The following is a 72,089-nucleotide window of genomic DNA, read 5'->3' on the forward strand; positions in this document are numbered from 1 at the left end:
TTAGTCAACAGTCTATCAAATAAGGTTTCTATATGACAATTTATGAGTCCTACATCTAATAGAGAATTCGATCTTTCATGCAAGGACAAAATATATAAAAGTATGTTATCATTATATTGACGAGAAGGTCCATGAAGGAGAGATCAAGATGGTGTCAACAAAGACAAATGAGTAAGTTACATACATATTCACAAAAAGTCTAAGTAGACCAAAGTATGAAACGTTTAAAAAAGCACTCAAATGACCTATAAAGAATATGTGGAAAAAAATGCTGAAAAAGTGTTAAATATTCATTAATTTCTCTATTACTTTCTAATAGTTACTACATATTTATTATTAAAGTAATACTAATAGACATCTATAAAATTCTAAATATTTATAATCTTTAATATTATATCTAAAATTATTTATAAGAAGAATATAGATATCTGTAAGGTAATGGTTAAGATTTTGACATATGTCAACAACACAACAACTACTAAAGTCTATAAATAGAGGTGAGAGCTATCATTGTTGTAAGTGTAAAATAAAAATGTAAGAGTGAGTTACAAGATAAAGAGAGTTTAGAGATAGAAAAGAGAAGAATAGTGAGATGAGTGTGTAATATTGTAATTGTATTGTGTGTTGATAAAAAAATGTTCCCTTCTCTTGTAACTATAATTTTTTCTAGTAATCAATGAGGTTATTTGATGGGTTCGTACTCGTGTTAATTTTAATATAGTTGAATATGCTTCCTGAATAATATATTATTAACTTTACTTTCTGAATGATATATAGTCATCTCTACTACCTAAGTATTATTAAGCTCTAAGAAGTTATAAAATAAAAGCTACCCAACATTGAGAGAGTGTTAGGATTTTTGAGCTCTATGAACAACCTAAAAAGCATCAAGATAGGGTGAATCATTTTGAAAACTTTTAAGTGTGGAAGTAACATGATAGGAAAATAGACACAAAGATTTAGAGTGGTTCAACTTACTCAAAGAAGTTTACATCCACTACCTTAGCTCTACACCAATGATTTCTAACAAATTCACTAATTTATTCTTCTTTTTTTAGGCTAAAAAGTAACCTTCAGAATTTCCTAGTTTTTCAAGGGATAAATTAGGACCACTCTCCTTTTTACAAAAGAAAATTTTCTGTAAAAATGAAGGCCTCTCTAGGTATATGTTTACATGAAACTGATTCACAAGAAAGAATCTTAAAGATATAAAATTAAGCTTAAACACTTATGTACAAGAGAAAAAGGAAAACAAGAGTGAAATGTTTGTTCTCTTGATATTTGTAGCTTGGAAAGGTGTTGTAACCTTATTCAAGTGTCCTTGACTTATTTTTATAAGTTGGACTGTGTTTATGGTCGTTCCTAGTTGTTGGAGAATATTTGGAGTCAATGGGGACTTAGTTTTCTACAAAAATAAAATTGTCGAAAACATGGAGTATCGATACTGCTTAAGGAAGTATCAGTACTTCCTTTATAATATTTAAATAAACTAGTCGTTAGTGATCGTTAGGCTTGATCAGTATCGATACTACGATACTACTATGTAAGTAGTATCGATACTCTAGGAGTATCAATACTAATTTTACATTCTGGAATTTGAACAATTTGAAAAATTATAGGTAGTATTGGTACTACCAAGAGAGTATCGACACTTATCTTACTTTTGGTATTGATACCTCAAGAACAATATTGATAATGTTCATGTGGTATCAATATTGTAAGAACAATATCGATACTACTTACCTAGAAAACTATTTTATGTTCAAATTCTAGTTTTATAGACTTTGAATTGTTTTTGAAAACTTTGAACAAATTCAATCAAATCTAAAATATTTTGCCCTTTATTTGTTATATCAAAATATAGGTTCAACAATCTTTCTTTTTGATATAACAATACTTTTGAAATATAGTTTTTGGAAAAACTTCCGCTTTGAAAAAATTTATTGAAAAAGATAAAATATTTGAAAATAATTTAAGCTCTCCTTTTTCTTTTAAATATTGAATTTTTCAAACAATACTTCTCCCTCTTTTGTTATATAAAAATATTTCACTTTATTGGTTTAAAATAACAATGGAGAGTAAAGAAAAACTTTAATGAAAAATCATTTGAAAAATCAAAACTCCCCCTCAATTGAAGCATTCCATGAAAAAAATTTAACACAAAAAAGCAATTATTTGAATTTAAAAAAAGATGAATAAACATGTTTGTAACAAATGATTCAATAAATCCAAGTCTATCATACTTATTGCAATACAAAAAATGAGGCATTATAATTCATTTGTATATAATATTACAAAATGTTATGCATTTGAAAATAAATATCAATTGTTGGATAAATATCAGTTGTAAATGAAATCATATGCATAAACATTCAAATTATGGTCAATGAAGTAAACAAATATTTAGGACGAAAAATATAACTCGACCAAAAATCATTATGATGAACAAAAACATTGATGAAAATCATTTGACTAAATAAATGTTCCTCATAACATATTTTCAACACCCTCAAGTTTCTAAACTTTTTTCCCATATAAATTTTATGTATAATATAAAAGAAAAAAATTTGAAATCCCTTTTAGAAAGATTTTGACACCCCTTTTAGAAAGGCTTTGATATCATATTTTAAAAATATTTAATAATAAAAAAATTTAAAATTCAAATTTTCCACTTAAATTCTTTTTCATAATTTGACACCCCAAAATATTTTTAGCTCCGTCCCTAGTCTTAGAGGCTTAGTACCAATGTCTCTAGTTCCCTTAAGAGAGTCCTACCTGTATAATTTTAAAATGTTTTATTCTCTTTATGGGACAAATATATTCATTGTAACCATGATAATACAATGTGAGCATTTTTTTCATTATTAATCTAGATGAATTATTTTTAGAAATGATTTTTTATTAAGCTTTCAAACTTAACTTTTAAATCAAGATTTTCTCTTTCTAAATCTTCAATTTTGATTTTTGAAATCTTAAAGTCATTTCTCAAACTTCATTCTATTTTTCAAAATCAAATTTATTTTGATTTTTAAAATCTCAAAGTCATTTTTCAAAACTTCATTTTGTTTTCAAAATCCAATTTTGCTTTAAAAGAAAATCATTTTCATCTTTAAATATAGAAATCAATTTATTATATTTAGAATTCATGGTCTCAAAATCCAAATATAATTCATCATAGGCATCTTGTAAGTCTTTAAAACAATAATAATTTAACTCACTAGAGTTTGAAATTATCATTGAATCTTCTTCGATGGCCATGAGACATAGGTTGACTACTTCATCCTCATCATTGGAGTTGTCTACATCACTCCAAGTAGCCACAAATGTCTTCTTTTTGCTTGATCTCTTATTCTTTAAGAGAGGACAATCATACTTGACATGTCATATTCTTTGACATTCAAAGCACATCGGAGTACCCTTCTTTTTTGCTCAATTCATGTTTCAAATTTTTCTCTTTTGATGTCATGAATCTCTTAAATCTTCTGAAGAGCTTGACAATTTTTTCTTCTATATTCTCTTCTTAACTTAAGGTTATTTTACTTTGAGTAGAGGATTTCAAGGCGACATCTTTTATTTTGTTTTCTTATTTCTACTTTTCTTCTTGTTCTTTCCCCTTTATCATAAACTCATGTGTAAGAAGTGAGTCAATAAGCTCATCAAGAATGAGAGACTTTAGGTTCTTCGCTTCGAAGCTCGTCATCTTCTTTGATTTTCAAGACTTTGGAAAAGAATAGACAATCTTCTGAAGAAACTTCTCATTAGGGATGATTTCTCCATATCCTTTGAGACCATTGGCAATCATGAAAAATCTATCCATCATTGTTTTGATGTCTTCATCTAGTTTCATCTTGAAATTTTCATAGTTATGGTTGAGAAGACCGATTTATATTTCCCTCACTTTATCGGTTCCTTCATGAGTGACTTAGAGCTTGTCCCAAATCTAATTGGTATTGGAACAAGAGGAGACTCTTTCACATTCATCCGGGCCTAATGCACAAAATAGAATGTGTAGGCTTGGGATTTTGTTGGAATTTCTTTTTTACTTCTTCACTCCAATCTTCCACTCATTGGTTGGAGTAGAGTTACCCTTCATGATAGAGTTCCAAGCTCCTAGATCATTTATTTGAATGAAGAGCGCCATCATATTCTTCCATTAGGTATAACTTGTTCCATTGAAATAAGGTGACTTGTTGATCGGTTGAGATCTTCGATGTAGTAAGAGTCAGAGGAAAAAAGCATCTTCTCAATTGAATTAGAAATTGATAGAGCTCTTCAAAGATTGTCTCAAGGTTATTAAACCTTCTAATGAGTCAAGCTCTAATATCCATTATTAGGATTTTTTTAGCTTTATGAACAATCGGAAAAGTGCCAAAAGGGGGTTAATTGGCCTTTTGAAAATTTTGTGTGTAGAAGTAAAACGATAGAAAAATAGACAAAAATATTTAGAGTGGTTAAACTTCCTCAAAGAAGTCTACATCCACTACCTTAGGTCCACACTAAGAATTTCTAACAAATTCACTAATTTGTTCTTTCTTTTTTTAAGCTTAAGAGTAACATTGTATCCCTAGTTTTTCAAGGGCTAAACTAGAACCACTCCACTTTTTACGCAAGAAAATTTTGTGTAAACAAGAAGACCTTTCTACGTATATGTTTACAAGAAATTGACGCACAAGAAAGAATCCTAAAAATATACAATTAAGCTGAAACACTTATGTGCTAGAAGAAAAGGAAAATAAGAGTGGAATGGTTTTTCCCTTGATCTTTGTAGCTTGGATATGTGTTGTAACCTTCTTCAAGTGTCATTGACTTGTTTTATTGGTTGGAATGTGTTTGTGGTCGTGTTTAGTCGTTGAATGATGTTTGAAGTCGTTGGGGACATTTTTATACAAAATAAAACTGTCTAGAACATGGAGTATCAGTACTACCTAAGGGAGTATCGGTACTTCCTTTATAATATTTAAATAAACTAATCGTTAGTGACCAATGGATTTGATCAATATCGATAATAGGGTTTCAAGGTATCAATACTATTGCGTAAAGTAGTATCAATACCAGTTTTGCATTATGAAATTTGAACAATTTGGAAAACAACAGGTAGTATCAGTATTACCGAGAAAGTATCCATACTTCTCTTACCTGTGGTATCGATACCTCAAGAACAAAATATGATAATGTTCATGTGGTATCGATACTATAAGAACAATATCGATATTATTTATTGAGAAAATTGTTTTGTGTTCAAATTTTAGTTTCATGGACTTTGAATTATTTTTTACCTAATTTATTATATCAAAACATAGGTTCAATACAGAGTTACAAGTATTATTTTGTGTAAAAAGGAATTAGCTCTTCTAATTGTTATGTAAGTAAGCTAAAGTTCAAAATGTGATGTGTATAATTTTGAGAACTTATTACTTGAACTGCTTTCTAGACGTCTTACACTTTTACATAAATATAATCTGGAGAATATCGCACTGAGTGAGAACATTTTTGGCGATAAAAGCAAGTTATGTCAAATAATGGATCTCAAGCTCGATGGGTATCCCAACCATGAAACCTATGTTATTTCTATCATTTCTTTGGAGTGTATGTATATGTGAAGCAAGGGTTCGATCGTCAGTGTCCGAAAATGTATTAAAACTCGAACAATTTCGTTCTCGCCAACTTTCGCAACATTCTCCAATGATGTTCCTTCAAATTTTCAAGCGTTTCTCACTTCTTAATTCATTATACATGGGTTATTATTTCCGCTCTATATTTTCATTTATTCTTTTTAACTGTTCAACATTTTTAACAAGTTGTTTGTTCACCATCTTAATGTTATATTTTTCTTTTCTAAAATGATCATTGTCAGTTAAAAAACTAACCGAGATAATAACGTGATATGGTATAATATAGTATTACTGTAGAAATCTTATATTGTTCTAATTTAATAAATTTAACTCTATAAATTTAAATATTATTTAATTAATCCCCATTTTAATTTTATATAATTTAATAAGTCTATTTTAACCTTAACTAAAGTTAACGTTAAATATCAAAATTTAATAAAACTATAACTTTAATGATAAAAAATAATAAAAATAGTTTGAATAAAAATGCAATAATAATAAGGGTAAATAAATTATTGATCATCTAATTATTGTCTATTTTCATTTTGATCATCATTTCTGAAATTTGTCAATCAGGTCACCCAATCAAATCAATTGTCATTAATATTTAACGGAGTAAGTGACGCGAGTGATAAAAAAAACTAGTATAATTACACATTTGATCCTTAATATTTTATATAAATTTTATTAATTTAATTCTAATTTTAATTCAATTAAATAAATTAATATCTAATTTGGTGGTGGAATATGTCATACCATATTAGATGATATTTCTTAATTTTAATTAATTTGATTTATATCCAAAAAGTTGGTGATTTTTTAGTTCAAAACAAACTAACGGAACAATTTGTTTACGAGGGTTTGAAACAAGGAATTGCAACATGGGGGAATCAAACCAGGGGCAAAAGCATAGCTTAGACATGCTTTAATCATTAGGGTGAACCTCATATTTGTTGTTAGATTGTAAATTCCTTTTAAGTTTTAGATTTTTTTTTCTTTTTATAATTTTTTTTCGATGATTATATAAGAACTATATTAAAAATATATTTATATAAAACGATATTAGAAGAATCCTGTAACCCCCTACACCCAGCCTATACGTTACGACTAGGTCTAACAAATTACATTAAAATTTCCCAAAATATTTTCCAAAACGTTAATATGTAATTTATAATATTACAAATTAAATCTATAAAAATATAATAAATAACGATAAAAATCAAACTCGTAATTATAAAACTATAAGTGACTAAGTAAAATAAAATATGTAATTTTGTATCACTGTAGTTCGAATACCAGTAGCAAAAGTAGTAAATGTCATAAAATAAGTAATTCAAAATAAAGGCACATGTCACCAAAATGAAATCAACTTGGAAGATAAAAAACATTACAATAAGATGAATTGCAAGAAATGTGTCGATCCTACAAGTGTCAGGTTCGGGGTGCCTATCCAAAGGTATCTGAAAGGGGTAAATCAGTTTGAAAAGTGAGCTAGGGCTCATTGTGTACAACAGTTCAAATAAATCATAATGGTGAAATAATCAAGTAATAGTTCAGTAAAATATCATAAAAAAATCACAGTGAAGTTTAAGTTTTAAAACTCGTAGTTTACCCTCCTCCCGTACATCATATGCAGTTCCCCAGAACTGCATCCATAAGGCTTACCTTATACCCATTGGATATAAGGAGCCAACCTAAGGGAGCATCTTGGGGCTTGAGAGCCTACCCAAGAAAGTTCGTGGGGCCTTAGAGCCTACCCATGGGTTACCTTAGGTTCGTAACGAATTACCAGCTTGATCAGACCTGAACCTCCATACTCTAGTATCCTACCCAAATCAGTATCTCAATAAAAACAATTCACATAATAAGCAGTAAATTCCATGATCTGTAGTCGACATAATCATATTTCTAGTGAAAACAAATAATCAGATAACATATATCATTCAGCCATAGTCCTTAAGCCATCAACAAGTAATTCAGTAAATCATAAATTTCAGTAAAACACATTCCAAAACAAATAAAACAGTCATGCAGAACATAGAGAACACACCTCGTAAAATGGAATCAAACATCAAATCTACTAAGCATTGGCCTCGCCACGCTCTACAGTAGTGCTCGAACCTAATTCATAGTAAACTGAGTTAATATCGAAGTAATATTCTAATCTAGGTATTCATAAGGTCCACGGGTCATACGAGTAACTACTGGCTCACGAGGTTGAATTGATCGAGAGGAGTTGGGTCGAGCTGTCAAGCGATCAGAAGAGAGTCTCGTGTACCTTCAAATAACAATATATGATCAGTCTCTAACCTTAATTTAATTTTTTGTAAATAAAATGCTTAAGTGCCATGGATGCTCGGGTTTAACGATAAATTTGGAGGCTTTTTTCTCTCGAATTTGGTAAAACGAACTTTAGGTTCATACTCAGTATGTTGAAAAACATAAAATATGACTTTTCAAAAATTTTGAATTTTTCGGTCAAAGTCAACGAGTCAAAGTCAACGCGTTGACTCAGACGAGTTGACTCAGTCTGGGTTTACTCAGGCGAATTTTTTGTGGCGGCCTATGCAACGACGATGGGGGCCGTTTTGATTGGTCGATTACTCCAAATTCGAATGCACATTCTAATTAATCAATTATCAGCCCAAAATTACAACCAAACCATACTAAAATTGCCAAAATTCAATGGGGAACTTACCTTGATAGCGAACGACGAAAGAGGCGACAATGACACGTTGTACTGGGCGGGTTTCGTGCACATAGCGATGGCAAGGCTTATGGGTGCAACGGTGAAGCGAGATGGTGCTAGGTTGGCCAGAATCGTAAAATAAATGATACGACTAGGGGTTATTTTATCGTACGATTGAGCACGAAATTATGACAAACGACGTAATTTCACCACGGAACGAGGGTCGGGTTTTGGTCGCCAGGCGATGATGATCTGAACGGAGGTAGTACGAAGCTCAATGACGACTAGACGACGGTGGCTAAGGCTTGGGAATTGGGGGAAATTGGGAATTGGGGATTTTAGGGAAATTGGGGGTAATCGGGTTTTAATATAATATAATATATATCTAATAAAAATATCTCAAACAATACCCTAGCCTAAATGGCTAGGGTATGGGTGACCATATTGGTGGTTAGGTGTTCGAATCCCTCTAGCCACCTAACCGATTTCTTTATTTTTTTCTCTGACGACATAAAATGGGCTAATTCGGGTTTAAGTCCTTGAATTTCCTACAATTTCTAAAATAACCTACAAGTTTTGGAAACTTACATTTTGGTCCCCAAATTTCATTAAATTAAGTTCAAGATTTAATTTTTCTTTTATTTAAAAGTGGGGTTATTACAATTCTCCCCCTAAAAGAAATTTCATCCTCGAAATTTACCTGGAGTAAACAGATGTAGAAACTGAGTCTTTATGGATTCTTCTGCCTCCCAGGTGGCTTTTGCAGGACCACGGTTACTCCACTAAACCTTTACTATCGGAATACGCTTGTTCCTCAGCACTCTCTCATCTTGATCCAAGATTTGTACAGGCTCCTCTTCATTGGATAGATCTGGTCTCAACTCAACATCCTTTAATTGAATGATGTGGCTTGGGTCTGGGTTATAAAGCCTCAACATGGATACGTGAAAGACATCATGAATATGACTAAGCTGGGGGGGGCAACTTGAGTTGATATGCAACAAGTCTTACTCTCTTCAAGATACGATATGGCCCAGTAAATCTTGGACTCAATTTACCCTTGCACCCAAATCTCAACACTTTCTTCCATGGAGATACCTTCAAAAAGACCTGATCTCTAACCTTAAACTCGATGTCTTTTCTCCTCTAGTCAGCATAAGACTTTTTCATGTCAAATGCCTCTTTCAGGCGGTCACGGATCAATCTGATTGTGTCCTCAGTCTCATGCATTAACTTGGGTCCCAAAGTCTTTCGATCACACAATTCAGTCCAACAAATCAAGGTGCGACATCTACACCCATAAAGTGCTTCGTACGGTGTCATACGAATGCTGACATGGTAGCTGTTATTGTAAGTAAAATTTCTCCCAACTACCATGAAAATCAATCAAGTAACCCCACAACATATCCTCAAGAACCTCAATCACCCTCTCATATTGACCATCAGTCTACGGGTGGAAAGATGTACTGAAATTAATTTAGTACCCAAAGCCTCATATAGTAATTCCCAAAATCTTGAAGTAAATCTCGGATCTCAATAAGAAATTACAGATAATGGAACACCATGCAATCTAACGATCTATGAGATATACAATCTAGGCAACTTGTCCAACAAATAATTAACCCACACGGGAATAAAATGAGCCGAATTAGTAAGTCTATCAACAATCACCCAGACAAAATCCTTTTTTGAAGGGGTCAAAGGAAATCCAGTAACAAAATCTATAGTAATATGCTCTCATTTCCACTTAGGAATCTTGATAGGCTGTAACAAAAAAATGGATGTTGGTGCTCTGCCATAACTTGCTGACAAGTCAAACACTTAGCCACAAAATCAGAGATGTCATTCTTCATATCGATCCAATAGTATCTCTCTTATATTTTGATACATCTTGTCTACATCGGGATGTATAACATACGGACTACTGTGAGCCTCATTGAGGATAACTTATCCCAACTCTGCATCATCAGGCACACAATATCGACCTTTGAATTATAAAACTCCATCTTGGTCAAAGGTATAATATGAGGTAGTTCCCTGCTCCACTTGCTCAAAGATGGGAAACAAGGAGCAATCCAGAGGTTGTTTGGACTTGATCTCCTCGGCCAAGGTCGGCTTGACCTGTAATTATGCTAATAAAACGCCATCATTATATAACTTCATCCTGGCAAATAAGGATATCAAATCAAATATCACCTTCTGACTCAAAGCATCCACAATGACGTTAGCTTTACCTGGGTGATAGCCAATCACGCAATCATAGTCATTCAGAAGCTCAAGCCAACGGCATTGCCTCAAATTAAGTTCTTTCTGAGTCAGAAGATACTTTAAACTCTTGTGATCAGTAAAAATATAACACTTCTCTCCATAGAGATAGTGTCTCCATATCTTTAAAGAAAATATCACAGCTGCCAACTCTAAATCATGGGTTGGGTAATTACACTAATGCGGTCTCAGCTGACGAGATGTATAAGTGACTACCTTCCCCTCTTACATCAGAACACAACCAAGTATGGAGTGTGAAGCGTTACTATATATCGTGAAATCATTCTCGGGCTTAGGTTGAGTCAAAACTGGAGCTTGAGTCAAAGTTATCTTTAATTTCTTAAAGCTCTCATGTTATGCATCACCCCAGTCAAACAAAACATTCTTTCTCAACATCTTCGTCAAATGAGCAACAATGATCGAGAAGCTCTCGATGAAAAGTTGATAATATCCAACTAACCCCAACAAACTACGGATCTCAGAGACATTCTTGGGTCACTTCTAACTCACAACGATCTTAATCTTGCATGGATCGACTTGGATACCTCGCGCAGAGATAATACGCCCCAGAAACAACACCTCTCGAAGCAAAAACTCACACTTACTCAGCTTGGCATACAGGCGATGCTCTCTCAAGTTCTATAGAACAATCTTCAAATGCTCGTCATGCTCTGCCTTATTTTTAGAATAGATCAGAATATCATCAATGAAAACCACTATAAACTGATCTAGATAGGGCCAAAACACACGATTAATCAGATCTATAAAAGCTGCGGGAGCATTCGTCAGACGAAAAGGCATCACCAGGAACTTATAATGCCCATATCTAGTGCAAATAGCAGTCTTTGCAACATTTGACCCCTTAACCTTCAATTGATAATACCCAGAACGAAGATCAATCTTTGAGAATACAGTAGCTCCTCGCAATTGATCGAATATGTCATCAATCTTAGGTAGTGGGTACTTATTCTTAACCGTCAACTTATTCAATCTTTGATAATCGATGCATAGCCTAAGCGATCCATCATTCTTTTTTTCACAAACAGGACTGGAGCTTCCTAGGGTGAGGTACTATGTCTGATGCAACCTCGATCAAATAATTCATGTAATTAGACTTTTAACTAATTAAGTTCCTTCGGGGCTATGAGATATGGTTACATGGAAATAGGTGTAGATCCGAGATGAGTCTCAATCTCGAACTCTACCTCTCTATCAGGAGGTAACCATGGCAACTCATTGGAAAAGACATAAAAAAACTCGCTAACTATACAAATCTCCTCAATCTTGGAAAATGAGCCTTTTGTGTTCAAGATACAGGCAAAGAAAATCTCATATCCCTTCTAGATCATTCGATCAATAACCAAAGCAGATACTATATTGGAGAGATAACCACAACGCTCACTAACTAATACAACAGTCTGACCATCAGAAGTCTTCAAAGTAGCTATCTTTTTCTTGCAATCCAAATTGAACTTTTGTTCATTCAACCAATCAATCCCTAGAATTAAATCGAACTCCTCTAAAGGAAGAACCATAAGGTCGGCAAGAAAAATTTCACCATAAGGAAGCACCACTGACTTTCCTACTGGAGTCATAATCGTAACGGCACTCTTGGTGTCCTCAATCGATATCTGAAGGTCTCGGGATACAGAACTCGATACATAGGAGTGAGTGGAGCCATTGTCAAGTAATGAAAAATATGGAACAAAATAAATAGTAAATGTACCTGCAATAACCTCTGGCTCATCTCTATCATCTCGACGTCTGGTGGTATACACTAGAGCTGGCTGTCTGGCCTCTAATACTGTTGACCCTCTACTCTACTGAGAACATGCTCTACTATCTACCCTGGAGGTTGATCCAGAAGTCTTCCCTTGACTACGACCTATAGTTGGGGTCTGAACTAACACTTGAGAAAGTGTAGGAGTCTGGGTAGCTCTTTGCTCTTGCGAAGCTAGCTATGGACAGTCCCTCCAGAAATGACCAATGGATCCACAATGAAAATAGGTGCCCTTGTTCTTATGACACTCCCGTCCATGTCGATTTCCATAAAAGTTACAAAAAGGCACCTGAGGTAAACCTGAAGAACCACCACGATTGATAGTTGGGGTGGAGGTGCTTCAGACCTAGACCTGGTATTGCTCCTTGGGGGGCCGAAGTATGAGTCCTCTTCTCAGGACGTGCGAAAAAATCAGTTAGACCAGAAGACCTTCTAGGTCGCGCTCGATCTACATGATCTCTAATAGGAGCCAAGGTCTTCACCTCATCAGTATCCCTCACTCTGCTCACTATAACATCAAATATTTTATCTTGATAAGTCACCACCTGCCTACACATCTCATATCTAAGTTCGAGAGCAAACTTGCGGCACCTATCTCTCTTAGTGGGAACCAGACTATCACTATATTTTAATAGCTTCAAGAATTTCATGTCATACTCGGAGACTTACATATCTCTCTACACCAAGTCCTAGAATTGATGTCGTCTCTCAACCAGATAATGTTCTCCTAGAAAACGCTTCCTGAAGCGCTCTTTACAGAAATGTCAGACGATCAACGGAAACATTGCTCACCACTGACTCCCATCAGGTGTGGGCATTCCCATATAACATCACAATAGCTCCTAAATATCTCTTCACTGGATCAAAACACAGTTGATCCATACGTCTTTCAGTATTAAGGAGTCAGTCTTCAGCCTCAGTAGGAGCTCCTCCAGTCAGAGTAATCGAGACCTCAAGAATGGCACCAACAGCTCTGACCACACCCTAAATCAATTGTAAAAATTCTATACTGAGAGTCTCATCTAACACCACTCTCGTTGGCTCATAACTAGTTCCCATAGCTCCCCTAACAGGGGTCTTCATATCTATCTCAGGAATAGGTAACGGGTCTAAAGTAGAGTCATCTACGGGGTCAGTAAGCCTAGCAGCTTGACCTCGCCTACGGTCAGGAGGACGACCTCGTCTAGCACTAATCGAGAAGAATCTCAAATTCATTACAAGAGGTAAACTTAGGGTTAGATTTGGCACTGGAGAACTGGAAACATTTAACTTGTAAAAATATGTGACATGGCCTTACAAAAATTTTGTAAAACGTTTTCAAAATAGTGTAAAATTTTATGTGGGGCCCATTCACAATATGAGTTTTAAAAACCAAAAGCTCTGATACCAATTAAATGTAACCCGTAGACTGAGTCTATGTGTTAAGACTAGGTCTAACGGATTACATTAAAATTTTGCAAAACATTTTCCAAAACGTTATTTGGTAATTTATAATATTACAAATTAAATCTATAAAAATATAATAAATAATGATAAAAACCAAACTTGTATTATAAAACTATAAGTGAGTAAGTAAAATAAAACATATCATAATTCCGTATCACAGTAGTTAAAATACAAGTAGAAAAAGTAGTAAATGTCATAAAATAAGTATTTCAAAATAAAGGCACATGTCACCGAAATGAAATCAACTTGAAAGATAAAAAAACATTACAATCAGATGGATTGCAAGAAATATGTCGATCCTCTAAGTGCCAGGTTTAGGGTGCCTATCCAAGGGTGCCTAAAAGGGGTAAAATAGTTTGAAAAGTGAGTTAGGGCTTATTGTGTCCCAACAGTGCAAATAAATCATAATGGTGAAATAATCAAGTAATAGTTCAGTAAAATATCATAAAAATCACAGTGAAATTTAAGTTTTAAAACTAGTAGTTTACCTTCCTCTCGTACACCATATGCAGTTCCCTAAAACTGCATACATAGGGCTTACCTTATACCCATTGAGTATAAGGAGCCAGCTTAAGAGAGCATCTTGGGGTCAGAGAGCCTACCAAAGAAAGTTCTCGGGGCCTTTAAGCCTACCCAAGGGTCGCCTTAGGTCCGTAAGGAATTACCAGCTTAATCAGAGCTGAACCTCCATACTCCAGTATCCTACCCAAATAAGTATTTCAATAAAATAATTCACATAATAAGCAATAAATTCCATGATCCGTAATCGTAATAATCATATTTCTAATTAAAATAAATAATCAGATAACATATATCATTCAACCATAGTCCATAAGCCATCAACCAGCAATTTAGTAAATCAATAAATCATAAATTTTAGTAAAATGCATTCCAAAACAGATAAAGCAGTCATGTAGCACATTGGAAACATACCTCGCAAAATGGAATCAAACATCAAATATACTGAGCACCGGCCTTGCCACCTCTGCACCAGTACTAGAACTTAATTTATAGTAAACTGAGTTAATATCGAAGTAATATTCTAATCTAGGTATTCTAGGGTCCACGGTTCATAAGAGTAACTATTGTCTCATGAGGTCGAATTGATCGAGAGGAGCTGGGTCAGCTGTCAAGCGATCATGAAAGTCTCGTGTACATTCAAATAACAATATTTGATCAGTCTCTAACCTTAATTTAATTTTTTGTAAATAAAATGCTTAAGTACATATGCATGCTCGGGTTTGACGATCAATTCGGAGGATTTTGGGTTCGAATTTGGTAAAACAAACTTCGGATTCACACTCAGGACCTCGAAAAACGTAAAATATGACTTTTCAAAAATTTTGACTTTTTGGTCAAAGTTAACGGTCAAAGTCAATGGGTCAAAGTCAATAGGTTGACTCTGTAATACCCCAAATTTTTGGTTAGTGGCCAAAATGTAAATTTTGAAAGTTAAACGACCAAATTATAAACTTTGGAAAAGTTTAGGGTCGTAAGTGGTAATTTTCCCAAAGAGAATTTTTATTCCATAAATGGATAGTTTAATCTTGAGAGTGGGTTTTTATTGAAATCAGATTCTTGATATGAAAATTTTGTTAAAAATTAGAAAGTGTTAAAGTTTGAGAGAAATTCGGTAAATCGGATCGAATATAAATTTTAGAAAAATTTGAAGGATGATAAATTAAGCTTAGAAATATTATTTCCACATCTTAAAATGATGGAAAATAATATAGAGCTTTAGCTTTGGATTTGAGAATTTATTTCCAAGTTCAATTTGGATCGTTGGATGAAAAATGGCATGGGCAAAGTTGTAAAGGGAAAAATATTCTGTCCATCTTTGACCTTGGAAGATGATAAGGTTTATGTGGCTTGGTATTATTGCATATATCAAGTTTTATTAATGGCAAAATGGTCATTTCTCATTAAATGAATATTTTATTCATTTAAGCTTAATATAATCTAAGTTAACATGAAATTCACTAGCAATTTCATGAAAACTTAGCCATTTTCAGCTCACATGGTCGTGCACTCTACTTGAAGGTGAGAGAAACTTTCTTTTTCATTTTTAGCAGTTTACTTTGGATTTTGGATCATGTCGTGAAATAGAAAATTGTTATATTTGAAAAACACTGTCATTTGGTACCATTATTGCTTTCTAATTTGGGTTGTGTTCAAAGATCCTAAATTCTAGGGTTTACGTTCATATTAGGGTTTATGGAATTGATGAAGGATTTTGATGTTATTGAGGTTGTAGAATCATTTCCAAGATTGTTTGATGATTAAAACATGTTCAATCCTCCTAGAAATGCTTCCCTAAGTTTTAGCCAGGGAACTTTGTGTTTTGATGAAATTTGATTAGGGCTTTGATTGTAGAGATTTTATAAGGTTGGATTGAGGTTAATTTCATGCTTGAATCGAATCAAAATCATGAAAATCCTAGTTTTGGAACTTTGAAGTATTGTCCTTGGCTTAAATGGATGAGGAGAATTTTGAAAAAATTATGTAAGGGCTGGAAATGATGTAGGAAGTATTTTACAAGCCTTAGAAAAATTTGGGACCATTATGTAATTTTATAAAAGTTAGGGGACTAAATTGGTAATTATGGAAAATTGTGGATTATTGTGTAATTGTTCAATAGTTGATGTTGTATGCTGGAAATTAATGTTTAAGTGTTGAAATTGAAGTTAGGATGTGAAATTGGATTATTTTGGAAAGCTTGTAAAAGTTGAGGTTTAAATCTCAAATATGGAAAGGTTGGGAACTTAAGTGAAAATGTTATGTAAACTTCGATTAAATGGAATTTGAATGGTTAATTGGAAGTCTTAAGGTCAACATTTATGTTGTGGCATGGAAATTATATCAAATAATCATCGAAATATTTGTTAGGAATTTATTTTCCAAAATATGTCTATGTTAGTAAGATTATAACATTTGGTTTGATTTTGTATATGTTTGGTAATGATGTTCTTTTAGATTGAGTGCTTGAAATCAAGATCAAATATTATTAAAGCTAAGGAGAAGCTTAAGGATGAAATGGGAAATTCCAAGGAAGGTTGCAAGCTAAGGACACTATGTGAGTGCAAATTTAATTTGTACTTATGTTATCGAACAAACATTAGCTTGCGATGAGCTAGTGACAGAGTTACTATGGTAAGGAGTGAATCATAAAATGTTATTTGTTTTTTTATGCATGCATATATGTGCATTTGTTGAGCTAATAGAATTAGTGAACAAGTTAAAAATGCAAATTGGTGAAACCTGTTTAGAAATTTATGTTCTGGACAGTAAGTTTAGAAAATCACCATAAATTCTATAAATATGATTAGAGGATGATTTTTATACTTTTGGATTAGTATACTCGTATAGTTGTTATTAGAACAAACGGAAACTGATTTCGAGGTCTAAAAAAAAATATATGAATTTTTAACCGATGATAGGTCAGAAAACAGGGCAGCAGATTCTGCTCAAAACAGATTATGCTCAAAACAGATTCTATCGGCCAACTTTGAAATTTCAGCATAAATTGTACAAATTGAACTAGAATAAGTTCTTTATATGTATAGATTCATATTTGAGTCTAGTTTTTTTATATAAACTAAAGAATTTTTGAGTGTGTATATTAATACATAATAATATTTCTTTGAAGGTAGTGCAAACTGCCATGATATGAAAATTGTGATAAATTTTGGTTTTAACAAAATTAGAAGCAATGGATCAAGTTAAAGCTTAGGGAGGCTTATATTTTGACTTTTATATAATTTCAAAGTGAGTGAAATGCATACATAACATTATACATGGATGTTTTATACATCATTGGGTAGGACTTGCGATAAGTCTACCTTGTTTATATTGGCATGATATATATGTCATTTATCATACAACAACAACAACAACAAAACCTTATTCCCATATGCAATGGGGTAAAGGGGAGGTAGGATAGTAGGCTGCCCCCAACACCAGGTTGAGAGAAGCTTCCGTGGGAGACCTCCGACAGTTAGAAAATTAAAAATAAAGATAAAATTCAATGCATGTATAAATAAATAAATACATAGTTGAACAATCTTCATATGCAGTCTTCATATGCGCGTTTGTAATGGGAAATAATCCCTGCAAATAAATCCTTGTTTATTATGTCATTTGTCATAATATTTGACATATTCTAAATATGTCAAAGGTTGAATATAAAATGCATTGATCACTGTTTATTATATTTATGATGTTTATCATGAATATATAGATGTTTATTTCGAATATTATTTCGGGTATGAACTGCCCAAGGTTAAAATATATTAATATATATATTGGCATGGAAGGAATAAAAATAGACTATATGCCCAAGTAAGTCATTGAGGGTCAGGGTATAGTTGGCATGCCATAGAGTCTAGCAGTAGGCTGCATATTCGGGATTGCACTAAAGTATAACTACTGCATATGGTGGGCACGACCTTATGTGTCATACTCGAGATTTCACTAAAGTATTAGTGGATATGGTAGGCATGAACTTATGTGTCATATTCGGGACTGCAATAAAATATAACTAGTACAGATGGTGGGCACGACCTTTTGTGTCATACTCGGGTTAACACTTCAGTGCATATATTTGACTCGTGTACCCAGGGTCCTCAGGGTTTAAATTGGGCTATGATTTATTGGTTAATAAATGATAAGCAGGCAAATAAGCTTACGAGCTTATGGGATAAATGTCAAGTATATTGGTAAGAAACTTTATATCTGGTTATATCATGTTAAATTATGGTAACATGGTTGAAATGCAGGTAAAGTGATCACATTGCATTGAATATTATTTCTCATTTATATTTATATGTTGCATTGCTTTGAATATTTATATGATTGCCTCACTAAGTGTATACTTAGCGTGTGATGATTTTCACGCGTAAGAAAAAGGAAGAAAATGAGTAAGGAGTTGAGTTTGACATCAATCACAAAGGAAATATTTACAGGTAACAATGATGACATCCTACTGTGTTCTAAAAGTCTTAGCTGACATGTATACGAGTCTGAAATGTCTGCAATTTCTTAATATAGTAAGTATTAAATATAATTAATAGTTTGAAAAATTATTATGGTATTAAACTATGCCTAGCAAAAATTAATTTGGGTTTTAAATCAAACGTGTTAGACAATCTTATTTATTTTAAGAAAATAGAACAAAATTGTCTATCACTACTTGAAACTGGTTTTGAATTTGTAACCAACAATATTATATTATGATTTTTCTCTGAATAATTATTTTATAATAATTGTTTAAGTTATGAAACTTGAGATGTTTAAATGAAACAAAATTCCACTCAGTTCAATTAAAGAAATGTTTTGAATTTCTGATGTGACATTTGTAACTCGTATTGGTTCGTGTATACGGGTTATGACTCGGACGAGTTGACTCAGTTCGAGTTGACTCAGGCGAGTTGACTCAATTCAGACCGGTTTGACTGAACTGGTTTGGTCTGATTGGACCGCTTCCAAACACCTCCTGGACTGGCAGAGGTACCCCACGCGAACTGCCGGCGCGTGGCGGCACATGCGATGGCGACGGGGGCTGTTTTGACTGGCCGATTACTCCAAATTCGAATACACATTCCAATTAATCAATTATCAGTCCAAAATTACAACCAAACCAAGCAAAATTAACAAAATTCAATTGGGAACTTACCCTGACGGCGAACGGCGAAGGACGCGATGATGACGCGTCGCATTGGATTGGTTTTGTGTGCACTGCAATGGCGAGGTTGATGGGTGCAGTGGTGAAGAGAGATAGTGTATAGGTTGACTAAAATCACGAAATAAGCAATGCAATGTTGGTTATTTCGTTGCACAATTGAGCGCCAAATTGCGACAAACTGTGGCGTTTCACAATGGAATGAGGGTCAGGTTTTAGTCATCAAACGATGACGATCAGAACAGATGCAGTACGAAGCTCATCGGTGGCCAGACGATGGCCTATTTGGCAAAGACGGTGGCTAGGGCTTGGGATTTGGGGGAAATTGGGGGTTAACCGAGTTTTAATATAATATAATATATATCTAATAAAAATATCTCAACCAGTATCCTAGCCTAAATGGCTAAGGTATGGGTGACCATACCTAATCGATTTCTTTATTTTTTTTCTCTGACGACATAAAATGGGATAATTTAGATTCAAGTTCCTAAATTTCCTACAACTTTTAAAATAACTTACAAGTTCTGGAAACTTGCATTTTGGTTCCCAAATTTCATTAAATTAATTTCAATTTTTAATTTTTCTTTTGTTGAAAACATTTTTGATGTTTCGATATAACAAATTAAGTATAAATAAATTTTAAGAGTTTACAAATCATTTTCCAGGTATATTCGAATCAATTTACTCGAATTTCAAGATTTTACTTCAAGTCTTTAATAGATCAATTTCAATCCTTACTAAAGTATAAAATTGTGTTTTAATCTTAAAATATTTTTTAAACAATTTTCACAAAGTATTTCGAACAAAAAACGAGCCAAATATCAATTTTTCAGAGTAGTGTACCGATACACTATATAATGCATCGATTCACCCTTGAATAAATTGAATTTATAATGTATTTTGTGTACCGATGCATAAGGCATACATCGATGCACTCCAGGCTTCTTTGAAACATCAAATGTATTTTATGCATCGATGCACCCCTAGTGTACCGATGCACTAAGTCTTCCAACGTTCGAAATATTTGAATTTTACACATAGTGTACTGATGCACATTGCCTATGCATCGATGCACCATACGCTCCCAACTGTTTTATTAATTATTTTCACACAATAGCGGCTCTATTGACTCCACTAATGATCCTTAACATTAAAAAGTGATCCAAGGTGTATTTAAACAAGCTTAGGAGCCATTTGTTAGAAAATTCTTAATGTGGATAGCTAAGGTAGTGGACGTAGGCTTTGGTTGAGAAAGTCGAACCACTCTAAATCGTTGTGCAAATATTTTCAATTTTCTGCAAAAGATTTCACCAATTTTTTAATTGCCAATTCACCCTCTCTTGGCTATTTCATCGATCGATTAACTCAACAATTGGTATTAGAGCCTCACTAATTTGAATGTTTAATCACCTCTTGAGTCGATTCGGGAAGAGTTATATCGATAATCAAGTCATCAATGACCTTTACTTCAAACCATGACTTCGGTCTTGATTCATTGCTCGTCAACAAGCCTCCTTTCTTCAATAGAGCTAATCATTCTTATTGGAAGAATAAAAATGATGTACTTCATTCAAGCAAGTGACATGGGAGTATGGAATATCATAGAAGACAGGTACGTTAAACCTTCCACTCATCCAAGATTGTGGAGTGAAGGAGAGACAAAAATGTTCCAGCTCAACTCCAAAGCTATCCATAATATATTTTGTGCTCTTAGACCGTATGAATACAGGAGAGTTTCATCTTGTACAACCGCCAAGGAGATATGGGATAAACTACAAGTCACTCATGAAGGCACAAATGAGGTAAAAAAATCTAAAATTAGTCTTCTAACTCATAACTATGAAAATTTCAAGATGAAACCGGATGAAGATATCAAAGCTATGATGGGTAGATTTTTCATGGTTGTCAATGGTCTCAAATCATTTAGAGAGATTATTCCAAATGATAAGCTTGTGAGGAAGTTAGTTTACTCTCTTCCAAAATCTTGGCAATCAAAGAAGATGACGATCATCGAGGCTAAGAACTTAAAATCCTTGACCCTCGATGAGCTAATTGGTTCTCTCCTCACGCATGAAATGATGCTTCAAGATGAGGTAGACCTCGAAAAGACAGATGAGATAAAGAAAAGAAACGGAGAAGAAGAAGAACGTGGGAGTTGCTCTCAAATCCATAAGAGATGAGAGTGATTCAGATGACAATGACGAGGAGATGTCATTATTTTCCAAACGGTTTAGAAAATTAATGAGGCCCAACCAAGGAAGAAAATTCAAAGGAAACAAAGGCTTAAAAAATGAACCAAAGGAGAAGGACTCGATCATTTGCTATAAATGCAAAAAACCGGGGCATGTCAAATATGATTGCCCACAATTGAATAAGAAGGGTTAATCAAATAATAAGCACAAAGCTCACATGGCTACATGGAGCAATGAAGAAGGTTCCGATGAAGAGGAACAAGAAGTAGCAAACTTGTGCTTGATGGCATATAGGGAGGATTCTCAGGTAACCTCTAACTCATTTGATTCAGATGATTTATCTTATGATGAGTTATTAGAGGATTATAATGGGTTGGCTTCGGATTATAAGACTTTATTTTCAAAATACAAAAATGATATTTCAAAATTGAAAAATGAAAATAGTCTTATGTCCAAAACCAACAACGATCTTGAAAGTAAGATCAAAGAATTGCAAATCAAATTAGATGAATTTGAAAAGAAAAACACCAATTTACATAACTTACTTTCAAGAGTAAATAATGATCATCAAAATAAAATTGATGATCTTAAAACTTCTTTTGATTAAGTTGGAACAAAACGTTTTGAAAATGGAGAAAGTTCAAAATCCAACTTTGTTAGAAAATGTTTTAAAAACAACAATCATAGAGGTCCCTAAAGAACCTCAAATGATAAAATCATTAAAAGTATATGGGTTCCTAAAGGACTCATTGCAACTAAAAATAAGGATATCCTACACAAATGGATACCTAAAGGGACTAGGATTTTAGAAACTAATGAATATGGACCCAAAAGAACTTGGGTACCAAAAATCAAAATTGAATCTATGTTTGTAGGAAAAGAAGCATTGCTACAAGGCACGGGAAACAAATTCAAACTCATGGTACCTTGATAGTGGATGCTTAAGACACATGAATGGAGATAAGAGCCGGTTCATAGAGATTAATGCCAAAAATGGAGGAGAGGTGACTTTTGGTGATAATTCAAAAGGTCACATTGAAGGTATATGCACTACAGGTAATACCTCTTCCATACAAATTAAGAATGTTTTATATGTGAATGGATTAAAGCATAATCTATTGAGTATTAGTCAATTATGCGATATGGGATTCAATGTCATGTTTGAAAATAATGGTTGTAAAGTCATTGACATTGAATCTAATCGGATTATGCTTATTGGTCATAGAATAGGAAACATATATATGGTGCATTTAGATTCTATAGATATGACTAATTTATGCCTAGTTGCTAAGGATGAGCATGATAGTTGGTTATGACATATGAGATTAGGACATGTTAGTATGAGTATTTTACAATGACTGATTCAAGGAGATTTAGTGAGAGGGTTGCCTAAACTAAAATTTGACAATGATAAAATCTGTGATGCTTGTGCAAAAGGAAAAAAAAAGCGAGTTTCTTTTAAATCCATTAATGATGTATCAACTAGTAGAGTTTTACAATTGATCCATTTAGATCTTTTTGGGCCATCTAGGACCACAGTTTGGGTGGAAAACAATATACATTTTTCTTGGTAGATGACTATTCTAGATATAATTGGGTTCTATTCTTAAGTACTAAAGATGAAGCATTAGAAAAATTTATCACGTTTTCAAAAGTAATCCAAAACGAAAAAGGTTACTCCATAACTAGTGTTAGGAGTGATCATGGCACTGAATTTGAAAATCTTGGATTTACTGATTTTTGTAATTCTAATGGTATTAGCCATAATTTTTCAGCACCTAGAACCCCTCAACAAAATGGAGTTATTGAGAGGAAAAATCGAACTTTAGAAGAAATGGCTATAACCATGCTTTGTGAAAACAATTTGTCAAAATATTTTTGGGCAGAAGCCACAAATACCTCTTGTTATGTTATTAATCGAGTAATGATTAGGCCTATTTTGAAGAAAACTACATATGAACTTTTCAAAAATAAAAATCCTAACATTAGCTATTTTCATCTTTTTGGATGTAAATGTTTTGTTTTAAACAACGATAAAGAAAATCTTGGGAAATTTGATGCTAAAAGTGATTAAGGAATTTTTCTGGGTTATTCCTAAAATTCTAAAGCTTTTCGAGTATTTAATAAAAGAACTTTAGTTGTAGAAGAGTCTATACATGTTGTTTTCGATGATAATCTCCTTCAGAGGAAGGATTCTTGTGTAAATGATGATGTAGGTATTGTAAACACAAATGACGTTAGACATAACATTGGAGAACCATCATCAAAGGAAGAAACGAAAGATGAGGAAACTCATGATGTTCTCGAGAATCCAACCATTGAAGAAAGGGAAGTCTCTTACCCAAGAGAGTTCAACTATGTCAAGGATGGTGAGATAATAGGTGATCCATCAAAAGGGGTAACAACTCGATCTTCTCTTAGAAATATTTGTAATTTTGTTGCATTTATCTCATGCATAGAGCCTAAGAATATTAAAGAAGCATTAAATGATGAACATTGGATTATGGCTATGCAAGAAAAGTTAAATCAATTTGAGAGAAGTAAAGTATGGACATTAGTTGAAAGGCCTAATAATAAATCTATTGTAGATACTAGATGGGTATTTAGGAATAAGCTTGATGAAAGTGGTAATATAATGAGAAACAAGGCTAGACTTGTTGCTCAAGGGTATACTCAAGAAGAAGGAATAGACTATGATGAAACATATGCTCCCGTAGCTAGGAAGGAAACAATTAGAATGTTATTAGCATTTGCATGTTTCAATGAATTTAAATTATATCAAATGGATGTTAAAAGTTCATTTTTAAATGGTTTTATAAAAGAAGAAGTGTATGCGGAACAACCTTCAGGTCTTGAAGATTCAAAATTTCCAGATTATGTTTTTAAATTGACAAAAGCACTTTATGGTTTAAAATAAGCTCCAAGAGTTTGGTATGAAAGATTGTCAAATTTTTTATTTGAAAAAGGTTTTTCAAAAGCGAAGGTTGACAGTACATTGTTTTTAAAGCATAAAGGTAAAGATTTATTAGTAGTTCAAAATTATGTTGATGATATAATATTTGGTTCTACTAATGATTTTCTTTTCCAAGAATTTTCTAAGCTAATGCAGAGTGAATTCGAGATGAGCATGATGGGGGAGCTCTCATTTTTCTTGGGACTCCAAATTAAGCAAAGAAAGGATGACATCTTCATCAATCAAGCTAAGTATGTCAAGGATATGCTCAAGAAGTTTGGACTGAAAAATGGAAAACCTCGTGCCACTTCAATGAGCAATTCTACAAAGCTTGACATAGATGAAGAAGGTAAATGTGTGGATGTTAAATTATATAGGTCAATGATTGGTTCTTTACTTTATCTAACCACAAGTAGACCAGCCATTATGTATAGTGTTTGCTTATGTGCTAGATTTCAATCATGTCCTAAGGAATCACATTTACTAGCTGTTAAGAGAATCTTTAGATACCTTAAGGACACTCCTAGTTTAGGACTTTGGTATCCTAGTGACTCTACCTTTAGGTTGCATGCCTTCTCTGATGCGGATTATGGAGGATGCAAAATAGATAGGAAAAGCACCTCCTGTACTTGTCAATTCCTAGGAAATATGTTGATTTCTTGGTTTTCAAAGAAATAAAATTGTGTTGCATTATCTACCACTGAAGCGGAATACATTTCAGCGGGTAGTTGTTGTGCACAAGTTTTATGGATGAAACAACAACTTTTTTTATTATGGAATTGAAGTAGGAACCATACCTATCAAGTGTGAAAATACTAGTGCTATTTGTCTCACTAAAAATTCCATCCAACACTCTATAACTAAGTATATTGAAATTAGACATCATTTCATTAGAGATCACGTCGCTAAAGAAGATATAGTTCTAGAACATGTTGATATTTTGCATCAATTAGCAAATATTTTTACAAAACCTTTAGATAAATAAAGATTTTGGACACTTACGAGAGAATTAGGTTTAACCAACCTACCTTGACTTAGTGTTTAAAATAATTTTAGCACTTTTAATTAAGAATGAAAAATGCTTATGAAAATAACTCTTTTGATTGTATTCTTTGCTATTAGTTAGGGGGAGTTTATGATTCTTAGTGAAAATTAAATGCATGTTCAAATGAAGTTTAAAGATTTGATTGATTGAAAATAGTTAATTTTCAATCTATGAGTTGCCAATACCACTAGAGCTAAATAATTTAGCATTTTGAATGCTTAAAATGAATTTTTGACATTTTAGTGCATAATATATCGATACACTAGACAGTGCATCGATATATCCTTTGAATATGCATCGATACACCTTGAAGGTGCACCGATGCACTCATTGAATGTGCATCGATGCACTCTGTTGTGCATCGATACACTCGTCGGGTTTTGGGTATTAAATCCCTATTTCTTCTTCATTCTCTCAAAACCTTTCAAAGTCCTCTTTGTCGCCGTTCGTCCCTCTCTCACTATACTCTCAAATTTTGCTCAAAAACTTCATTTCAAGTCGGAAATTACTTTCTTAGCATCTCCCAATCCTGCTACTATCATTAAATCGTGCAAAACATCATCACATTCTCACTCAAATCCAAATTTAAAGGTAATATTTTCTAAAACCCCTGTTTTGTTAATTTTTTAACTTAGGATTAGTTTTGATTAGTTCTAGGTTGAACAAATCATCGAGCATTGATTGTCTAGTGTTTAGAAACTAGATTTTACAACCAATTTCGTCAAAAAACACTAAATTTTTCAAAATTATTTTTGAAATTCGAAAAAAAAACAGAAAAAATTATTGTTTTAATTGATGTTTCTAATTCACTTATGTTGTTTTCATGAAAACTATAAATATTATGATCTTCAAACATTATTTTCAAAATAGTTTTCCAAACTTTTCCCATTAGGATTCGGTTTAGAGAACATTGACTATTGCGGACTCAATTGAGTTTTGGGATTGATTTTATTGCATACATGTGTTTTAAATATGTAGGTTACCTATCCCATTCCGATTCTAGAACAATGTCTAATCCTAAACGACCTGGGACATCGTCTAGTCGCTCAAGTCAAAACCGACCTCCTATCCCTCCTCCACCACAAAATCCAAACCCAAACGAACCATTCTTAATTCTTGCTTAAACCAACCCAGTCGTCGTCAAGATGAATTATATGATAGGTTCGTTAGTTATTTTCAATATTGCAAAATCCGAGAGGAGCGTATTCCTTTCATTCAAGCAATGGAGGATATTAACTTCAAATATCCTCCTATCATTTGTTCCTGGAAGTTTGATAAATTGTGCCAAATTAAGCCCATTTTCTATCAACAATTAGTCCGTATTTTCTACTCCAATGCGGTTTGTGTCCAAAATGCAAGTAAAATCGAAACCGTAGGCATACGATCATATCTCTTAGGAGAAGTCATTTTCATCAATTCGGAAACTATCGCTAATACTTTTAGTTTAGACGATGCTGACATAGATAATTAAAGAGACGTTGTGGCCACACCATATAAGTCTAAGGATAATGTTAGTACCTTACAAACACATCATGACCGATTTCTTCATTTAATGATCTCTTGGTGGTTTAGACAATCCAGAGGTAGGTACTCCACTCTTAGAGTCATTGATTTATGGTGGATACATTGTATCCAACATAATAAGAGAATTAATTTTCCACAAATTATTTTTGGTGAGCTTGTTGATAACGTAAACGTTCTCCCTTCCAAAAATATAGAAACTTTAGTTTACAGTTATCTTCTTTCTAATCTTTTTATCAAACTAGGGCTTAAGGTATCGATTGACATTCCCATCCCTCTCCAAAACCAAATTAATCTCACTTCCTCAAAGAAATCGGGATGGAAAAAGGATAAGGAAATGGGTCAATGGGAATATAGACCCACTGAGCAAACTCCAGGAGCTAGCACTTCACGAGCTCCACCTCCTCTGGCACCAGTAGCAGACGACGATCCCTTACTTCAAGAACTTTTTCAACATATAGACGATCACGTACCAGACGATGAGCCGACACCCTCATAGCAAGAGGAACAAATGCCTCCATATTTTCGATCATTTATGGAGTCATTTGATCTATGATTTCCTTCCATGGAGTCTCAACTGACTGAGTTTCAACGGGAGATGCGTGAACGTATGGATGCTCTCACACTTGAAGTGCGAGCACATTATCCTCCTCCTCTTGATCCTCCTATGGACGACTAGACCTATCTTGCTTTAGTTTGCCTGAATTAAACTTTGGATTAATATTTTGGATTTTCTTTCATTGAATTGTTCAAACTTTTGATGTTTTTGGATTGATTGTTTGGATATTATGGATGTTTGAACTTAATATATATATTTGGTTTGCTTGAATTTATAAGCTAAAGGTTTATTTTGTTTTTGCATAATTTACATATTAGTTGCAATATGACCAATTTTACCATTACACATTGTTTATGAATATTGATTATGAAACTTATGGCTAACGTTTCTCTTGATTGTGATCTTAGCAGCTTAAGGTTTTAAATTTATAAATATCAATTGGCTGATTTTTCAAAAACCCTTGTTTCAAAACGTTTTAGGAGTCTTTTTGCTTTAATAAAAAGGGGGAAAAGATGTGTTATAATAAGCGGGAGTAATTTTTCAAAATTGATCTCAAAAATGATTTTCTTGAAAAATCTTAAAATTACTCAAATGATTTGTTATATCAAAAAGGGGGAGAATGTTGAAAACATTTTTGATGTTTCGATATAACAAATTAAGTATAAATAAATTTTAAGATTTTACAAATCATTTTCTAAGTATATTCGAATCAATTTACTCGAATTTCAAGATTTTACTTCAAGTCTTTAAAAGATCAATTTTAATCCTTACTAAAGTATAAAATTGTGTTTTAATCTTAAAATATTTTTTAAACAATTTTCACAAAGTATTTCGAACCAAAAATGAGCCAAATATCAATTTTTTAGAGTAGTGTACCGATGCACTATATAATGCATCGATTCATCCTTGAATAAATTGAATTTCGAATGCATTTTGTGTACCGATGCACAAGGCATGCATCGATGCACTCCAGGCTTATTTGAAACATCGAATGTATTTTATGCATTGATGCACCCCTAGTGTACCGATGCACTAAGTCTTCCAACGGTTGAAATATTTGAATTTTACACATAGTGTATCGATGCACATTGCCTATGCATCGATGCACTATACGTTCCCAACTATTTTATTAATTATTTTCACACAATAACAGCTCTATTGACTCTACTAATGATCCCTAACATTCAGAAGTGATCCAAGGTGTATTTAAACAAGCTTAGGAGTCATTGATCAAAAACAAGAAACAACAATTGAGAGAGAATCAAAGAGAAAGCTTTAAAACATCAAGGTTGAGCTATTCAAGCTTATTTTTCATTCAATATTCATTTTGCTTTCAAGAACACTATTTGTACTCAGTTATATTCATTCTTGAGTGTTCTTTCTTTGTTCTAGAATTGTGCAAACAATTTACATTGTGAGGTTTTTCTTGTAAGTTTGCAAAATTTGTGTATTTCTCTTTGGGAGAGAGTGTGCTCAAGAATTTAGGGTATAATTCTTGAGGGAGTTGTAAGGTTACTCTTTGTCCTAAAAAAAGAACAAATTAGTGAATTTGTTGGAAAATCCTTAGTGTTGATAGCTAAGGTAGTGGACTTAGACTTTGGTTGAGAAAGTCGAACCACTCTAAATCACTGTGCAAATATTTTCAATTTTCTGCAAAAGTTTCCACCAAATTTTTAATTGCCAATTCATCCCCCCTCTTGGCTATTTCGTCGATCGATTAACTCAACATCTTTTATTTAAAAGTGGGGTTATTATAAATCCAAAGTCACAAATATAAATTAAACTATAAAATAAATTTATGATTTCAATATTAAATTTTTATCTTCAAAGGATTTTTTTAGAATTATTTCTCATTGAAACTTTAAATTTAGAATCATAATGAAATAAATGTGAAAATAAATATAATTTAATTTAAAAATATAAAAATCTGAAACTCGTTTTTATTTTTAAATTTTATATTAACTACAACTTAACATATATATATATATATGCAATACAATTTATTTATTAAATTTGTTTTAATGATTAAATTATGTTATTAACGGATATTAATGATATATATATATATGTGTGTGTGTGTGTGTGTGTGTGATTTACCTTGGTGGTTTGAATCCCATTAATTTCTTCTTATTTCTTGTTTTTATGTCATAATATATTATAAAATACATTATAGGGATAGCAACGGGGCGAGGTGGGGATGGTTTTGAATTACCCAATCCGTCCCCAACACTTGCGGGTACGATTTTAGGAAATTCCCATTGTATGTTTCAAGGATTTTATGTCTCCATACCCATCCCTTATGGATCTCTGTGGGTTTCAGTTAGTCTCTATCCCAAAAAATAAACAAACATTTTTGAAATCATTGTAACACTTAAAACTTATAAGATATATCAGATTGTCTCGAACTGGTCTCTATCTATAATATGAAAGTTTCAAACGTCAATATTCATCTAACACCCAATGTATATGTACAATCTTAACCATTTTCAATCTCAACAAATCAATATATATTAAATGAGAAAAGATCTAAACTTCAATTTTAGTTCCTTTAATATGTATATTAATTTTTGTATATTAAACGAGAAAAGATATAAACTTCAATTCTAATGGCAACACTTAATATCACAATCTTATTATATATAATTTGTTATTAAAATATATATTAAGGGTATTGTCGCGGTCATCTTTCGGGTGGGTCCGTAATTGGGCTAAGACTTGAATAAATGGGTTAGAGTCGCCACCGATCATTTTAAAGAAATATTTAGGTTGATCGGGCACTATCTTACCTGATATGCGTTTTACCAGAAATGTGTAGGGTTCGAGAGTCGGTTACAGTCAAGGAATGATTAACACCCTTGTACTGCCCTTTCGGTACCAATTAATTTATCGGTTGTCTTAATAGTGAAAATTTAAATTTAAATTAAAACTTGAAGATTCAATTCAAATTAATTACCTTTGCTCAATTGAAAGCATCCCTAAAAAGTAAAAAATGTTAGATAAGAAATAATAAATAAATGTTAAATAAATCCAAGGAAAAATAAAATAAAAAACATAAAAAAAGATAAACAAAATAAAGAAATAAATCAAAGAAAAAATAAAAATATTAAATAAAATAAAAATATTAAATAAATGAAAAGGGTATAAAATAAAAAATAAAAAATTTTAAATTTTAAAAGTAATAAAATAAAAAATAAGAAGTAAAAACATAAAACAAATAATAATAAAAAATAAAAAATAAAATAAAATTAAAAATAAAATAAAAAATGATAAAATTAAAAGGAAAAATGATTAACTAAAATAATAATAAAAAAGAATGCTAAAATTAAAAAGGTAAAACTGAATAACAAAAAAACTTAAAGGATCAAATTGAAATGAATTGAAATTAATGGATTAAATTGGTACTAAAAATGAGCTGCAAGAGAAAAATAAAGAGTTAAAAGGGTTAAATTGTAAAAAATGTAAATTATAAATAGGGACTGAATTGAATAAATTGAAGATTCATAGGCCAAATTGAACACGGTGACCAAAATGAATTACACTTCAAAAGTCCAGGGACTGCGGAAATAATTTAACTATTATCTAATTATAACATAGTCCCTCCCCTATAAATAGCCCAAAACCGAAAAAAATCATTTTTTACCCAAACCTAAAAAAGCTCTCATCCCTCTCCAAAATGATATCCCCTTCCTCAACAGCCGACCAAAACCCGACCACCGCCCGCCGCCGCTTCGGAAGCTGGAAAAATTCCTAACCGTAACCAAAATATTCCCCAACCTTGTGAACCCAAAACCACCGTCCGATTACCAGAAAAAGCCTCAACGACCTAGATCTAAAAGGGAATCTCTCGGGTTTTACCTTTTCCGGCAGCTCCTTCTTCTCCGAGGCCTTTAGCTTTGTTTTCTCTTTATGATTTTGATTATTTTGCTTGGCTTTCTTTGCTTTGTTGTGGATGCTTTTGCTTCGTTGCTCCCTATGTAGTTTCTTCGATGTGGCTTGCTGTGTTTTTCACTCCGGTTGCTTGTTGATTTTTCGTGTTCACTGTGGTTCTCTTATTGTTTCCTATTGTTGTGGTTTTCTGTTGTTGATGGTTCTTTTTTTTTTGTATTGTGATGGGTTTGATCCTTCGGTGGTATTTCTATATATTGAACTATGTTTTGATATAACAATTTATGACAAAATGTTTTGGACTTGAATTGAATTTATTTAAAGTTTTCAAAAATAATTCAAAATCCATTTAATTTGGAATTGAGCACAAAAAATGTTTTTATGAATAATACTATATTATATGAATAGTATCGGTACTATATGAATAGTACCGATACTGTGCGAACAGTACTGATACTAAAAAATTCCTGAATATTACAGAGGTATCGATATTGTGCTACAGTGATTTCAACCCAACGGTCATAAAATTCAAATATTACAAAGGGGTACCGATACGACTTGTTATGGGCAGTTTTATTTTGCAGAAAATGAATCCCCAACGACTCCAAAACATCCCCAACGACTATATACGACTTAAAACTCATTCCGACTTATAAATAAATGTTCAAGACACTTAAAGAACATAGAGAACAACTATCCGAGCAATCAAACACAAGAGAAGAGTTTTTCAATCTTATTTCATCTTTCTCTTGTAAATATTTTATTCTTGTGATCTTAATTCTTGTAAACACCTATCTTGGAGAGGTTTTCTTGTTTACATTTCCTTTAATTGTAAAGGGGTTTTGGTTCTAGCTAAGCCTGCTAAAAGCTAGGGGAAAGGTTATAGTTTATCCCGTGAAAAACTAGGGAGTTTGTAAAGGTTATCTCTTGATCATGTAAAAAGAAAGAACAAATTAGTGAATTTGTTGGAAAATCCTTGGTGAGGAGCCAAGGTAGTTAATGTAGACTTGGTTGAGAATTCGAACCACTATAAATCGCTGTGCAATTCTTTCTCTTTCAATCTCCTTACTCCCTAAACACAAAAATCGATCCCAACCCTTTTTGCAAACCATTCTGGTTATCAATTCGAGCTTCCGCAAATCTCAAAAATTGGCATCAGAGCCTAACTCGTTAGAAGGCTTAACATCCTTGAGACGATCCTCGAAGAAGCTCTACCAATTCCCAACGCAACCGGTAAAGAAATGGCTTCAACCTTCGGTGCGATATACCTATTACGGATTCGCAATCGTTCAACAAGCCACCCTTCTTCTATGGAGCAAATTATGCTCATTGGAAGAATAAGATTATGTACTTTATTCAAGCCTATGAACTAGGAGCTTGGAACTCAATCATGAATAGTTACTCATTTCCACCCAAAAAGTATAACGATTGGAGCAAAGAAGAGCAGAAAAAGTTCCAGCTTAATTCTAAGGCTATACATATTCTCTTGTGTGCTTTAGGACCAAATAAATATGGAAGAATATCATCTTGTTCTAGTGCTAATGAGATTTGGAATAAGCTCCAAGTCACTCATGAAGGAACCGACGAAATGAGGGAATCAAAGAAAAGTCTTTTCAGCCATAGCTACGAGAACTTCAAGATGAAACCCGATGAAGACATCAAAGCTATGACGGATAGATTTTTCGTGATTGTTAACGGTCTCAGGGGATTTGGAGAAATAATCCCTAATGAGAAGCTTGTAAGAAAGATGATCTACTCTCTTCCAAGTTCGTGGTAATCGAAGAAGACCGCCATTATCGAAGCTAAAGACCTAAAGTCTCTCACTCTCGATGAGCTAATTAGTTCCCTTCTCATTCATGAGATGATGTTGAAGGAAGAGGAAGAATGTGAAAATAAGAAAAATAAGAAGAATACTGAGGTAGGCATTGCCTTCAAATCCACCAATGAAAGCTATCAAGATTCAAGTGATGAGGTGGATAAAGATAATGATGAACAAGAAGAAGAGATGGTCGAGCTCTTGAAGGAACTCAAGAGATTCATGATTTCCAAGGAAGTGAAACATGAATCAACCAAGAAGAAGAGTCCCCCGGTGTGCTTTAATTGTCAAAGAAATGGCATGTCAAGTATGAATGTCATCTTCTAAAAAAAAGGGAAGAAGGTATTTGTTGCATCTTGGAGTGATGAAGATGATTCCAATGATGAAGAAGAAGTACTCAACATATGCCTCATGGTCACTCAAGAAGAATTTGAGGTATCTTCTAACTCAAATGAATTTAATTCATTTACTTTTGATGAGTTACAAGATGCTTATAATAGTTTGTATTTGGGATTTGAGACCATGAATTCCAAATATACAAAATTAATTTAAAAACTCAAAATTGAAAATAAATCGATATTGAAAGCTAGAGTTGATTTTGAAAATCAAAATGAAATTTTGAAAAATGATTTAGATCTTTCAAAAATCAAAATAAATGATTTAGAAAAGAAAATTTTTGATTTAGGAGTTAAGCTTGAAAGCTTAACAAAAGAAAAAGAATTAATTTCTAAAAAAAACCTATTATGTTTAAAAATGGCAAAATGCTCACATTGTCATTATCATGGTCATTTGGAACATACTTGTCCTTTAAAGAAAGGAAAACATTTTAAAATTAGGCAAGTATGGGTTCCGAAAGGAACAAGTGGCATTGAAACTAACGTTCAAGGATTCAAAGTAAATTGGATACCAAAATCTACTTAAATGTCTATTGTAGGTGTGTGGGAGCAATGGTGATGAAGATGATGAAATCAAGAGGCTCTAGCCACACATGAAAAAGGAATGGGTAACCTATAAGCTTAATGCTTTTGATTTTAGTTATTTGGTTGCTCATTTGATTTTAAGCATGCATGATTTTTTGTTTTAAATGATTATGTATTATTGTTTTGATCTCATGTATGTTAAAAAGGTTTTATGATGAACATTATAAAGTTTTAATGATTTTTCATAATTTTTAGTTTATCGTAATAAAAGTTTGGTTAAAATTGGTTATAATGCAAATGATATCTCTCTAACAATTGATATCAAATTTTTAAATACTTTGATTTTACAAATTTTAAATTTTTGACCTAAATTTGAACGTTTATACATGTGGTTTAAATGAAAATGATATCTCTCTAACAATTGATATCAAAATTTTTTCAAATGCATAACATTTTTATAAAACTTTATGCATATATACTTAATTTCAACTATTGATATTGCATAAAGTATTTTAGACTTGGATACATTGAATTTCATGCACTACTAACATGTTTTTTAGTCTTTGTTGAAATTCAATTTTGTTTAAGTGTCAAGTTTTTAAAACTAAATTTTGTTTGGAATGCACTTATTGAAGGGGAGCTTTGATTTTTCAAATGATTTTTAAATGTCAAATTTACTACTTACTCTCCAAAGTTATTTTGAACTTCAAAGATTGAATTATTTTTTATATAACAAAAAAGGGGAGAAGTTTGGTTTGAAAAAATCAATTTCTTAATGAAAAAGGGGAAGCTTAACATTTTCATATATTTTCCAACAATTGGTAACAATTAGTATCTTTTTAACAATTAATATCCTTTTGTTAATGTTAACTTCCTAAAAAGGCTACTTTTAAGGCCTTTTTCACTTAAGTTGTTGTTTGTTTAAAAGCTCATTTTAGGCATTTTAGGATCATGTAGTTGCATATAGTTGCATTTGTGGCGGTAGTGCTATTTTATTTCTTAATGATGCTACTTGAAGGAAAGGTGCAGTTTGTCTGTGGTGTGCAGGGAATAGAAAGCAAAAAGGACTAGATGGGAAGTAATGCCTTGGCATCACACGTTGCTGAAGCATATTGAAATGCCTTGGTATTTCTGGTGCAAAAAATGACAAAAAGATACAGCTGTACGAGGACAGCTGGCTCTGCACGTGAAATGATTGTTGTAACTGCCTGCCAGAGCTACTATGGGACCACTGCCACCTAGAGGATAAGGTTCACGCACTACATGTGATTCTAGGGGTATGATGGGTATTTTGCACCCAACAACCTCTTCATTACCCCTAGATATTTTTATTATATATTACACCTCAAGGGAGACAATACACAACACGTGGAGAGGCACACACTTAGAGCAGGAAAAAATCAGATTTTTATTTCCTTTTCCTTTTCTTCTTCCTTGGGTTTTCCTCCATTGATAAAGCTCCAAGGAGTGGCGAGCTAAGTGTCGAAAGGAGGTAGTGAGCTAAGGTGGTTCGTGGTGGCAGAGGAAACCTCCGATGAAGCGTCGAAGGCTACTTATCACTTCCCTTTTTGCTACTATTTTTATATTTATTTGTGGGTTGTTGGAACGAATATTTGCATGACTTTGTGTTTGGATATTTCGACCACCATGAACTAACTTATTTGGTGGTGGTTGGTTTAATGGATGTTTAGACTTTATTTTAATGGTATATTTAAGTTTATTTTGGTTATTTATTTACTTTGCTTATTAGTGCTTCACCATCTAGGCTTGTAAGAGGCATGGAAATGTCTATTTCTTAGATGAAGTTTAGGTATTCGGGAGAAACCTAAGCTAAAAATACTTGTAAGTATTTGAGAGAACCGTAAGACAAGATCCTCATAAGCAATGGGTTATAGTATTTTCAATGGGCTTTGAACCGGCCTAGGGATATTATAACCTAATCCCGTAGATCTCGGGAGAGACTAGGATAGGATTTCAACTACTAAAAAGGGTGTCTTTATCAATAGGGTAGGCTGGCCAACATCGTTGAGTGAGAGCAGATGCCTTGACATCCTATTTTGTTAGGTTCCTTGGAGAACACTTTAGGAAAGCCCTGTCAAGCAAGTAAAGATTAGATAGCTTAAATATTCCTGAGAGATAAGTTTAGCATCCTTAGATAAATCCCTACCATTCATTCCATTGGAAGCTTGTTGCGTGAGGATTATCTTCTTTTCATTTTATTTGCTATTTATTTACTGTTTATTTGCCATCTTCCATTGCCTCGACATTGCACCATTTTCAACACTAAACATCTTATCTTACCACTGTATTTCCATTTGCTACACCATCAGACCATTCATCTACATCCATCTGCATACACATTTTCATTTGCTGTGACATTTGTATATATAAAGACTAACTATACATAGATAGATTAGTGCTTAGCTTTGGTTAGACTTTTGTAATTTCACCCAATCCCTGTGGAGACGATACTCACTCACCATTTTATTACTTGAGCGATTGTGTATACTTGCACATTATTTGCGTATATTTTATAGTACTCATACACGCGGACAGTTAACAATTGATATCTTTTTCATTAAACATTTTATTAAAGGGAGTTTTGCCAAAAACATTTTTTTAAATGTTTTGTTATATCAAAAAGGGGGAGATTGTTGAACTATGTTTTGATATAACAATTTATGGCAAAATGTTTTGGACTTGAATTGAATTTATTCAAAGTTTTCAAAAATAATTCAAAGTCCATTTAATTTGGAATTGAGCACAAAAAATGTTTTTATAAATAGTACTGTATTGTATGAATAGTACCGATACTAAAATATTCCATAATGCTACAGGGGTATCGATACTGCTACACGGGTATCGATAATGTGCTACAATGATTTCAGCCCAACAATCATAAATTTCAAATATTACAAAGGGGTACCGATACCCATTGAAGGGGTACCGATACTACTTGTTATGGGCAATTTTATTTTGCACAAAATGAATCCCCAACGGCTCCAAAATATCCCCAACGGCTATATACGACTTCAAACTCATTCCAACATATAAATACATGTTCAAGACACTTGAAGAACATAGAGAACAACTATCCAAGCAATCAAACACAAGAGAAGATTTTTTTCCATCTTATTTCATATTTCTCTTGTAAATATTTTGTTCTTGTGAGCTTAATTCTTGTAAACACCTACCTTGGAGAGGTTTTCTTGTTTATATTTCCTTTCATTGTAAAGGGGGTTTGGTTCTAGCTAAGCCTGCTAAAATCTAGGGGAAAGGTTCTAGTTTATCCCGTGAAAAACTAGAGAGTTTGTAAAGGTTATCTCTTGATCCTATAAAAAGAAAGAACAAATTAGTGAACTTGTTAGAAAATCCTTGGTGAGGAGCTAAGGTAGTGGATGTAGACTTGGTTGAGAAGTTGAACCACTATAAATTGTTGTACAATCCTTTATCTTTCAATCTCCTTACTCCCTAAACACAAAAACTGATCCTAACCCTCTTTACGAACCATTTCGATTGTCAATTTAAGCTTCTGCAAATCCCTACAATTGGAAGGATGGGTGACCCACTGGAAAGTTGTTCGAAAATTGAATGACTCGATCATAACAAGTGGTATCAGAGCAGGTTGCAGGTTCGAATCCCCCAGATGTCGTTGGGGTGATTGTTGGGTTATGGGGTCCAACAAGCATCCTTAGGGATTCTATCATGTATGGGCGCGATATCTGGTGCTTGACAGCCCAACCTGCCGAGGCCCACGTGTGCCTTGTAAAGTCTCTAGGCCTGCCCGCAACACGCTATAGATGCGTGGCTCTGCAATATCGTGGTGAACTGTGAGGAATGCCCCACAAGAATCCACCTTGGCTTGGGGGGAACCAGTGATCACCTGCTACAAAGATATGAGGTTGAATTGTCCCACCTACTTATCACCAATTGGTTTTAAGAAGGAATGGTGACCATTCGCTTCAAAACTCTATAGTTAAGCGTGTTTGAACCAGAGTAATTCAAGGATGGGTGAACAACTGGGAAGTTGTTCGAAAATTGAATGACTCGATCCTAGCAATATAGCCCCCCGACAGGGCTATTTTCGATGGTAATGGGATCATTCCCGGTTATTTTGGATTGTTTGTGGATTGCTCGTGGTTGGGTTGACCAAAACCCTGGATGGTTCAGTCCCGGGATCTCGGCCGACCATTTCGCGTGCTTGGCTCTGTTGGTTATTGGCGCGTGGCCACTACACACGCTGCTTGTGCGGCGCCTGGCTTCATACGCTAGGGTTTTACAAACCCTAACTTGCACTGGGTTGGATCAAGCCCAAACCCGATTAGGTTTCTGCTAGACTCGAACATTGGACTTGAACAAACAACAAAGGAAATAATAAATAAAATAAATAAAAAAATATATATTAATAAAATAGTGAATAAATAATATTAATATAATATATAATAAAAAATAATTTTTTAAAACTATATATCATATATGCGCTTTTTAAAAAAAATTATTTTCAAAATCATATAATATAATATATTTTCAAAAATATTTTAAAATTATATATTATATATATTTTTTAAAAATATTTTCAAAACTATATATTATATAATTTTCAAAAATGTTTTAAAACTATATATTATATATATTTTCAAAATATTTTCAAAACTATATATTATATATATTTTTTCAAAATGTTTTTTAAAAACCATATATTATATAAGTTTTCAAAATGTTTGTTTAAAAAACATATATTATATAAGTTTTCAACATGTTTTCAAAAATTATATATTATATATTTTCAAAATGTTTTTAAAAACCATATATTATATATATATCAAAAAGATTTAAAAAAAATTATACGATAATAAAAAAATAAAAAAAAACTCCGGACGAAAATGAGTGCTACAAGTATATAGGTAAATGATTATAAATATATTTTTAAAATTTTGTAAAATATCAGGGATTACTACGGATATTTTTCAGGGATTCCCATGATTATTCACAAGGATACGTTTCAGTTATCCTCACGGTTTAAATATATCAATCCTCGTCCCCATTCTAATTTGAGCTTCAGGGATAATTCCCCATCTCTATCCCTGTGGTGAAGATTTCAATTTTTCCACATCCCGTCATTTCGAATCCCCACAATTTTCGGTTTTTGACCACCCGATTGCTAACAATTTTTTAGTTGATACGAGGTTTACCCTATTCGTTAAGGTATTTTAGGCTATGTTTTATCCCTTGGTTCGATTCCCACAGGCTATAACTTCCCTCCATTTTGCTTTCCTTTTTTAAAACAGGGATAGGTGTATCACTCACGGTGAGAAAATTTATTTAACTAAATTATTAAAATTAAGTGAAAATATTCTTCAATTAAATATGCTAGTAAAATGTGTCTCACTAATATATTGATACGTGACATGTTTTGATTGAAATGTTATTTTCTGAATTAAATTACAATTACAATTAGGATTAGAATATATCAGTATGAAGGATCAAATTTAGAATTATATGTTAACTTTCCTATTACCATTTATATTAAATATTAACGGTAAGTTACTTAATTGGATATATTTAAATAATGAGATTATCAGGTTGATAATATTTCAAAAATAATGTTAAAAAATGAAAAGAAGCAATAATTAAGTGATCTTTACCCTAACAATAACAATCGGGTGATCATATGTGTTGATTACTCAATAAATAAAATGATGATTAATTCATTTAATTACATTTTTATCAAGTTAAAGAGCAACCTAGCAAGAGAGAATTTTCAAAGCCTCAAAAATGGAAAAAGAAAATTTGAAAGTTTTGTTATTGAAAACAAGAGATTGACTGCGGAAAATCGTGAAATTGCGTTAGAAGTTCAAACGAGTTGAAACAAATTGCAAGGCATGGCGGGAGAAAGAAAGTCGTTTTTGACGGCGACGCAGAAGTACGCGGCGGGAGCGTTGCTTGCCATCGCTGTTCACCAGGCTCAGATCCATCAGACTCGTCTTCTTGGACTTCCTCCCAAGGATGATGACCCTTCCTATGGCGACCGAACAAGTAGCAGTAGTAGCAGCGACTCAGTCTCTGAAGATCCCGACCTTTGGGTCAACGAAAACTCTGGTTTGCTCCGACCCATTTTCAGGTTTTCAACCTCTTTCTTCCTTTTCCTTTTGATACCCTAATTTCAATTCATCAAAAAGAATGTTCTCCTCCAGAGTTTCCTTTTTTTCTATCCTGAAATACTTGAATTGGGACATCATCACTTTTAGGATCTCGAATTCTTCTCTGGACATTTCAAATTTCAGAAAATATTTTTCTGAAGAATTTGTTCGTTTTCACATGATTCAGATCTCTAGATATTGATTCCGCTGCATGGCTTGGACTAGAAGAAACTGCTGGGTCTTCTTCGGCCAAGCATCATCTGGGAGCTGTATGTTGTTTCCTTTCACTTATGATCATGTTTATGATCATTTGCAGAAGAAATGTGAGCAATGTTTCAATGATTTTTTTGTTCTTATTATAAACATGTTTTTGTTGTTTCCTATTCATACAGTTCTTGAGGTTACTAGCTGAAGATGGCGAGGAGGGTTCTTCTGAAAGATTGGAGCAGCAGATTGCTCTGTCAAAAGCTGTTGATAGTATGGTATTGAGCATGGAAACAAATTCTGTATCTTCCCAGGATAAAAAGGAGAGGTCTCGTGCATATGAACAGGAATATCGTGAGAAATATTCCACTCCTGAGGTTCCATCAAATTCTGTAGTGGCAAACCAACCTATAGAGACTCTGCAGGAGAGTTTGAATGAGAAACCTGTTGAAGAGGTTGAGATGCTTACTTGTCATAGGAAAGTTATGGTTCTTTATGAGCTTCTTTCAGCTTCCCTTGCAGCTGCAGAGATTAGTGAAGATAGCAAAAAATATACCCGGCGAAGAAAGGGCTATGATGCCAGAAATCGTGTGGCTCTCCGGTTGCTAACAACTTGGTTTGACATTGAGTGGATAAAAATGGTTTGTACATGCAACCTTTTGTCCCTTTCCATTTCCATCTTTCCTTCTTAGAGCTTGTGGTAAACAATGTTATCTTAGTAAGAGCAATAGCTGAATAGATATGGATTTATGTCAATTTTTATGTACCATTGAGTACCTACCAGTTATGTTGTGAATCTAAAGTTGTACCGTTAATATGACCCTTAGAATTCCTTTTACGAAATGTCCTGGATTGTCAGAGAAGATCTCTGGGACCTCACTAATATACTAGCAGTGTTTGGGCATGGAGCGTGGTGTTTTGTCAAGAACCTAGCTCCTTCCAATTTAACTATTAATATATTTTTTTATATTCTCCCTATTAGTGAGCCTTTGTGCTTGCAGGAAGGCATTGAGATGATGGTTGCTTATTCTGCAATGGCTATAGCGAAAGAGAAAGAAGCAGAAGAAGAAGAATCCCAGTCACCGAGAGGCAAATGGGCAAAATGGAAGCGTCGTGGCATCATTGGTGCTGCTGCTTTAACTGGAGGAGCATTGATGGCCATTACTGGAGGTATGTGATTGTCAAAAACCTTTTATCTGGTCATTAGTTTCCACCGTCTTGACTTTATTGTTTTTGACCTTTTTGGATCTCACTTTTACTATTAAACAGGGTTAGCTGCCCCAGCAATTGCTGCTGGATTTGGTGCTCTGGCTCCAACATTAGGCACATTAGTCCCTGTCATTGGGGCAAGTGGGTTTGCTGCCGCTGCAAGTGCTGCTGGAACTGTTGCAGGTTCTGTTGCTGTTGCTGCATCATTTGGAGGTGAATGACTAATCATGAATCTTCTTAGTTACCCATTCTTGTCATGTCAATTTTCCTTACTGTAGAAATCATTAGTTTGTTAAACTTTTAGTTTGGTTTCAGAAATTTTAAGCTAATATTTGGTGAATACAAGTTATGAAGATGTTCTTTTTATACTTGATTAAGATCTATATTCACACTCTGTTCTACCCAGCTGCTGGAGCTGGACTTACAGGTTCTAAAATGGCTAGGAGAACTGGTGACGTTGATGAATTTGAATTTATAGCTATTGGAGACTATCATAACCAGGGCGTGAGTTCTTATAGAATTATTTCTTTCTTGTTCTGGTGGCATAGAAAACTATGGTGTCTGGATCTTATTAATGTTCTATTTAACCTTTTATTTCAGCGACTAGCAGTTGAGATTTTGATCTCCGGCTTTGTTTTTAGTAAGGATGATTATACTAGGCCCTGGGAAGGAAAAATTGACAACATGGAAAGGTATAAAATTTTTATACCATATCCATTGTATGTGAAACCTCTGTTTTTATTTTTAAACCACTTTTATAGATATAAAGGAAAGGAAAGAATAGAATAGCATTGTTTCTGACAATGAAAATTATAGGTTTGCACTACTGTGGGAGTCCAATAATGTGATTGCAGTGAGCACAGTAATTCAGGATTACCTAACTTCAAGTAATGGGTTTATGTCTGATTTTTAAAATGGTCTTTTGATTATGAGAATTGTGTATATTTGAGATTGCTTATGCTTGTTGTGCAGGTATTGCTTATGAGTTAATGAGACAGGGTGCAATGATGACAGTTTTAAGCTCACTTGTAACAGCATTGGCATTGCCTGCAGTATTGCTTTCAGCTACCAGCTTTATAGACAGCAAAATGTCAATTGCTGTGGACAGGTTTGATTTGCTTAGTTTTTGCAGAGTACTTGGCTTTGAAAACAGGAAGAACTCTCTTCCAGTTTCATTTTATTGTTTCACACCATGCTGTATTTACGAGGCCTATCTTGCTGTGGCTCTTGTGAGGATCATTCTTTGCATACATTTTTGCAAGTACTAGATGTAGGTAGTTATTAACTCAGCTCTTCATTAGAATTGGCTGTTAGTGTAATGACCCTTGAAAATAATTGAAAGTGAACCAGGCAACAACTTGAGGGTGAGGAAAAACTTGCATGTTTAAGTAAAAGAGGGGAAATTTGAAGTGTTTTTCAACCATAGTGTGTAAATATTAGTAGTTCATGGTTTGACATTGAATGCGTTAGGATTTTGCAGAACTCTGATATCTGGATCTTAGGAGGGAAAGGCTTTAACTTTCATGTCTCTCAAACAGAATATCAAGGTAGATAATGCTGCAGAGAAATGTTCATAGTACCTGATTTGACTAAAAGTTTCTTTTGATGAATGGTAAAAATGGTTTTATCTTTATGAACCTGAATTTGTGTACAAATTAAAATCCCTAGAAGCGGGCTGCTTTAATTGTATTTGCTGGATGTTGCAGATACTTGATTTCCAGAGTGAATTTTAATTCTTATTTGAAAACTTGAGAACTGTTGCAGTACACCTTACAAGTATTAACTATGTCTTTATCTTCTATTTTCAAGGTCGGATAAAGCAGGAAAGTTGCTAGCTGAAGTTTTATTGAAAGGCTACCAAGGTAACAGGTATACATGTAGAATTTAGGGGAATGTTTATATACATTAAAACATCTGCAAAATAATCTTTCCATGGTTCATCCTTGGGAGTGTATAAACTTTTCAGACCTGTGACACTCATTGGCTACTCACTTGGAGCACGAGTGATTTTCAAGTGTCTTCAGACTTTGTCCGAGACTGAACAAAGTGGTAAACATGACCAATTTATTCTGATGCACTTTCTGATTTGCTGTGGTGGTTGGAATATCCTAAGGCTATTCCACTATGTTTGGCAGCTGAACTTGTAGAAAGAGTTGTTCTTCTTGGAGCTCCCATTGCAATTAAAGGAGAGAATTGGGAAGCTGCGAGAAAGGTATTTTTCTATTTACAATTGGATGTTCTTTTCATTACTAGAACATACTGATTAATATCTAGGGTCTTTGCAGATGGTGGCTGGCAGGTTTATAAATGCTTACTCTTCGAATGATTGGATGCTTGGAATTGCTTTCCGTGCAAGGTATGCCAGATGAACAACTTTGAGATGATTTGGAACTGTTGCTATATTAAGGCTGATAACTTACGGCCTTAAATGTCATCCAGTAAAACTCTAGAAATTGTTTTAATGTTAATATAAATGTGTCTGGATATTCTGTTCTCTCTCTCTTTGGGTCCGGGTCCACGTTGTTGTACAAAGACGTGCTTCCTGTTCCATTCTCTTACCAAAGGAAGGTGGATTCTTGAAATTTTGGTGCAATGCATGCATTTATATAATTTTGTAATATCGTCTATCCATCCCTCTTGATTCATATCCTCATCTGAGGATTGTGTCTCTTTTTACATCCTAAAGAAGTCATTTTGTTCATCACCTTCGAAGAAAAATACCAATTGAACAACCTTACTGATGCAAGCCAATGGTAATTTGAAAACAGTTTACTTACACAAGGATTAGCTGGAATACAACCGGTTGATATGCAGGGGATTGAGAACGTAAGTTATTCCAGTTATATATTTTTCCACCTTGCTGTTCGTCACCAAGATTTACTAAGCACTAACTCAGAATCTCTTCAGATTAACGTAACAGATGTGATTGAGGGGCACTCTTCCTATCTATGGGCTACGTGGAAGATTTTGGACCGGCTTGAACTTGAAACTTACTATCCCGTTTTCAGGAGCAATTAACAGGAACCACAATACTACTCAACTTTGGCTTCTTCAATTCCATCTGATAACATTTAGCTTAATTCCTGTCGTTCTTTTAATGTCGAATGGAACGTTGAACTCTGAACTCAATAGCAGCAGGGTGAGGCAACTGCCTCTGTGGTTCATACTTGCTAATTGCTTTCTGTATATACCCAAAGAGGCGCTTGCTTGCAGTTGCAGGCAAGAAGAACGTTGATAGTTTACTTTGCCGGTTGGTTTAATAAATTCAAGACTGAAATACTCTTACATTATCTTTTAATTTTGGTCATTGTTTATATTTATACCAGACCAAATTTGTGTCCATATTTAACCCATGTAAAATTTTGTTTGGATATAATTTCTTTTTTGGAGCTTCTCGTAAATATTGATGCTGGTTAAAAAAAGTTTTATTCTCTTTTCTTAATTGGATTAATTTTAAAGGTAAATGCAAAGATGATTCTAATGTATAAATTAGACCTATCAATGGGAGAGGTAGGTAACTTTTAGTTTGATTTATTTTGAATTTAGATTATTTTATGTTTATGTCACTTTGGGTTTAGGTGTACCGATCAAATTGTTTGAGTTGGGCCATATGAAGGTTTAGGTAATTGTCAGGTTTCAAGTAGGAATGAATTCAAGAAGGTTTAGATTATTTGTTCTGGATGGATTCAAGAAGATTAAGCTATTTTCTGTCTCGAGCAGATAAGGTCAATCAAATTTAATTTAATTAAAATATTACTTTTATTTTTTAAATTTTGAATCATATCTATTTTTTCGAACTGATTTGAGTTCAGCTTTTAAGTTTGAATCAAATTAAATTATGTTCGACTCACTACTAATATTGTGTAAGCTAAGATGATTATAAAACAATATATATTTTAAATACGCAATCATTGGTTGTTAAATTTGTAATCTCTAGAAAGAATAATAATTCCTTTAACCGTTAAAGTATGTTGATTCACGCTATCAATTTTTTTCTATTAATCTGGGATAAATACAAAACAATATCTGTTTAAAGATAACTCTCAACCTCTCGATAATGAAAGTTCACACCCCTTGCTTCTATGGAGCTCAAACCCAAGTCTTCAAGGAATAACAATAATTCCTTTATCATATAGATCATTCAGTTCGTGTCACTCACTATTAATTTAAATGTATATATTGGCCTATCAACAATATCTTCTAAAAAGATAAAGTTTTCCATCAATTAATAAGGCAAAATTAGCCTATTAATTCAGGCAGAATAATTATTTGTAGTCTAAAAATTAATTAATAATCTACGAAAATTATTATATTTATTTGGAACTCTTTACGTGGGGTGACGAGTTCTATTAAGATATATTCTTTTTATTGAAACTTGTCACCTCTTGTAACAAGTTCTAATAAAAATATTATATTTTTAAACTCATCACCCCCACGTAACGTTCGTCCTCCATTGTAATAGATATCGTAAATCTCAAAATAAAATTTATGTTTTCCTATTAGGCTAAATAATTTAGAGTATGAATTATTAACTTGATTTGATTTATAAAAGATCATAAATATTATATAGGGTAATGAATTATTAGTTTTGGTTCGCTTTAGTACTTAAACTTTCATTTTTTTCAAAATCATACCAATGTTTAGTTTTTGTTTCATTTTAGTACCATATCGTTAAAAACTTAACACATTTAGTACCTAAACTACCAATTTTGGTCCATTTTAGTAACTATCTTTCAACTTTTTCAAAACTTAACGTTAGGTTTTTAATGGGTACTAAAATGAAACAAAAACTAAACGTTAGGTATAATTTTGAAAAAATTTAAAAGTTTAGATACTAAAATGGATCAAAATTAATAATTTAGGTACTATATGTTTAGTTTACCCTATACGAAAGAGGGGAGTGATTGCTCAATGCACCATTTTTTTTATAACGCCCCTAATTTTTCAATCATACTTTTTATTTTTATAATTGAGGTATTTAATTTTTTTAATTTTATTTTTCTGTATAATTGAGGCCCCTAATTTTTGTAATCCTACTTTTTATCTTTATAATTGAGTCTCTTAATTTTTGTAATCCCACTTTTTACATTTATAATTAAGGCCCCTAATTTTTGCAGTCCCACTTTTTACGTTTATAATTAAGGCCCTTAATTTTTTTTTCAATTTCACTTGCTAGTTTAATAATTGAAACCCCTAATTTTTTTATTCTAGCTTTTTACTTTTTTAATTGATGCTCCTAATTTTTTCAATCTAACTTTTTAAATTTATAATTGAGGCTCCTATTTTTTCAATATCACTTTCTAGCTTTATAGTTGAAGCCCTTAATTTTTTAATCACATTTTTTTTTCATTTATAACTAAGACTCCTAATTTTTTTCAATATCATTTTACCTTCATAATTGAAGCCCCTAATTTTTTCAGTCTCACTTTTTTACCTTTATAATTAAAGTCCATAATTTTTTAATCTCACTTTTACCTTTATAATTGATGCTCCTAATTTTTTCAATATCACTTTTTACCTTTATAGTTGAAGCACATAATTTTTTAATCTAATTTTTTACCTTTATAATTTAGGTCTCTAATTTTTTTCAATCTCACTTCCCACCTTTTATAATTGAAGTGCTAATTTTTTAATCTCGCTTTTTACTTTTATAATTGAGACCCCTAATTTTTCCAATGTAACTTTTTTACTTTTATAATTTAGGACGCTAATTTAATAATTTTTCTAAGATTTATAATGTAATATTAAATTAATTATTCAAAGTAATAAAATATACATCTGTTCTACAAGAGTCTATTTTCTAGTTTCGATTAGGGTCCCAAAATTATCTGAAATACCTATGATAATACCAATAAAAGTTCTTTAAAAATTTTAAAAAAATCCAAAATATTCTAAAAATAAACTAAAAATATAAACATAAGCAGCCTGCGCATGTCGTGAGACAATTCTCTATCCTAAAAATGGATAATACTTAAGTGGTTATAGATATAGTTTACCCTAAAATGAAATATAAAAATTGGATTTGAGTTGATTTTTCGTATACTAAATTGTGTGATCGGAGTTAACTACGTTGGGAAGTTTGGGGATTGAACATTGAAAATGGATAAATACGTGAGTTTATTAATAAACCATTTTTATACTATTTCCATTCTTTACATTGCGTGTTCTCTCTGCTCTCTTTTGCATTTCGCTGAATCTCCGGTAAAAAGGCTGAGCCATTCCCATCGGAGAGAAGCAGAGAAAGGGAGAAGCAACAAAATCTTGGAAAAGAGAATGGAAAAGTAAAATCATGTAAAGCATTTCGCACAAATCTCACAATCGCGATCCTTTTTGCATCGGCATTCCTCGTTCTCTCCCCCCTACTTATTATTTTCCAATTATACACGCGTTGTTTTGATCGGTTAATCTACTTCAAAGTTGTCTAAAATAACTAGAATAACTGTAATTAAATGACTGAGTATGGCCCGTGATGAAAACAAGCCTCACAAAATAATCAGAAACATGACATTGCCATTTCATAAAGGATCCTTTTCAGCAATTTTTTTAGATGTCTTAAGAATCTCGTTTCATAAATAAAGCCTCACCACCTAGCTCAAATAAATCACTGAGATTGACAGAACTTTGAGGCCCAGGAGCGAGGGATATCCCAGAAAATAAGTCAGAAGCCTATATCACTCATTTAGATGACTTTCATGAATTCAAAGAGAAATATACACCAACAAATGATCATGAAAGTAGAACATTAATATTGTTCCAAACCACATCTAATTCTTCATCACTTACATCCATATCATGTAATGTTTTACTAGATAGAAACTTGTTCATGTTCACAAACAAAACTACACTACTCTTTTTCTGATTATACTAGAAGATACAGAAAAAATGTAACTAAACCCTTGGGAGATGCAAACTACTTTAGTTACCTTGTTAATAATTAGTTATGCATGCTTCACCATCAACAACAAGGTCTTTCCTTCAACAGTTCTCAGGACAGGCACAAGAGCTGGGAATGTAATTAACTTGAAATCAGTTTTATCCTACAATACATTTCAAGTCATCAGTCCATTGATCAAACAAGACTAAAAGGCATGATTTTAGTAAAGCATATATAATCATATTAGATTGAGTATTACATGTGATTTCATCACCTTTCGTATTGTGTTAATGGAATGAAGATATTGACAAAAAGACAAGTAGGGCGGATCTTGAAATATTTTTTAGGGTGAACACATATATATTAATAATCAGGGTCGGCCCTAGGCCAGGGCAAAAGGGTCACCCGCCCAAGACCCACGAATTTAAAAATATTAGTATACTATTTTCTCTTTTTTATAATAAATTTAAATAAAATGTAAAATAACATAATGGAGCCCATGAAATTAATAAAATATCAATTATCATCACTGATTTTCTTTTGTGGAAGACGACTATCAGATAGAGCAAAATCGTAACTGATAATTTGAGAAAATAAAAATAAAGATAAAAGAGACAAAATTTACGTGGAAAACCCCTAAACAACGGTAGAAGAATTTCACTATGAGAAAATAGGAATTACAACTTCTCTCGATCTACCAAGGAGAAAACAATGATAATTCTCTCTTGATAAAAAAGGAGAAAACAAGTCTCAAGAAACTCTCTAAATTCTCTAGTATTGGGAGAAAGCTAGAATGATTTGAGATGGTTTTGAAGCTAAATAGGTTAGGGTATTTATAGTTGAAGCTTAAGGACTAATTTTGTAAATATCCTAAAGTATAATGACTAAATTGAGTAATTTAGCCTTGCACATTTTCAACAATTACAACCCCTTTTTGACTTATTATTTTCGGTGGATTTAATTCCACCTTTCGGTGAAAATTTAATGCCACCTTTCGGTGGATTTTAATTTTCAACAATCTCCCACTTAAAGATTTGATTGGAACAATCATGTCTTCACATTCTACCTTGTAACTTTATGTTGCTTACGTCTCTGACAGGCCACAAGAGGATCGACACCAAGTAAATTTATCGGTATTGATCGCCTTCGTCATGAAATATTCTATGTTGTCTTTGGTATGTATTTACTGCATATCTATCGTCCATTCTTCCACCTTTTCACGAATGAAGTGGTACTGAATTCGTATGTGCTTTGTCCTTGAATGAAATGTTGGATTCCTTGCTAGATGCAAGGCACTTTGATTGTCACAAAATAGAAAGACATACTCTTGGTTATGCCCAAGCTCCTCCAATAGCATCTTCAACCAAATTGCTTCTTTACTGGCTTGTGTAGCTGCTACATATTATGCCTCTGTTGTGGATGTAGCCACAACTGAATGCAATTTTGAAACCTAACTTATAGCTCCATCAGTAACTTTGAACACATATCCTGTAGTAGATTTGCTTTTATCCAAATCCCCTGCATAGTCAGAATCGACATACCCATTGATAAGTAAGTTTGATCCTCCGTAACATAATGCAACATTTGAGATCCCTTTGATGTATCTCAAGATACTCTTTATTGTATTCCAATGCTCTTTGCCTGGATTCGCCATGTACCGACTAACCACTCCCACTGCTTGTGCAATGTCTGGTCTTGGGCAAATCATAGCGAACATTAAACTTCCAACTGCTGATGCATACGGTACTCAAGACATCTCCATCCTCTCTTCTTGACTGCTAGGACTCATACTGAAGGATAATTTGAAGTTAATAGGAAAAGTGATAAAAATTGGCTTACAATCTTGCACGTTGAATCTTGACAAGACCTTCTTCAAGTAATTCTTTTGTGAAATCCAAATCTTCCTATTACTTCGGTCTCGGTGAATTTGCATCCCTAGAAGCTTGTTTACTAATCCCAAGTCCTTCATTTCAAATTCCCTAGCCAGTTGTGCCTTCAATTCTTCAATATGATATTTTTTGGGTCCTGCAACCAACATGTCATCCACATACAACAACAATATAACAAAATCGTTATTACCAGACCTCTTGAAATAAGCACAAGGGTCTGCATTAAGTCTGTTGTATCCAAGGCACATAATGAAGGAATCAAATCTTTTATACCAATACCTCGGCGCCTACTTTAGACCGTACAGAGATTTGTTCAACCTGCAAACCAAGTTATTCTTTTCTTTTTCTTCAAAACCTTCAGGCTGGAGTATGTAAATATATTCTTCAAGATTTCAATTAAGAAAAGCTGTTTTAACATCTAGCTACTCTAAATGTAAATTAAATGTAGCACACATTGCCAAACTATTCGAACTGTTGTTAGTTGAACCACAGGAGAAATGATTTCATTGAAATCAATACCTTCTTTTTGAGCATATCCTTTGACCACCAGTCTTGCACGATACCTCTCAACTTGACCGTCACCATTTCACTTGATTTTGAAGACCCATTTGTTACCAATTGGCTTCCTTCCTTGTGGTAGTGGCACAAGGTCCCATGTATTATTTTTATGAAGTGCTTCAATTTCTTCTTGCATCGCCATCATCCTCAGTGAAACATCTGAGCTGTTTATTGCCTCTTGGTATGTTGATGGCTCATCATCCTCTGTTAAAAGGCAGTATGCAATATTTTCTTCTATAACATAATCTGAGTGCCAATTAGGACGTCTTCTCACACGATCTGATTGACAAGTTATTAGAGCTTCAAAACTCTTTGGTTCTTGTTCATCATGTGCTGGTTCTACTTCAGAAGAATCTCCTTGTTCAACCTCTTTTTCCATATGTATCTGTGTAGTCTCTGACTTTTCAGCGATACCATCTTCTTCTTTTCTTTGTAGCTTATCTTCTACAAAGATAACATCCTGCTAATGATCACTTTGCGGGCAGTAGGATCCCACAAGCGATACCCCTTTACTTCATCAACATACCCCAAAAATTTGCATTTCCTGGATTTTGAATCCAACTTTGAAATTTCTTGGGAGTTATACATCACGTACACAATACTTCCAAATACATGGAGGCTTGAATAATCAGCTGGTTTACCAGTCCACATCTCTATTGGTGTCTTCAGCTCTATTGCAGTTGATGAAGCTCGATTGACCAAATAATAGGCGGTATTGACTGCTTTTGCCCAAAATGATTTTTCTAGGCCTTCAGCCCTCAACATTGCTCTTGTTCTTTCTAACAATGTTCTGTTCATCCACTCTGCCACTCCATTTTGTAGAGGAGTGTTTGCCACTATGAACTGACTTTTGATGCCTTCTTTCCTGCAAAAGTCATCAAATTCTTCACTTGTGTATTCTCCTCCATTATCTGTTCTGAAATACTTGATCTTATATCCAGAATCAAGTTCCACCCGCGCTTTGAAGATTTTGAAAGTTGAAAACACATCTGGCTTCTTCTTAATATGGTATACCCAATATCTCCTGGAGTAGTCATCAATAAATGTGACAAAATATTTTGCTCTGCCTAGGGATGTAACTGGTCTTGCTATACGTCAGAGTGAACCAATTCTAGAACACTTTTGCCTCTAGAATTTGATGTGTTGAATTTCAACCGGGTGTTGTTTACTTGTTATGCAATTTTCACACAAAGTAAATAATACCTTTGTTAAGCCTGGAAGTAGCTTTTGCTCCACAAGGACTTTCAGTCCTTGTTCTGACATGTGTCCAAGTTTCTGATGCCATAGCATTGCAGAATCTGAACTACATGAGGAAACAGAGGCTTCTGCTTCTAGCAAAGTCTCTCCCTTCAGCATGTACAAGTTTGCTACTATATTTTTGCCTTTCATCACCACAAGCACTCCACGTAACACCTTCATGATTCCTTTCCGTGTTTCAATCTTGCTTCCATTATTATCCAACAATTCGTAGGATAATAAATTTTTCTTAAGACCTTTCACATGCCGCACATCTCGAACAATTTTTATTGTTCCATCATACATATTTAATTTGATGGTTCCCACGCCAACGATCTCTAAGGCATGATCATTGCAACTATACACAGATCCTCCTGAGACAGGATCATAATGATAGAACCATTCTCTTCTTGAGGTCATATGATAATCAATGAGCCATATATCTGCAAATCTTTTTCTACCTTCCGCAGTGGTTGACGTTTCATAACATAAAGCATCTCCATCATCTGAAATGTTTGCGGTATTGCCTTGTGGATTGGAGTTTTTATTTAGACTCCAACAATCATTCTTCAAGTGACCCTTCTTTCCACAGTTGTAGCACTTTAAATTCTTCTTGCTTCTCAACTTTGATCTACCATGTTTGTGACTGCTGCTTTGGCCACGTTCTGTTGATCTCCCTCTCATCGCTGTCATCGTTGTCAACGCTTCTGCTTGTTGCAGATTTACTTATCTTCCTTGTTCTTGCGCTGATTTTCTTCTTGTAGAACATCAAATGCAACATCATCGAAGGCTAGACTGGTGACATTACTGCTTGTCAAGTTGATGATGAGTTGATCATACGAATCCGATAGACTTTGAAGTAGAAGTTCAACACGTTCTTGTTCTCCTATTTTACAGCTTAAGGATGTAAGCTGAGAAAATAAAGTGTTCAGTGTATTTAAGTGCTCCGTCACTGAAGTAGATTCTGGCATACGGAGAGTGTACAATTTTCTCTTAAGGAAAATTTTATTGTGTAGCGATGTGGCCTTGTACAGTTTGGTGAGATGATCCCATATCTCTTTAGTTGTCTTCTTCCCCTCGATGCTTGATAATACTTCACCTGCTAATGCTAGATGAAAGTTTGTCATAGCATTCCCGTCCATTTCGATCCATTTGTTGTCATCTGTGAAATCTACCGGCCTTTTACTGATAGCTGCTAGACAACAGTCTTTCCTCAGGATGGCCTTCATCTTCAATTTCGACAATGAGAAATTTCTCCCATTTAAATTTTCAATATCAAATTTCGTTGACATAGCTTCTATTACGGATAGCTCCCACTATTTCACTATCATGAATAGTTCTCTGGAACCTTCAAAGAATGGGTAATACCTTCTCATTTTCTTATGTTGTAGGATCCACCTTTTGGTGGCAACCACAAAGATAATAAGTAGATATTACACACTCTAATCTGACTCGAATATCAATTATTACGGAAGACGACTATCGGATAGAGCAAAATCGCAACTGATAATTTGAGAAAATAAAAATGAAGATAAAAGAGACAAAAAATTTACGTGAAAAACCCCTAAATAATATAGGGTAAAAACCACAAGTAACGGTAGAAGAATTTCACTATGAGAAAACAGGAATTACAACTTCTCTCGATCTACCAAGGAGAAAACAATGATAATTCTCTTTTGATAAAAAGGAGAAAACAATTCTCAAGAAACTCTCAAAATTCTCTAGTATTGGGAGAAAGCTAGAATGATTTGGGATGGTTTTGAAGCTAAATAGGTTAGGATATTTATAGTTGAAGCTTAAGGACTAATTTTGTAAATACCCTTAAGTATAATGACTAAATTGAGTAATTTAGCCTTGCACATTTTCAACAATTACAACCCCTTTTTGACTTATTATTTTCGGTGGATTTAATTCCACCTTTCAGTGAAATTTAATGCCACATTTCGGGGGATTTTAATTTTCAACATTTTGGTATTTTCAAATTTAATATTTAATTCATAAAATTCAAAACAAATTCAATTGAATCTATTTAATTTTGGTCTTTCCATATTTCCAACTTCAATTCACCAAATCTTTTTCAAATTTATTAACCTTATTTTTTTCTCTTCCATATTTCACAATTCCTCTTAAAATTATTACTCTCATTTTTAATTTTTCATATTTCTCAAAAACAAAAAGTCACAATTGTTTATCATAAATTGTGGTGCTTGATTCATATTGAAGTTTTTTCTTAAAATTCTAGGTAGATCATGTTTTCAAATTCTTTATTTTGATTTTTATATATTTTTAAATTCTATATAAGATTGTTCTTTTATTTCCAAATGCTATGTTATGTGTTGAGAAAAATATGTTGAAAATCATTGATGTTGAAACTATTATCAATGATTTTGCATCAAGAAATGCTCGAAGAAAATATATTTTTTATGAGTATTTGTATGCTTAAATATAATTTTGACATTTTTATATTGTAATTAATTACTATTTATTTAATTTAAATAAAAATATTCTAATAAAAATGTTTTATTATACATTTCTTAATGTATTTGAAATTAAGGCCTATTTTTTTCACCCAGAGCAAAAAAAATAATCAGGACCGGTCATGTTAATAATAGATTTTTTTTATATAAAGTGGAAACAAATAAAATTTTAGTGTGGGTAAATTCAATAAAATGGACAACTAACATAAATAAATTCAAATTGTACGTGGGCACGTGCCCACCCTAGGCAAGTCTTACATTCGCCACTGCGAAGGATGATGGAAGCTGACAATGATTAGCAACCATGGTGAGCGACGGCCGACGACGGGAGATTTTGGTCTGATTCATAGGTTAGTTTGATGTTTTATTTAAAATTCAAGGGTTAATTTGATATTTTGTGTAAAGTTTAAGGGTCAAATTGGTATTTTATCTAAACTTCAATGACCAAATTAAAATTAACCCCTTCTAATAACTTGTTATATCATCAAACTAACAACATTTAACATCTTAATGATCAAAACGTTATAAAACGATAACATAAGTAATAAAAATATTGCTTTGTTAAATTCAATGACCAAAAGTGCACACTTATGAGACCAAAAGTGCACACTTATGAGACCAAAGTGGCCATTTCTTTATTTTACCCTTCTTCTTATTGAATAATGTTATGTTCCTCCTTCTTTTCCTCTATAGCCGTAAGAAGCAATAATGTTGAATTAGCTGAGACAAAAGCTCAAAATCCGACTGGTGATGAAGATTTTAAATTTGTTTGTGCTGGATACTATGTGTTTATGAGCAAAAATGAATATTCAATTCATACAGATGGTACTAAACCTCAATTGCCCCATTCTCAAGGCCTAGCGGTATCTCTCATTCTCTTTCAATCATATTTTCATTCATTCATCCTCAAGCCCTTTTTGTTTATGCGTCCAAGTATAAGTAAATTTGAATTAAAGCATCAATTTTTCGTTACAGTTTATCATGAACTCTGATGCAATTCAACTCTTCAGGCACTTTTGGATTTTGATAAACTTGTTTATTCATTGATTCAAATTCAATTTGTTTTATGATTAGCACAAGCTTACATCGCATTGGTTTCAGTATCTGCAGCATTTAGTTCCTCCTCCTCCTCCTGATCCTGTTACTGCTTCTTTCATGAAATCGATGCAGAAGATGAAGGGTCAATAACCCTTTAACCTTCCAATTTTCACTTCTTATTTGTTTCCTTATTTGTCATCTATTAACTTTTGGCTTTTTCATTTCTCTGAAGATGGTGATGTTCATCAGCATCAAAATGGAAAACCAACTCATCGACCAAGATGACTTTTTGAACAGGCAAGCACATTATTTTGACGTGTTAATGAATTGCAGGTGTACGACATAATGTTGATGATGGTCTAATTGTAGAATTGTAAATGCATGTTTACAAGGATTTAAAACCTCATCGGCTCCCAAGTAACCAAGGACATGCGTAGAGTGAGGAACTATGTTGCACCGATACGGATACAAATTATGATACATGCATCACAAGGCTCATATCAAAGGAAGAAGTAATAACTCTTCCAAATGATCCACTCGTCCAAGCCTTGGAAAGAAGAGCAGAACAGAAGCAGACTTACGATGACTTTTTGAATGGTATTCTGATATTATTTTGTCAACATGTCTTCTAGAGATACGACCATCTGTCTCTTATCTTTCCATCGGTTATTGAATCGCATCAATTCGATATTTGGAACTCAAGATACGTTCATTTTAGCGAAGAAGATAGTGCATGCAGAAATTCCTATACGAGATTAATACATGATTTTGTAATTATTACGAATTTTCAATATTTTTATTGATTAATTGTAATATAATTTAATATAGGATGATACATTATCTTTTAAGATTAAATTTATTAGGAATTAAGGTTGAGTTAAAACATTTATTTTATTTGGAATTAGAGTTAAAACATGTTTAGTTTGTTATTATTTTATTCATTAGTTATTTAGGACCTTTAGAACTTATCCCATATATAAAGGAGGCTTTATTCAACTTTTTAAAACAGAATTCTTTGATTAATAATATAACGAGAGTTCATTTTTGCAAGTGCTGATTGCCTTGTGCCTTCGAAACTTCTTCTCCTAAAGTTCTTTCAAGTTCTTGTGAGGGAGATTAATCTTCACACTCCAATTTGCCTTTTAATCGTGACTAGGAGGGTTGGTTAGAGCCATATTATCGTGTTTGCATTTTTATTGTGATTAGGAGGGCTCGATAATATGGCTCTAACATGATCATCACCTTTGCCATCATTTTCACAAGGGAGATCTTTTGATTTTTTGATTATCATACTTTATTTGTAAGTTCTTTATCTTTTGTTTATATTGTTCTAATATTGTTTCTTAACTTGTTTCCAGACCTAAAAGAAACCCTAAAGAACCCTAACTAATGCCGTCACCTTCCCATATTTTCCACCATTGTTCTTTATCGAGTCTAGAGCTTTCTATGTTTGATTCTTCAACAAGAGCAACGTTCATTAACCTGCCACGCTGCCCTATCAATTGGTATCAGATTTGGGCTGATTCTTGGAAGGAAGCAAGCAATCTTGCTTGTTATTGCATACAAATCCGTCAAGGTACCCTAACAGAGCTAGTTCGCAAAAGATTCATTGTTTGAGGTTCTTTTTATTTAATATTAATTTAGATTCAAATTCTTCTTGTTAGTTTGCTATTTTTCAACAATAAAAAAAGCCAAAAAATCAAAAAAGCCAAGAAAATCAGAAAACTTAAAAAATTGCAAATGAAGGAATTTAGGGCTGATTTTATCCAGATCTCATATTCATCCTAAGAGTAATCTCCAAAATTCACCCCAATCGGAGTTCATTAGAGCCTTCAAATATATCGTTCAAGTTTCATCGATAGATTCAATCTAGAATCTTGTCAAATTTCTTGAAAATTCTACAGAAGGAATTTTGTGGTGAAAATTTCCAGATTGAAACTACATATATAGAAGATCATTAACAAAAAACAGAATTTTTGGAGATCAATAACACCTTTGAACAAAGCGATCACAAAAAAAAGACTGTTGGAGGACTCACCGTTGTTCAACAGGGTCTACTGGATAGTACTGAAGGTATTTGGTTCTGAAAATTTATAGGTGGTTTTTACATACATCGAACGAAATTGATGCTAAGATTTTTTTAAAAAAAAGAAAAAATGATAACAAAAATAACTTAAAAATTTAAAGGAATAAATTAAAACAAATTGAAATTGAGGGACCAAATTAATGCTAAAGATGTGCTACAAGGAAAAATAAAAAGTTAAAGGGGTTAAATTGCAAAAATATAAATTATAAATAGGGAATGAATTGAATTAATTAAAATTTAGAGGCAAAATTACAATAGGTTACCAAAATGAATTACGCATCAAAAGTAAAGGGACTAAGGAAATAATTTAAAAATCTTATAATTACAACCTATTCCCATTTATAAATACCCCTAAAATCACCTAATTCCCTCATTTCTCACCTTTTCCCCTAAATCAAACCCCCAAAACTCTCCCAACTCTCTCCCTTCTTCCCCACTCGGCCAAATAGCGGCCAATCACCGACCTAGCCCCGCCGCAATCAATCGCCGCTCCGGCCACCACCACCGGTGGCCGAAAAAAACCAAAACCAGCTAAAATACTCTTCATGACCCCCGTGAGTGTGAAACCAAATCCCAATCACTCTTAAGAGACCCCAATCAACGTAGATCTAAGTTTTTAGGTTCGAATTTTCACCTTTTCTGGCGAGCATTTTCAACTTCTGGTGGCTGATTCCTTCTTGAAATGAGACTAACTATGCTTTTATGTCTTTTTTTGCCTATGTGAATGCTTTTCTTGGCTTTGCTTGGTGTTTCGATATTTGGTTGTCTGTTTTTTGTACACTTTGCTGCTCGTTTCTGTGTTACTTTCTTGTGTTCCCTTGATGGCTTAGTCGGAGGCTTTTTATAGCATGTAACCCGACTGTTGTAGCTCCGAAATGGGCGGGATCTCCGTATAATTCTTTTGCTGGACGTTCAGTCGAGTGTTGTTCGTGTAGGCTGTTACACCGACCTTGCAAAAATCCCGGTCGATTTTCGAACCATAGCTCCCATGCGACGCTCTTCCTTAATACGAAACCCTAGTTTGTTTTTTTGGATTGGGTCAGGCTTGCTGGCTCTGTTGGACTACACTTTGGACATGATTGGACTTGTTAAAATTTAATAAAAAAAATATAACCTAATATATAAATAATAAAAGAAATAAAAAAGAAAAGAAAAGAGAAAAATTATCCTTCCCAAAACTATATAATATATTAATATTTTCAAAAATCATTTTTAAAAACCATTTTTAAAAAACTGATTTCAAAAATCGGTTTAAAAACTATATAATATACGTTTTCAAAACTATTTTGAAAACTATATACTATATGTTTTCAAAACTGTTTTAAAAACTATATATTTTACGTTTTCAAAACTATTTTTTTAAAACTATATATTATATGTTTTCAAAATTATCTTAAAAACTATATACTATATGATCGCTTGTAAATGTATATGCTAAGAGAAGCAATTTTGTGCAAGTATACACAATCGAATCAAGTAATATAGGGTAAGTGAGTTATCGTCTCATTAGGGATTGGTCGTTCTTTTTAAGTTTCACCACAACCAGAACTAGTTGTCACAAGCTAATTCCTGAAGTCTTGTTAAACTAGAAAACTATTAGTAATAAAATAAAATAAGAAAATATTATAAAGTATGGTTGCAAACAAGTTTGGTCGAGAAAAAATAATTATGCAAACTATTAAAATAAACAAAGCAAAGACAAGCGTTGATTTAAATATATTCAAAACAACCTCACATATTCAGACATTTCACAAAGCACTCATGCTAATCTTTTGTTATGACAAGCAATTATTCTAAGTCTAGAATGAATTGTTATGATATAATTAAGCTGCCCAATAGGATTACTGAGTATTCTTAGACGGTTGTTATGGCAATACTACTCAGCGTTAACTACAACCCTTGGTTTGTCAGACTGTTGTTGTAGCAATACCTCTCAGCGTGAACTATAATCGTTGCATATCCTACTCTAGCTTTTATCCCCTTTAGTCGATTGATACCCTCTCCTTATCTCTAAGGTATACAAGTTTGAACATCACCATCCTGGATCCATTCCATTGTTCACGTAGATCTATCTTAATTCTCTCGAATCTAAGAATCAATATCTAGACAAACGGTAATCTCTCGAAGCTCTTACATTGTCAAGATGTGTTTCACCTAGACCCCAGGCAATCTCTCGAAGCTTTTATAGTGTCAAGGTAAAATATTTAAACGATTAATAAAATAGACATAAGCAAAATCCTAATTTATCATTCATAAAAAATAAAATAATTGTTTCGGCAAAACAAAGATTAACACCAAGTAAAGCAGTTCATAATGCTATAAAAAAATCAACCAAAGTATATCGTTTTAATACAACCCTAAGCAAAGTAAAGAAATTAAGAACAAAGGAAGAACGACTCCTAAAATCAGGGGCTCTGTCGTGACATCTCTGATCAACAACGTGCATGCCCTAGCGGCCAGCCTCTATCGAGGCCTGACCGTCGCTCTGCTATAGCTGGCTATAGAGGACACCAAGGATGATCGGGTTGGGAAACTGCGGGGATGCACTACAGTTGCTCACTCATGCTTCAGTTAAAGCTTTTCTTACTTTCTTGCCCCCTTTTTGGCGGCTATGGTTAGGTATTTATAAAGGGAAATCTCCTAGGGTTTTGTGTAAGTGAAGAATCCCTAAATACCCGTTATTTTCTTGTCCATTCTAAAAAAGGAAAAGTGACTGGTTGTCGTCAGAATCTTGAAGGCTTGTTTGCACGTGAGGGTAGTCGAACAACAGGCATACGATATAGGCAATTTGTCATATTCAAACTTGCAAGATAAACCTTGCCTTGGCGAGATAAATCTGCTCCTCACTGTCTTTATCTTCACTATTCCACTAGCCCTTGCAAAATACTTTGTCAAGACTGAAATGTTCTTCCTTAGTCAATTTCCTGCACATACACAATCCACACAAACCCTTTCTCCTCGGCAGCATCAGTCAAACCAAATAAATTTTGCCGAAGCAAAATGCATCCCATCACATGCAATTATAATCTAAATGCAACTAATATGCTTTGAATACTTTGTTTAGATGAGCAATAACTTAAGTAAAAAGACTAGAAATAGATTTTTTATGGAGTTATCACACCCCCAAACTTAAGCTATTATTTGTCCTCAAGCAATGGACAATAGTTAGAGAAAAAAATAAAGATTGTCATGGCAAAACAGTATTAAGAAATCATGTGGTTTGAAATTTCAGCCCTCAACAAAAGTTTGTCCTCAACATGTTTGATTGTCATATCAGTCAAGTACCTTCCCTAGTCAAGATTCCTTGCTATCGTGTGTGTGTGATTGTATTTAGTCTATGCATTAATGTAATTGGAAAACTTCAAGTAAGTGCTTATGTTTTGTCAAGGCATCAAATTATTTGTTAGGATTAGTTTCCACTCCAAGTTATTCATCAACTTTATTTTGTGAGTCAGCTCATCAGACCTACCCTCCCACACTCTAGGTGAAAGGGAACATACATTCCACCCCCAAGCTAGTCAGGTAGAGTCATCATGTGACTACTTTCATTCACTCATATGCCTCGACAACCCTTAATTTTTATGGAGTTTTCTGGTTATGCCATTACATAGAGGAGTGTCCCTTTAATTCTTCAAGTTTTAAATATTAAGGAGTTTGACCTTAACCTTAAAATTCTTTGATGTCTCAGCAAGGAGAGAGTTATTTCCTAAAAGTTTACTCATCACCTTAAGTAGAGACACCTACAATCGTGCTTATAATTTTTCAAAGAATCAAGTCTAAGGTTGGTTCTTTTCTTTCGACAATCTTAAAGATAATTCTGGCCTAAGTAATTAAATTATGCTTTCATCATTGGGCAACCCTAATCCATTCCAAACAATAGACTTAACCTATTTACATCATGAAAACCAAAATGTTTAACCAATTATCATCAATTGCTTTTTAACAAAGTGTGATGCAATACCTCCCCCAAACTTAAGGGATGTATTGTCCTCAATGCATGGAAAATTTAACTATATGTATCTAAATGCAAATGCAAAGATAAAAAGAACAAATAAAAATGTAATATTATTGTGGTGGGGTTGCTTGACTGGATGCACGCGTTCTACATCATTTTGAAGGAGGGGGACTTTTTGATTCCATATCTTCTGCTACAATCATCGAGGGAGATGGCTGAAGGACACAGTCCGGTGTTCACTTAATGTTCACTTAATGCGTCACTTAGTGCTCGAGGCTTGTGCTGGTGTTTGTTGGTCTTCAGTTGGAGTGGGTTGTGCAGAAAATGTAGTTTGTCTTTGAATTGGTTCATGAGTTGGCGTGGCGTGATGGATGGGGGATTGTTCTGGTGCTTGCTCGGGTGCGGGTTGAGAAGGGATTAGAGTGAAATATTCATTGGCAAAGAATTCAGGTGGAATCTCCTGAGTGCTTTCTGAAGTAGAGAAGGATGAGTTGAGGAATTCATCTATCTCGCTGTGACTTTCTTCTAGTATGGGCAAGACATGAGTGGCCATTGAACGTCTATGGGTACTTTTGTTGGAACATTTTGTGTCGAGACATTGAATGTACTACCGCCAGCAGTGTGTTTCAGGATAACATCGGGGAAGGGCGACAAGTCTTCATTGTTGATTGGGAGCAACTCCTTGAAAAAGGTGTTGAGTTGTGCATCCCTTACCTTGACATAGCCAAAGAAGATCTCCATGTTATTTTCCAAACGCTCGATCTTCTCATGGGTTTCTCATGTGTATGTGACCACTGCTACCATTCTGGCACGGCAATAGATTTGACTCCTCTCTCCAGACCTTCATGCGGGGCATTATCTTCAAAGCTCATTAACTCTGGCACTTTCTTCTTAGTTATTCCCTCATTTGACTTGATGAAGTCCTCGAATGGTTCCTCAGGGACTTTCTTCTTCCTGCACAGAGCAGTTATCTAGTTAGGAAATAATTTCTTTTTACACAATCATGGATTTGCTCGAAGATAATTTCTCCAACATTAATCACTCGCCCATAGATTATCATGTAAAAACATAAATCTTTTCACTAGAACGGTCGTGGGAGGTCAACATTAGCTTGCCCTTGAGAAAGTTATTCCAAACCTTCACTATCAGTTTAAGGGCTCGGTGATATACCCACTTTCTTGTCGGCGTGTTTCCCTTGGATGTGGCCCATCCAAAGCAGAGGTCTTTAAGTACTCCACTGTAAGTTTCTTGGTCTGTCTCAGTGATAAACTTCTTGTGTTGATCCTCTACTTTTCCCAACTTGAAATATCAGTTGAGTGCTGAAGGGGAAAACCAAATGAGTTTTCTCTCATATAACGGTGTGTTGGGATGGGTCTTCAAGATGGGCACAAATTCCCAAATCATTGCCGGTGCTATGGCTTTAGGATGCCGAGCAGATTTCTCCTATTTATGTTTTCTAACCACATCCATCACTTCTGGTCCAAATGATTCTTTGTTTTCTGAATGAAAAATGAAACCATCCTTCAAGTAAACTTGTCATTTTTGGAGGTTCTTGAATCGTTTGTCAGCTTCAGCCATCTAGAAACCTTCAAATCCTGCTGCTGGAGCTGGATTTTTCTTTGATCTGGCCATGATACTTGTTGTTACAGTGTTTTTCACGGTGGCGATAAAGGGGAAATTTAAAAGGAAAAAAAATTTTGAAGGAGAGAAAACGGTGTGCATAATGAGGAAGATGGAGTGTAAGTTGGTTTTTCTGGAATGTTAATGGGTGGTTTATTTGGGGAAATTTGGTCAAAACGAGTGCGGAAAAGATTTGGCGTTAATAACACCATATTTTATATAACATAAAGTGGGGAGAAGATTACTTTCTCTCTTTATAATTACCCTAAAAAAATTTGTATTAGGGTTTCTCTTCCTCCTATACGTGAGTTCTCACCCCATGTTGTCACATGTACCTTGCATGCCAACAATAACCAAAAAGAACAAAAGTAAAGTGAAAAAGATAACTAGTGAATGACTGGTATACGATGAACGGTCTTGACCATCTTGATTTTAGCTTGCCTGGAAATAATTTGTGTCGTGAATTATAGAGCAGCACTTATGTTCCATAATAAATTTTCCTTGGCAAATTTTACTATCATGCCATCATTTTGTTTTTTCTTTGCATATGCAGGCATTTTCGTAGGCTTGAGCTCTGAATTCATCCGTTTTATTTAGTTCCAAGAGTCTTCTTTCTCCAGCAAGCTGAACATCCATGTTCAATTTCTTGATGGCCCAATAAGCTTTATGTTCAAGTTCCACAGGTAGGTGGCACTCCTTACCGTAGACGAGTTTGAATGGGGACATTCCTAGAAGTGTCTTAAATGCTATGTGATAGGCCCATAGTGTTTCCTTTAGCTTTGGCGACCAATCCTTTCGGCTTGGGTTGGCCACTTTCTCAAGGATCTGTTTGACTTCCCAATTAGAAACTTTAACTTGTCCATCAGTCTAGGGGTGATATTCTATGGCTATCCGATGTCGCACTCTATATCGTTTCAATGCCTTGGCAATTAATTTGTTGTCAAAGTGTGTGCCTTTATCAGTGATGATAGCTCGCGGTGTTCCGAAACGGTGAATATGTTCTTGTGCAAGAATTTCAGCACAGTATTGGAATCATTTTTAGGTGTTACTATGGCTTTCACCAATTTGGACACATAGTCTACTGCCAAGAGTATGTATAGATCACCAAAAGATGTGGGAAAGGGTACCGTGAAATCTATCCCCCATACATCGAAGAGTTCAACCTCCAGAATGTTTTCCATGGCATCTCATGTGTCTCTGATATGTTCCCTGTTCGTTGGCACCTATCATATAACTTGTAGAATTCATGCGCATCTTTAAACAAGGTTTGGCAATAGAAACCGGATTGAAGAACCTTCGCCATTGTTCTCATCCCACCAAAATATCCTCCATACGGTGATGATTGACATTGAAGTAGAATTTCTTTGTATTCTTCTTTTGGGACACATCTTCTGATTATTTGGTCTCCACATTGATTGAATAAGAAAGGTTCATCCCAGTAATAGTGTTGCACATCATGTCTGAACTTTTTCCGGCCTTGGCTAGATAAATATGGAGGTACAATACCACTAACAAGAAAGTTGACTATATCAACATACCATGTCATAACCGTGACAAATAAAATTTTCTCATCAGAGAAATCTTCCTGAATGTCTTTCATGTTATGACAACTAATTTTGTTTTCTAGTCTAGATAAGTGATCTGCCACTTGTTTTTTCGTACCCTTTCTATCCTTTACGTCTAAATCGAACTCTTATAGTAATAATATCCATCTGATTAGCCTAGGCTTTGAATCTTTCTTATTGATCAAATATTTAATAGAGGAATAATTTGTATGCACAATGACTATAGTTCCTATGAGATATGGCCTAAACTTATCGAATGCAAATACTACTGCAAGAAGTTCTTTTTCAGTTGTGGTATAGTTTACTTGTGCATAATTAAGAGTATGACGAGTATAGTAGATAACATGAAAGAGTTTACTTTTTCATTGCCCTAGCACTGCTCCAACGATATAATCACTAGCATCGTACATGTGCTCGAAAGGTTCATTCCAATATGGTGGAAAAACGATTGGTGTTGCTGAAAGTTTTTTCTTCAAATCTGTAAAAGCATTTAAAAAATCATCATTAAATATAAATGGTTGATTTTATTGAAGCAAAAGACACAAAGGTTTTGAGATTTGAGAAAATCTTTTATGAACCCCTGTAGAAGCCTGCATGTCCAAGGAAACTGCATATGCCTTTCACATTGGTGGGTGGAAGTAGATTTTCAATTACTTCCACCTTGTCTCTATAGACTTCAATGCCTTGACAAGAAATTTTGTGACCCAAAACTATTCCCTCGGTTACCATAAAATGGAATTTCTCCCAATTTAGTACTAGGTTGGCTTCTTCACATCGTTTCAGTACTTTAGATAAGTTGCCGAAGCATCGATTAAAATTGTCGCCTGAGACGGAGAAGTCATCCATAAATATGTCCATGCATTCTTCCACCATATCTGAAAAAATGGCCATCATACATCTCTGAAAGGTTGTTGGAGCGTTACATTGCCCAAACGACATTCATCTAAATGCATAGGTACAATATGGACAAGTGAAAGTAGTATTCTCTTGATCCTCCGGTGCTATGGCTATTTGATTGTATCCTGAATATCCATCAAGGAAGCAGTAAATGCTTTTCCTGCTAGCCTATTAAGCATTTTGTCAATAAAAGGAAGGGGAAAATGGTCTTTCTTTGTGGCTTTATTGAGCTTCCTATAGTCCATACGTATTCACCAGCCCGTGACTGTTCTCGTAGTTAAAAGCTCATCATTTTTGTTTTTGACCACGGTCACACCACCTTTTACAGCATCGGACTGACCCATGAGATATGAATATTGGATAAATTACTCCAACATTGAGCCATTTTATGATTTCCTTCATTACTACCTTCTTCATGATCAGATTGAGTCTTCTTTGTGGTTCCACCAAAGTGCTATGACTGTATTCTAAGTTGATCTTGTGCATACATATGGTAGGGCTGATTCCCTTCAAGTCTGCTATGGTCCACCTGAGAACTATTATGTTGTGAAAAAACATTTAATAAACTGTTCTCCTTCTCGGAGGTTAGATTTGCTGAAATTATCATTGGTAAAGTCTCATTACTACCTAGGTAGGCGTATTTCAAATGCGATGGCAATGTTTTAAGTTATAATGTGGGTGTATGCTATCATGATGATTATGGGGGGCTAACTTCATTAAAATCTAAGGGTTCAAATTTCATACATGATCTAGCATGAAGGAAACTAGATTGTTCCTCTGATTCTTTTCATAATCTGCTTTGGTGTCATTGGCAGGGAACCTGTTTAGTAATTTGTTATAATAACTGTTGCCAAGGCAAGAGTTATCAACATCCTTTTTCTGGAATTTGTTCACATGAGCCATGATTTTCGTGTTCATGCATCATAGACATCAAGTCGTGGCACAAAGTGTTGTATTCATCTATTTTTAAAAATTCATCTTGGCCAAGATTTGTATTTTCTTCTTCCTCCATAGAGTCCATATATCTAATGAATTGGCATTCTTATGAATCGTCCACATATCTCATAGAGTTGAAGATATTGATTGTGACACTTTGCTCTCCTACCCGCATCGTGAACTCTCCCTTCTCGCAATCTATTAAGATTTGTCTAGTGGCCAAAAAGGGTCGTCCAAGGATGATAGGTGCATTTTCAATGGCTTCGTAATCTAATATGAGGAAATCATCTTGAAATACGAAATTTTCCACTTTTACAATGACATCTTATATTCTGCCCTCAGGACGTACATAAGACTGATCAACTAACTGTAGGATAACTGTGGTTGGGCAAGAGCTATACCTTTTTAGTTTTAAAAATATGAACTTTGGTATTAAAGTTATGCTCGACCCTAGGTCAACGAGAGCTCTTCCTACAAAGTTGTTACCAATTGAGCATGGTATCACAAAACTGACAGGGTCTTTTTGTGTGTGGGAGTTTGCTTACTGTAGAGTAAATTTCTGTTGCCGCGACAACATTTTCTACCCTTATCTTCCTTGTGACAATGTCTTTTAGGAACTTAGCATAGGAAGGCATCTTCTCGATGTTATCATTGTGTTTCTTGAACTGGATGTCGCAACATTTTCTTGAATTGGATGTCACCATTGTGTTTCTTCAATCATTGAGGAAATGGTGGTGGAGGTCTCGTGTCATTTGTTGTCAGTGCTAAGGAAATATTGGCCTTGGCCATAAATTTCCCATTACCTGGTTGATGATTTTTGGAGCCTTCATCCTTTTCCTTCTCTTCTAACAATCAATCATGTTCCATATCTTCAGCTCCATTATCTGGTTTTGTAATGCCTTGGCTAGAATTTTCCAGCTGTTTTCCCCCAAACTTGTTATTCTGGTTAATCTGTGTCCCACTCCTTATTGTAAGTACACTGCACTATTCATTTCCATGATGTTTAGTGATTTCATTATCACTAGGGAGACTTCAATGTGGGTGAGAATGTAATGATTTGATGATTTGACCCACTTGGTTCTCCAATGCTCTCAAGGATGAACTATGGCTTTCCAAAAGAGCAGCTTGACTTTGCAACAAATTTCCTTGGTTTTTTATTGTTGATGAGTGCTCTTGCATCAGAGTCTTTGTTGAATCCATGAAATCTTTTGTCGAGGCCATGAATTCCTGTAATGAAGCTTCCAAGGAGTTAGAATTAGAGTTGGTATTAGAAGAAGGAGTTGTACCTTTAGTGTTTTGACAGGGCATCTAATGGTGGTGATTCTAAAAATATTGATGTTCTGAGTTACTCTACTGTGGCCTATTATAATTTCCTGCCTGATTATTGTTGGTCCCTTGATTACCCCATGAAAAATTCGAATGTTGTCGCCATCCAGGATTGTATCTATTTGAGTAGGGGTTATTGTATCTTGGTTGTAGTTTCCCACAAAATTGGTGGACTCCTGGTTTTCTAGACATTCACTCTCATGATTGTTGCCGTGAAAAAATAGGCATGCATTACTGGTTACTTTTATTTCTCTCACCTCATTAGGACGCTGTAAAATTTTCAACATATTAGTTATGGCAGAAAATTGAGCAGCTACTGAATCCTTACCCTCAATTTCATATGCTACAGATACTTTTCTACGGTTCCCATCCTTGTAGTCGAGAATTGATAGTCATTATTTGTTATCCTATCGAGGATATCAAAGGCTTCATCGGGTGATTTGTCAAGTAAAGTACCATTTGCTGAGGCATCCAACATCATTCGAGTAGGTGCATTAACTCTATTGTAAAACATCACGACTTGACTCCAGTCATGAAATCCGTGGTTCACACACTTGCGAAGTAGAATTTTATATTTTTCCCAACACTCGTACATTGACTCATCAACACCTTGGCAAAAACTCGTAATGTCATTACGTAGTTGTATATTCATATTGGGTGGATTGTATCAAAGTAGGAAACCCTTACATAAATACGCCCAAGATTCCATTGAGCCTGAAGGAACTCCACTGAGCCAAGCTCTCACTCTATCGCGTAGGAAACTCTTCATACATTCCTTTTTGTCGGAATGAATCGCACACTTCAAGAAAGGCACAGATACGTTGTCTAGCACCCTCATTAGGTGAGCCACCAAATTGATCGATGAAGTTTAGCATGTTGAACATCATCAGTTTAAGCTCAAAATGGGTTGCTTGTATTTCAGGTGCCATGATGTCTGGATTAAGATCGTCAAGAATTGGATTTAAGTGATCTCGTATTGATCGTGATCTTGTAACTTCTCTCTGAAAATTGTTTTCCACTACATCAGGATCTGCCTGATCTCCGATATTGTTTCCTTGAAATTCTAGTTGGTTCATATACTCTCTAGTTCGTTGGTTACGTCGCCTTTGTCTGAATAACTTTTTAATTTCAGGGTTGAATGGCTCTAATGGTTTACCAGCAGATCTCAGGGTCATCCAATGATAAAACCTACAAAAGAAAAAAAACACGTTAAACTAACTAAATAAAAGGTGACAAGAAAAACTTGTTATGACGAAAAGTAAAAATTTCGTCAGTCGCCAATCCCTGGTAACGGCGCCAAAAACTTGATCGCTTGTAAATGTATATGCTAAGCTAAGAAATTCTATGAAAGTATACACAATCGGATCAAGTAATATAGGGTAAGTGAGTTATCGTCTCCTCAGGGATTGGTCGGTTCTTTTTAAGTTTCACCACAACCAGAACTAGTTGTCACAAGCTAATTCCTGAAGTCTTGTCAAACTAGAAAACTATTAGTAATAAAATAAAGCAAGAAAATATTATAAAGTATGGCTGCAAACAAGTTTGGTCGAGACAAAATAATTATTCAAAATATTTAAATAAACAAAGCAAAGACAAGCGTTGATTTAAATATATTCAAAACAACCTCATATATTCATACTTTTCACAGAGCACTCATGCTAATATTTTGTTATGACAAGCAATTATTCTAAGTCTATAATGAATTGTTATGATTTGCTTAAGTTGCCTGATAAGATTACTAAGTATTCTTAGACGATTTTATGGCAATACTACTCAGCGTTAACTACAACCCTTGGTTTGTCAGACTATTGTTGTAGCAATACCTCTCAGAGTGAACTATAATCATTGTCTATCCTACTCTAGCGTTTATCCCTTTTAGTTGATTGAAACCCTCTCCTTATCTCTAAGGTAGACAAGTTAGAACATCACCATCCCAGATCTATTTCGTTGTTCACATAGATCTATCTTAATTATCTCGAATCTAAGAATCAATATCTAGACAAACAACAATCTCTCGATGCTCTAAAATTGTCAAGACGTGTTTTACCTAGACCCCAGGCAATCTCTTAAAGATCTTAAGTGTCAAGGAAAAATATTTAAACAATGAACAAAACATACATGAGCAAAATCATAATTCATCATTCATAAAACATAAAATAATTGTTTCGGCAAAACAAAGATTAACAACAAGTAAAGCAGTTCATCGTGTTATCAAAAAGTCAACCAAAGTATCATCGTTTTAATACAACCCCAAGCAAAGTAAAGATATTAAGAACAAAGGAATGACCACTCCTAAAACACGGGGCTCTGTCGTGACATCTCTGATCAACACTTTGCCTGCCCTGGCGACCAGTCTCTCTCGAGGCCTAACGCCGCTCTGCTATAGGTTGGCTATAGAGGGCACCAAGGAAGGTCGGGGTGGGAAACTATGGGGAAGCGCTGCAGTTACTCAATCACGCTTTAGTTAAAGCTCTTCTTACTTCCTAGCCCCCCTTTTTGAAGGCTATGACTGGGTATTTGTAAAAAGAAATCTCCCAGGGTTTCGCGTAAGTGAAGATTCCCTAAATAACTGTTATTTTCTTGTCCAAGCTAAAAAAAAAGGAAAAGTGGCTGGTTGTTGTCAGAATCTTGAGGACTTGCTTGCACGTGAGGGTAGTTGTACAATTGGCATATGATATAGGCAATTTATCATATCCGCTTTAGACATGCAAGATAAACCTTGCCTTGGCGAGATAAATCTACTCCTCACTGCCTATATCTTCTTTATTCCATTGGCCCTTACGAAATACTTTGTCGCGACTGAAATTTTCTTCCTTAGTTAATTTCCTGTACATAGACAATCCACACAAACCCTTTCTCCTCAGCAGCATCAGTCAAACCAAATAAATTTTTCGAAACAAAACTCATCCACCACATTCAATTATAATATAAATACAACTAAATGCAACTAATATGCTTTGAATACTTTGTTTAGACGAGCAATAACTTAAGTAAAAAGACTAGAAATAGAGTATTTTTATGGAGTTATCACTAAATGTTTTCAAAATGGATTTAAAAACTATATATTATACATTTTTAAAAGTAAGTTTCCAAAAACTATATATTATATATTTTAAAACTATATTTATTATTCTATATAAAAACCCCAGATGAAAAAATGTGTCTATAGCTGCCTCTCTTTGCCTATTTATCGTGTAACAAAAATAGGGAAAAGATACAAGGACGTAGATTTTTGTTCGATAAGAAGAGGGTCCAAAAGCAAATTTTCTCCTGTGAGTTTGATATCTTTCTCTGTGATTGAAATCCAACTTATCGAATATCTTCCATCGCGAAGTTAAAATTCGACTTGAAAATTCTAATAAGTCATGACTCCCTGTTGTTGAGTTGAATTACGGGTGATTCCTTCATCATGAAGTTGAGTGATATTGAATGCTTCAAAAATGATATCCTTTACTGTGAAGTTGAAATCTATCTCAAAATCTGAACTGGAAAATGGCCTCTTGTTGCCAAATCGTAGTTACCCTTGGTCTCATTCTTGGCTTAAAGACCTCGGTTTGAAAATTTCACCAGAAAGTAGTTTATCACTGTTACCATGCGATTGATACGCCCTCAAACTAAATGGAATCGAACTCAAAAATTTTCGTTGACATATATCTCTTCTCGCCTTGAGCTATGCTATAAATTCGACTGGGAGATAGTTCCTTGTTGCTAAATTGCAG

General features: G+C 33.9%; 2 protein-coding genes and 1 long non-coding RNA gene across 5 annotated transcripts in view; 1 reads left to right on the forward strand and 2 right to left on the reverse strand.

Annotated features, from left to right (window-relative positions):
• Window positions 1-26,631: 26,631 nt before the first annotated feature.
• On the reverse strand, window positions 26,632-43,298 carry LOC120171943. Its single transcript, XR_005520917.1, has 3 exons — window positions 43,165-43,298; window positions 38,645-38,649; window positions 26,632-26,642 (listed from the first exon to the last, which is right to left on the reverse strand). It is a non-coding gene; the product is annotated as an uncharacterized LOC120171943 (long non-coding RNA).
• Window positions 40,113-45,200, forward strand: LOC120171942 (transmembrane and coiled-coil domain-containing protein 4-like). 3 transcript variants are annotated; one of them, XM_039179538.1, is made up of 15 exons: window positions 40,113-40,481; window positions 40,688-40,769; window positions 40,893-41,345; window positions 41,706-41,874; window positions 41,974-42,126; window positions 42,320-42,417; window positions 42,514-42,605; window positions 42,730-42,800; window positions 42,886-43,021; window positions 43,723-43,782; window positions 43,880-43,962; window positions 44,049-44,125; window positions 44,199-44,269; window positions 44,682-44,739; window positions 44,821-45,200. In XM_039179538.1, the coding sequence occupies exons 1-15, from the start codon at window positions 40,243-40,245 to the stop codon at window positions 44,929-44,931; spliced, it is 1,953 nt and encodes a 650-aa protein (XP_039035469.1). In that variant the 5' UTR covers window positions 40,113-40,242; the 3' UTR covers window positions 44,932-45,200. The 3 variants fall into 3 exon arrangements, 2 of the variants coding, with proteins under 2 accessions (XP_039035469.1, XP_039035470.1); XR_005520916.1 differs by lacking the exons at window positions 44,199-44,269; window positions 44,682-44,739; window positions 44,821-45,200 and having other exon boundaries at window positions 43,723-43,775; window positions 44,049-44,122; XM_039179539.1 differs by lacking the exons at window positions 43,723-43,782; window positions 43,880-43,962; window positions 44,049-44,125; ... (1 more) ...; window positions 44,682-44,739; window positions 44,821-45,200 and adding an exon at window positions 43,215-43,310.
• Window positions 45,201-62,823: 17,623 nt separating this feature from the next.
• The window catches only part of LOC120171839, a 19,429-nt gene continuing 10,163 nt past the window's right edge, over window positions 62,824-72,089 (reverse strand). The window contains exon 3 of the mRNA XM_039179472.1: window positions 62,824-62,980. Coding sequence (XP_039035403.1) covers window positions 62,824-62,980 — 157 coding nt within the window. The remainder of the gene's footprint in view (window positions 62,981-72,089) is intronic.

Source organism: Hibiscus syriacus, unplaced genomic scaffold (assembly GCF_006381635.1).
Source record: "Hibiscus syriacus cultivar Baekdansim isolate YM2019G1 unplaced genomic scaffold, ASM638163v2 tig00111837_pilon, whole genome shotgun sequence".
Lineage (NCBI taxonomy): Eukaryota > Viridiplantae > Streptophyta > Magnoliopsida > Malvales > Malvaceae > Hibiscus > Hibiscus syriacus.

Coding starts and splice junctions, on each gene's coding strand:
- LOC120171942 (XM_039179538.1), top strand. CDS start 40,243: ATGGCGGGAGAAAGAAAGTCGTTTTTGACGGCGACGCAGAAGTACGCG. Junction 40,482..40,687: donor TTGCTCCGACCCATTTTCAG/GTTTTCAACCTC, acceptor CACATGATTCAG/ATCTCTAGATATTGATTCCG. Junction 43,022..43,722: donor ATGTCAATTGCTGTGGACAG/GTTTGATTTGCT, acceptor TCTATTTTCAAG/GTCGGATAAAGCAGGAAAGT.